This window comes from Triticum aestivum, chromosome 5D, assembly GCF_018294505.1.
Source record: "Triticum aestivum cultivar Chinese Spring chromosome 5D, IWGSC CS RefSeq v2.1, whole genome shotgun sequence".
Lineage (NCBI taxonomy): Eukaryota > Viridiplantae > Streptophyta > Magnoliopsida > Poales > Poaceae > Triticum > Triticum aestivum.
Genome location: NC_057808.1, coordinates 361,003,577 through 361,075,665, shown reverse-complemented (window position 1 = coordinate 361,075,665; position 72,089 = coordinate 361,003,577).

Here is a 72,089-nt window from a genome sequence, read left to right as displayed (position 1 = left end):
GTAACCACAAGCATCTTCGTTATCCATTGATGAAATCAAACTCTTTTGAATATTTCATCAAAAACGAAGATTCCAACTCCATTTTGCTCTCTTATGTCCATTGCTAGAACTCTGAAGTTTGCATACTCACTAGCATCATTTGGATTGATGAAACACCTTGGACTATATCACATGCAAGTCCTAGGTAGCATTTCCATCTCATGGAAATCCTTTTGGCATCCATGTATCATATCTCATGATTGAAATATGTATTAATTGCTAGTTTAACCCGAGCCGACTTTAAGCATTGCTACCATGAGACAATCTCATCGTAGTCAACTCCTTGAATTTCTTATTGCAACAAGTCGAGCTTTATGGATAAAACATTTTATCCACATCAGTTTATAGTTCCATTTATGTTCGTTAGACTCCAAGTCCTCCGAAGGGTTTATCAAGATACAGTCTTAAATCATTCATATGGAAACTATCTCGGATTATATTGGCATTTAGCCAATTCCGGAGTCAGGGCTCATCAACGCTTCCTTGTATATCGTCGGTAAATTGTTGTCCAACAACAATATCTTGTTTGCGCACCTGAGAGGTTTGCACGATTTTTGCCTACGCGGTTCAACTGCAAGTGGGACCGAAGTCCATACATTTTTTGTAGAGGCTTCCGTATCAGTCCCGGTAGGAAACTCTGGAATCACTTCAAAGGTCTCTTTCCTTTCACGATAACAAAGATACTATTATCTTATAGAGTTGCACTGTCCTCAACCTCACCTTTTGAAAGAACCATTTTCTTCAAAAATCATATCGCTTGGTGTGGCAAACATTTTTTCCTCGGTACAATGAGGGAGGGATACCCAATAAATTGGGATAACCTACAAAGTAGCACTTGTCTGATTTGGAATAGGTTTGTAAATATTTTACACCCCCATATTCCAAATGTTAAAAAAATATATAACATGGTTGGGTGTACCTTACCATGGCATCATTTCAACATATCTGATGGCACTCTTTTCAGTATAAAGCCGCAGTCTCTAAAGCATTACTTTAAAAGGGATAAAGGCAAACTGATTTATGTCATCTTTGATCTTACCATGTTATAAATGGTTTGATTACATCTTCCCGGACATTCCACTCATAGTGGTGTTCTGGGAGGTGTAAATTATGAAACTCTTTTCACAACTCATCAGACATTTGCTAAACTTGTAACTGAGATATTTCTTTCTGCAATCCAATTGCACAAACATAATTTTCTTGTTACAATAATTTCTACTTTATTTTGAAAACCTTTTGAATGATTTCAAAAGATCCAGACTTATGTCTCATATAGTAAATATCCATATATCTACTTTAGTCATTTCTGAAGATAGACAAATCCACTACCAGCAACAACATTCATCGGACTTCATACATCCAAATGTATGGTCACCAATAAGTTTGTTGGTCGTTCATTATGGCATGTGAACGATATTTTAGTCATTTCACTTTTCGGATGAATGTTGCAAGTGTCAGATGATTCATAATCAAACGACTACAAAATCCATCATTATGGAATTTCTCCATGTAGGTTTCTCCAATGTGACCAAATACAGTGCCACACATATGTGGTATTCTTTTAGTCTAGCGACACTTAGTGTCAGTGTCACGGATGTATTATATTATTATCAATATTCATAACACACATCTCATTCATAATGGAAGTATGGCCCTTATGTTATTCATAACATCAAACTCTAAAAATGAATTATGAAAATAAATATAGAGGTAATATATCGATGGAAGGTATAGTAACTTTTACTATGCTCCCAGCGCGTATCTTAACCTCATTATTGGCAAGTCTTTTAGGTCGTAGTAGTTCTTGCATCAAGTCGCAACAGAATGCAATCGAGCGGGTATTTCTGCGATCAATTATTAATCACCATACCCAAGAATAGCCTTCCATACATCTACAACATGTATGGCATTCATGCATGAGCTGGATATTCCAGTCTTTTTTTTCCTTTTTGCTTTTATACTTCTAACAGTTTTACTTCCAATATTTCTCCTACTCTTAGAAGAAGCACCCAACTTTAAGAGTGGCATTTGTGGCACCCCGGCTCAGAGAAACCGGAACGCCCTGTATTCCAGCCCAGAGATCGAGGAGAAGTCTTTGGAATACGGCACTGCTTGACATAGAACAAATCAACTCTTATTACAAAGGATAATAAATACACTGGTCTGATGTTGCAACGAATCACATCAGCACGGCGACACTACGCCTGCGATACTACACTTGCTCTATGGTAGCAGCGGAACAACGACGACGGTGGTGAACTTCACACCGCAGGGACTCTGGCTGGGACACGATCTAGCTCGCACGCACGGAAACATCGACAAGCAATCAATCAATCATGGCATCACCTGCAATCTGGCATGACACGCCAGGTCAGTACATTGAATGTACTTGCAAGCTCACAACAACCATAAGCATCAAGGCAAAACAACAACATAGCAATAAACAGGTTAATAATTAACAACTACTAAGATGCAAAAGCAACTACTAAGCATGATATGAAACTACTACAATACTGATAAACCACCATCTCAGATCTCAATAACCATCTCACTCTTGGCTATCCGGCCAAGTATACCATCTCGATCACCTCTTGATCCACCTGATCACCTCGTGATCAAAACATCCTCATGATCACCTCGTGACCACATCACAAACTGAATGATCATCCTCGAGATCATCCCAACATCCTGCCAAACTGTTACTGCTCACAATATATCAACATATAAATCACCTATAAGTCATTCCGTCATGTGAGTGTTGATCGAACGGTGTGACCTAGTATGAACTATGTCCATGATCGAGGACGAGGCTATCGATAGATTTAACACACACTCTATAGAGGTTAGCACACTGTACCCACACCACAGAACCCATGGCCTCGCACTCCCATTCGGGTGGACTAATGGCATTCCGACAAAACCGATCTACTGCCATGACACTCTCCCGGCCACTCCGACCAACACCCCTTTTGGGTTCAGTCATGGGTGGCCCCGATGTCAACTTGTGACATCCAACGGCCACCGTCGTGGCAAAACACTCAACGGTACCAAACGGGGACAACCCGGGTACAACAACAACAGGCACACAAGGCTTATGTCCGCCTACCTGATCAGGGTAGCGCGCGCCCATAACCTTCCCTCGTTGGAGGCACCGATGAGAGACATGACAATAGACCGCATTAGGGCCTTCCCATAAAAGGCAAATGTGGTTGCATTGGAAAATCCCGGTTCGGTGGCACCTGACCAACTTAATGACGGAATTTGTCCCCAAAAATAGATCTGTGATAACTGACACTCCGATATCATCTATCAACCTGTAATCCAAGTCATAGCAATGTCCAACAACTAATCCAAATCATCTTATCGTCATACTAAAATACTCCGAGGAGAGCATAACACTACTATCATGATGAATCCAAGAATGATAATACTACTACTACAATAGCAAGAACAAGCTATCCAGCTAAGATTCACATGCAAGCATCATCTCCGAATCATACTCCAAAACATAATATCAACTATCATCATGATGAAAATAATACTAGCCACTAATAATCCAAAGGCAACATGACATCCAGAGTAATACTCCAAAAGATAATACCAGATACCAACATGAAAATATTCATAATATAAGCAACTAATAATCCAATGGCAACATGTCAACCACATAAGCTGCAAAACATTAGTCCTAGAACTCCAAACAATATCATGGCAATAGCAAGATCAAAATAATACCATGAATCAGATCACATGTAGCTAAAGCAATATTTTAAGCAAGTTTAAATAAGTAAACCATGTCACTATATTGCAATCATGCAAGTGAAGGGTGTGGCTTTCCTGGGGTGGATGGATTCACCAGGAGGAAGTGCGAGAAGCTCGCGGAAAGAATCAGCGGAAATAGTTCTCTCTCAGAGGGGGCTGAATAAGGGTAAGGGCATAATGGTAATTTTCAGAATGTTAAGACATGGTGAAAATGATACCAACATAACGGGCTCGACGAGATGAAGAAGTGGGCTTTGGAATCACCTCATTTGGAGTTGGGATCAAAACGTTATGAAGTGTTTTCTGCCAGGGACCTATCTATAATGAAAATATTTGCAAACACGGCCTGGACAGAAAAACTAAAAGCGCATTAGAAGGGAATATGTTTTCCAGAAGTGAAAACTCATTTTCATCTAAAGGAACACGAAAATACGCTTTCGGAAACTGAAGGCGTAGTCCAGAGGATTACGCCTCCACTTATCCACGTCAGCGTACCTGAGGGTCCACGCACGGCGGCTGACAAGTGGGGTCGCAGGGCCCACGGCCAGCTAGCGGGGGCAGCGCCATCTCCTTCCTCTCGCCCGCTCCTGGCCGCGGCAAAGCCGGCCCAGACGAGGCCTGCCAGAGCTACAGGGCACCTCCGGCAATGCTCCGCCTCTGGAACTGCTCAGCGCCGAGCGACGCATCGAGTGGGCCCATCCACGGTCGCCGGGGTGGACCGAGTCGACGGCGCTGATACGTCCATCTTGCATCATGTTTTCTTACGGTTATTTATGATGTTTTTATGCACAATAATGCTTTTTGGAGTAATTTTAATGCCTTTTCTCTCATAATATGCAAGGTATACACAAAGAGGGAGAATTCTGGCAGCTGGAAATCTGGACCTGGAAAAGCTACGTCAGGCCACCTATTCTACACAACTCCAAACAAGCTGAAACTTCATAGATATTTTTTATTGAATATTTGAAGAATATTGGAGCAAATTACTACCAGAGGGGGCCCACCAGGTGGGCACAACCCACCTGGGCGCGCCAGGGAGCCTAGGCGCGCCCTGGTGGGTTGTGCTCACCCAGGCCCACCTCCAGCGCACATCTTCTGATATATAAGTCATTTTGACCTAGAAAAAATAAGGGAGGACTTTCGGGACGGAGCGCCGCCGTCTGGAGGCGGAACTTGGGCAGGAGCACTTTTGCCCTCCGGCGGAGCGATTCCGCCGGGGGAACTTCCCTCCCGGAGGGGGAAATCATCGTCATCATCATCACCAACAACTCTCCCATCTTGGGTAGGGCAATCTCCATCAACATCTTCAACAGCACCATCTCATCCCGAATCCTAGTTCATCTCTTGTGTTCAATCTTGTTACCGGAACTGTAGATTGGTGCTTGTGGGTGACTAGTTGTGTTGATTACATCTTGTAGTTGATTACTGTATGGTTTATTTGGTGGAAGATTATATGTTCAGATCAAAGATGCTATTTAATACCCCTCTGATCTTGAGCATGATTATCATTTGTGAGTAGTTACTTTTGTTCTTGAGGTCACAGGAGAAATCATGTTGCAAGTAATCATGTGAACTTGATATGTGTTCGATATTTTGATAGTATGTATGTTGTGATTCCCTTAGTGGTGTCATGTGAACGTCGACTACATGACACTTCACCATATATGGGCCTAAGGGAATGTATTGTGGTGTAGTAATTAGATGATGGGTTGCAAGAGTGACAAGAGCTTAAACCCCAGTTTATGCGCTATTCCGTAAGCGACCGATTGGATCCAAAAGTTTAATGCTATGGTTAGAATTTATTCTTAATACTTTTCTCGTAGTTGCGGATGCTTGCGGGAGGGTTAATCATAAGTAGGAGGTTTGTTGAAGTAAGAACAGCACCTAAGCATCCACCCACATATCAAATTATCAAAGTAGCGAACATAAATCGAACCAACATGATGAAAGTGACCTGCAAGCTTGAACAATCCACAAATATGTTCTACATATATCAAGTGCATATCAGGATGTTCGGTTCCGTCTCCTGCATAAGGGTTAGCTAGCAATTGTTCTATCATGCCCGAAGGAATTTCATATTCAGTATTTTTAGTAGGTGCAGTAGGTCGAGAGCTACGCCAGGCCACCTATTCTGCACAACTCCAAACAAGCTGAAACTTCACGGATATTTTTATTGAATATTTGAAGAATATTGGAGCAAATTACTACCAGAGGGGGCCCACCAGGTGGGCACAACCCACCTGGGCGTGCCAGGGAGCCCGAGCGCGCCCTGGTGGGTTGTGCTCACCCAGGCCCACCTCCGGTGCCCATCTTCTGGTATATAAGTCATTTTGACCTAGAAAAAATAAGGGAGGACTTTCGGGACGAAGCGCCGCCGTCTCGAGGCGGAACTTGGGCAGGAGTACTTTCGCCCTCCGGTGGAGCGATTCCGCCGGGGGAACTTCCCTCCCGGAGGGGGAAATCATCGTCATCATCATCACCAACAAATCTCCCATCTTGGGGAGGGAAATCTCCATCAACATCTTCAACAGCACCATCTCATCTCAAACCCTAGTTCATCTCTTGTGTTCAATCTTGTTACAGGAACTATAGATTTGTGCTTGTGGGTGACTAGTAGTGTTGATTACATCTTGTAGTTGATTACTATATGGTTTATTTGGTGGAAGATTATATGTTCAGATCAAATATGCTATTTAATACCCCTCTGATCTTGAGCATGATTATCATTTGTGAGTAGTTACTTTTGTTCTTGAGGTCACGGGAGAAATCATGTTGCAAGTAATCATGTGAACTTGATATGTGTTCGATATTTTGATAGTATGTATGTTGTCATTCCCTTAGTGGTGTCATGTGAACGTCGACTACATGACACTTCACCATATTTGGGCCTAAGGGAGTGCATTGTGGAGTAGTAATTAGATGATGGGTTGCGAGAGTGACAGGAGCTTAAACCCCAGTTTATGCGCTATTCCGTAAGGGGCCGATTGGATCTAAAAGCTTAATGCTATGGTTAGAATTTATTCTTAATACTTTTCTCATAGTTGCGGATGCTTTCGGGAGGGTTAATCATAAGTAGGAGGTTTTTTCAAGTAAGAACAGCACCTAAGCATCCACCCACATATCAAATTATCAAAGTAGCGAACACAAATTGAACCAACATGATGAAAGTGACTAGATGATATTCCCGTGTACCCTCAAGAACGCTTTGCTTACTATAAGAGACTGCTTTGGCCTGTCCTTTGCCTCAAAAGGATTGGGCTACCTTGCTGCACTTTTGTTACTACTATCATTACTTGCTCGTTACAAATTATCTTGCTATCAAACTACTCTGTTACTTACAATTTCAGCACTTGCAGACATTACCTTCCTGAAAACCACTTGTCATTTCCTTCTGCTCCTCGTTGGGTTCGACACTCTTACTTATCAAAAAGAGCTACAATTGATCCCCTATACTTGTGGGTCATCAAGGCTATTTTTTGGCGCCGTTGCCGGGGAGTGAAGCGCCTTTGGTAAGGAAACATTTATATAGTGTGCTGAAATTTACTGTCACTTGATACTATGGAAAACAATCCTTTGAGGGGTTTGTTCGGGGTATCTTCACCTCGACCGGAACCACAATTAGCTACCCCTCAACCTACTGCACCTACTGAAAATATTGAATATGAAATTCCTTTGGGTATGATAGAACAATTGCTAGCTAATCCTTATGCAGGAGACGAAACCGAACATCCTGATATGCACTTGATATATGTAGAACAATTTTGTGGATTGTTCAAGCTTGCAGGTTTACCCGGAGATGAAGTTATGAAGAAGGTTTTCCCTTTATCTTTGAAGGGAAAGCATTGGCATGGTATAGGCTATGCGATGATATTGGATCCTAGAATTGGAATCGATTGAAATTGGAGTTCCATCAAAAAAATTATCCTATGCATCTACTTCATCGTGATCGGAATTATATATATAATTTTTGGCCTTGTGAAGGAGAAAGTATCGCTCTAGCTTGGAGGAGGCTTAAGTCAATGTTATATTCATGCCCCAATCATGAGCTCTCAAGAGACATTATTATCCAGAATTTTTATGCTTGGCTTTCTCGTAATGATCAAACCATGCTTGATACTTCTTGTGTTGGTTCTTTTATGAAGAAGACTATTGAATTCCGGTGGGTTCTTTTGGAAAGAAGTAAACGCAACTCTGAAGATTGGGAACTCAACGAAGGTAAAGGGTCAGGTATTAAACTTAAGTATGATTGTGTTAAATCTTTTATAAATACCGATGCTTTTCAAAAATTTAGCACTAAATATGGACTTGACTCTGAGATAGTAGCCTCCTTTTGTGAATCATTTGGTACTCATGTTGATCTCCCTAAAGAGAAGTGGTTTAAATATCACACACCTATTAAAGAATAAATTAAAGAACTGGTACCAGTTAAAGAAGAAACTATACTTTACAATGTTGATCCAGTTGTTCCTACTGCTTATATTGAGAAACCACCTTTCCTGTTTGGATAAAGGAACATGCTAAAGTATCAACTATGGTCAACAAAAGCTATATTAGAAAACCTAAACCTGATGAACAAATCAAAGTAGAACCTAGTGTTGCTATGATTAAGGATCTCTTGGAAGAAAATGTAGATTGGCATGTTATTTACTTCTGCGAAGAAGCTGCTAGAATTGCCAAACCTGATAAAAAGGATAAACATAGACGTGTTGTTGGCATGCCCGTTGTCTCAGTTAAAATAGGAGATCACTGTTATCATGGTTTATGTGACATAGGTGCTAGTGTGAGTGCTATTCCCTACTCCTTATATCAAGAAATTATGAATGACATAGCACCCGCAGAGCTAGAAGACATAGATGTCACTATTAAACTTGCTAATAGAGACACTATATCACCAATTGGGATTGTTAGAGATGTTGAAGTCTTCTGTGGAAAAATAAAATACCCTACTGATTTTCTTGTTCTTGGTTCCCCACAAGATGACTTTTGTCCCATTATCTTTGGTAGACCTTTCTTGAACACCGTTAATGCTAGAATAGACTGTGAGAAACAAACTGTCGGTGTTAGTTTTGGTGATGAGTCTCATGAGTTTGATTTTTCCAAGTTTAGTAGAAAGCTTCATGAAAAAGATTTGCCTAGTAAAGATGAATTAATTGGTCTTACTTCTATTGATGTGCCTCCTACGGATCCACTAGAACAATATTTGCTAGACCATGAAAATGATTTACATATGCATGAAAGAAATGAAATAGATAAGATTTTCTTTGAACAACGTCCTCTGCTTAAACACAATTTGCCTATTGAAACTCTAGGAGGTCCTCCTCCACCTAAAGGTGATCCTGTGTTTGAATTAAAACAATTGCCAGATACTTTGAAATATTCTTATCTTGATGAAAAGAAGATATATCCTGTTATTATTAGTGCTAACCTTTCAGAACATGAAGAACAAAGATTATTGAAAGTTCTAAGGAAGCACCGAGCTGCTATTGGATATACTCTTGATGATTTAAAGGGCATTAGTCCCACTCTATGTCAGCACAAAATGAATATGGAACCTGATGCTAAACCCGTTGTTGATCACCAACGTCGGTTAAATCTGAAGATGAAAGAGGTGGTAAGAATGGAAATATTAAAACTTCTAGAAGCATGTATAATCTATCCTATCGCTGATAGTAGATGGGTAAGTCATGTTCATTGTGTCCCTAAGAAGGGAGGTATTACTGTTGTTCCCAATGATAAGAATGAACTTATTCCACAAAGAATTGTTACAGGCTATCGAATGGTAATTTATTTTAGAAAATTAAACAAAGCAACTAGAAAAGATCATTACCCTCTGCCTTTTATTGATCAAATGCTAGAAAGATTATCTAAGCACACACATTTTTGCTTCCTTGATGGATATTCTGGTTTTTCACAAATGCATGTTTCTCAACCTGATTAAGAAAAGACCACTTTCACTTGTCCCTTTGGAACTTATGCTTATAGACGTATGTCTTTTGGTTTATGCAATGAACCTGCTACCTTTCAAAGATGTATGACTGCTATATTCTCTAACTTTTGTGAAAAGATTGTTGAGATTTTCATGGATGACTTGTTTGTTTATGGGAAGTCTTTTGGTGATTGTTTAAGCAATCTTGATCGAGTTTTGCAGAGATGCGAGCAAACAAATCTTGTCTTGAATTGGGAGAAGTGCCACCTTATGGTTAATGAAGGCATTGTCTTGGGTCACAAAATTTCTGAAAGAGGTATTGAAGTGGACAAAGCTAAGGTTGATGCAATTGAGAAAATGCCATGTCCTAAAGATATCAAAGGTATTTGTAGTTTCCTAGGTCATGCTGGTTTCTATAGTAGATTTATCAAATACTTCTCTAAAATTTCTAGGCCTCTTACGAATCTTTTGCAAAAGGATGTTCCTTTTGTTTTTGATGATGATTGTTTAGAAGCCTTTGAAACACTCAAGAAAGCCTTAATTTCTGAACCTATTGTTCAACCACCTGATTGGAACTTGCCTTTTGAAATTATGTGTGATGCTAGTGATTATGCTGTTGGTGTTGTTCTAGGACAAAGAGTTGATAAGAAACTGAATGTTATTCATTATGCTAGTAAAACTCTAGATAGTGCTCAACGAAACTATGCTACAAATGAAAAAGAATTCTTAGCAGTGGTGTTTGCTTGTGATAAATTTAGATCTTATATTGTTGATTCAAAAGTAATTGTTTGCACCGATCATGCTGCTATTAAATATCTTATGGAAAAGATGTTGGGGAATGCAGTAATTTCAAAAAATTTACCTACGATCACAAAGATCCATCTAGGAGATGCATAGCAATGAGCGGGGAGAGTGTGTCTACGTATCCTCGTAGACCGAAAGCGGAAGCTTTTAGTAACGCGGTTGATGTAGTGGAACGTCTTCGCGATCCAACCGACCCAAGTACCGAACGCACGGCACCTCCGCGATCTACACACGTTCAGCTCGGTGACGTCCCTCGTACTCTTGATCTAGCTGAGGCCGAGGGAGAGTTTCATCAGCATGACGGCGTGGTGACGGTGATGATGAAGTTAACGACACAGGGCTTCGCCTAAGCTCTACAACGATATGATCGAGGTGGAAATCTATGGAGGGGGCACCGCACACGGCTAAGACAACTGTCAACTTGTGTGTCTATAGGGTGCCCCCCTCCCCCTTATATAAAGGAGGGGAGGCAGGGGCCGGCCGGCCCTTCATGGTGTGCCCGAAGGAGGAATTCCTACTCCTACTAGGAGTAGGTTTCCCCCCTTTCCTAGTCCTAATAGGAGGGGGGAGGAAGGGGAAGAGGAGAAGAAGGAAAGGGGGACGGCCCCCTTCCCAATTCAGATTGGGCTTGGGGGGGCGCCCCCACCTCTTGGCCGCCTCCTCTCTCTCCCACTAAAGCCCATGTAGGCCCATTTAGCCCCCAGGGGGTTCTGGTAACCCCCCCCCGGTACTTCGGTATATGCCCGAACTCATCCGAAACCATTCCGGTGTCCAAATATAACCATCCAACATATCAATTTTCATGTCTCGACCATTTTGAGACTCCTCGTCATGTCCGTGATCACATCCGGGACTCCGAACTACCTTCGGTACATCAAAACACATAAACTCATAATACCGATCGTCATCGAATGTTAAGCGTGCGGACCCTACGGGTTCGAGAACAATGTAGACATGACCGAGACTCACTTCCGATCAATAACCAATAGCGGAACATGGATGCTCATATTGGTTCCTACATATTCTACGAAGATCTTTATTGGTCAAACCGCATAACAACATACGTTGTTCCCTTTGTCATCGGTATGTTACTTGCCCGATATTCGATCGTCGGTATCATCATACCTAGTTCAATCTCGTTACCGGCAAGTCTCTTTACTCGTTCTGTAATGCATCATCCCGCAACTAACTCATTAGTCACATTGCTTGCAAGGCTTATAGTGATGTGCATTACCGAGAGGGCCCAGAGATACCTCTCCGACAATCGGAGTGACAAATCCTAATCTTGATCTATGCCAACTCAACAAACACCATCGGAGACACCTGTAGAGCATCTTTATAATCACCTAGTTACGTTGTGACGTTTGATAGCACACTAAGTGTTCCTCCGGTAGTCGGGAGTTGCATAATCTCATAGTCATAGGAACATGTATAAGTCATGAAGAAAGCAATAGCAATAAACTAAACGATCATTATGCTAAGCTAACAGATGGGTCTTGTCCATCACATCATTATCTAATGATGTGATCATGTTCATCAAATGACAACACATGTCTATGGCTAGGCAACTTAACCATCTTTGATTAACGAGCTAGTCTAGTAGAGGCATACTAGGGACACTTTGTTTGTTTATGTATTCACATATGTAGTAAGTTTCCGGTTAATACAATTCTAGCATGAATAATAAACATTTATCATGATATAAGGAAATATAAATAACAACTTTATTATTGCCTCTAGGGCATATTTCCTTCAGTCTCCGACTTGCACTAGAGTCAATAATCTAGTTCACATCATCATGTGATTTCACACCAATAGTTCACATCTTTATGTGATTAGTTCACATCTCCATGTGACTAATACCCAAAGGGTTTACTAGAGTCAATAATCTAGTTCACATCGCTATGTGATTAACACCCAAAGAGTGATCATGTTTTGCTTGTGAGAGAAGTTTATTCAATGGGTCTGCCACATTCAGAGCCGTGTGTATTTTGCAAATTTCTATGTCTACAATGCTCTGCACGGAGCTACTCTAGCTAATTGCTCCCACTTTCAATATGTATCCAGATTGAGACTTAGAGTCATCCGGATCAGTGTCAAAGCTTGCATCGGCGTAACTCTTTACGATGAACTCTTTATCACCTCCATAACCGAGAAATATCTCCTTATTCCACTAAGGATAATTTTGACCGCTGTCTAGCGATCCACTATTGGATCACTATTGTACCCTCTTGCCAAACTCATGGTGAGGTTCGCAATAGGTCTTGTACACAGCATAGCATACTTCATAGAACCTATGACTGAGGCATAGGGAATGAATTTTCATTCTCATTCTATTTTCTGCAGTGGTCGGGCATTGAGTCTGACTCAACTTCACACCTTGCAACACAGGCAAGAACTCCTTCTTTGACTGTTCCATTTTGAACTACTTCAAAATCTTGTCAAGGTATGTACTCATTGAAAAAACTTATCAAGCGTCTTGATCTATCTCTATAGATCTTGATGCTCAATATGTAAGCAGCTTCACCGAGATATTTCTTTGAAAAACTCCTTCCAAACACTCCTTTATGCTTTCCAGAAAATTTTACGTCATTTCTGATCAACAATATGTCATTCACATATACTTATCGGAAATGTTGCAGTGCTCCCACTCACTTTCTTGTAAATACAGGCTTCACCGCAAGTCTGTATAAAACCACATGCTTTGATCACCCTATCAAAGCGTATATTCCAACTCCGAGATGCTTGCACCAGTCCATAGATGGATCGCTGGAGCTTGCACACTTTGTTAGCACCTTTAGGATTGACAAAACCTTCTTGTTGCATCATATACAACTCTTCTATAAGAAATCCATTAAGGAATGTAGTTTTGACATCCATTTGCCAGATTTCATAAAATGTGGCAATTGCTAACATGATTCGGACAGACTTTAAGCATCGATACATGTGAGAAAATCTCATCGTAGTCAACATCTTGAATTTGTCAAAAAACCTTTTCGACAAGTCGAGCTTTGTAGATAGTAACACTACTAACAGCGTCCGTCTTCCTCTTGAATATCCATTTATTCTCAATGGCTTGCCGGTCATCGGGCAAGTCAACCAAAGTCCACACTTTGTTCTCATACATGGATCCCATCTCAGACTTCATGGCCTCAAGCCATTTTGCGGAATCTGGGCTCATCATCGCTTCCTCATAGTTCGTAGGTTCGTCATGGTCCAGTAACATGACTTCCAGAACAGGATTGCCGTACCACTCTGGTGCGGACCGTACTCTGGATGACCTACGAGGTTCGGTAGTAACTTGATCTGAAGTTTCATGATCATCATCATTAGCTTCCTCACTAATTGGTGTAGGCATCACCGGAACTGATTTCTATGATGAACTACTTCCCAACTCGAGAGAAGGTACAATTACCTCATCAAGTTCTACTTTCCTCCCACTCACTTCTTTCGAGAGAAACTCCTTCTCTAGAAAGGATCCATTCTAAGAAACGAATATCTTGCTTTCGAATCTGTGATAGAAGGTGTACCCAACAGTCTCCTTTGGGTATCCTATGAAGACACATTTCTCCGATTTGGGTTCGAGCTTATCCGGTTGAAGCTTTTTCACAGAAGCATCGCAGTCCCAAACTTTAAGAAACGATAGCTTATGTTTCTTGCCAAACCATAGTTAATATGGTGTCATCTCAACGGATTTAGATGGTGCCCTATTTAACGTGAATGCAACTTTCTCTAATGCATAACCCCAAAACGATAGTGATAAATCGGTAAGAGACATCATAGATCGCACCATATCTAATAAAGTATGGTTATGGCGTTCGGACACACCATTATGTTGTGGTGTTCCAGGTGTTGTGAGTTGCGAAATTATTCCACATCATTTCAAATGAAGACCAAACTCGTAACTCAAATATTCGTCTCCGCGATCAGATCGTAGAAACTTTATTTTCTTGTTACGATGATTTTCCACTTCACTCTGAAATTCTTTGAACTCTTCAAATGTTTCAGACTTATGTTTCATCAAGTAGATATACCCATATCTGCTCAAATCATCTGTGAAGGTCAGAAAATAACGATACCTGTCGCGAGCCTCAACACTCATCGGATCACATACATCAGTATGTATTATTTCCAATAAGTCAGTTGCTCGCTCCATTGTTCCGGAGAACGGAGTCTTAGTCATCTTGCCCATGAGGCATGGTTCGCAAGCATCAAGTGATTCCAAAATCCCATCAGCATGGAGTTTCTTCATGCGCTTTACACCAATATGACCTAAACGGCAGTGCCACAAATATGTTGCACTATCATTATCAACTTTGCATCTTTTGGCATCAATATTATGAATTTGTGTATCACAACGATCGAGATTCAATAAACCATTCACCTTGGGTGTATGACCACAGAAGGTTTTATTCATGTAAACAGAATAACAATTATTCTTTGACTTAAATGAATAACTGTATTGCAATAAACATGATCCAATCATATTATGCTCAACGCAAACACCAAATAACATTTATTTTTAGGTTCAACACTAATCCCGAAGGTAAAGGGAATGTGTGATGGTGATCTTATCAATCTTGGAATCACTTCCAACACACATCGTCACCTTGCCCTCAACTAGTCTTTGTTCATTTTGTAACTCCTGTTTCGAGTTACTAATCATAGAAACTGAACCAGTATCAAATACCCAGGGGCTTATAGTGATGTGCATTACCGAGAGGGCCCAGAGATACCTCTCTGATACACGGAGTGACAAATCCTAATCTTGATCTATGCCAACTCAACAAACACCTTCGGAGACACCTGTAGAGCATCTTTATAATCACCCATTTACGTTGTGACGTTTGATAGCACACAAACTATTCCTCCGGTATTCGGGAGTTGCATAATCTCATAGTCAGAGGAATATGTTTAAGTCGTGAAGAGAGCAATAGCAATAAAACTAAACGATCATTATGCTAAGCGAGCTATCCCGTTCATCAAATGACAACACATGTCTATGGCTAGGAAACTTAACCATCTTTGATTAACGAGCTAGTCTAGTAGAGGCATACTAGGGACACTCTGTTTGTCTATGTATTCACACATGTAGTAAGTTTCCGGTTAATACAATTCTAGCATGAATAATAAACATTTATCATGATATAAGGAAATATAAATAACAACTTTATTATTGCCTCTAGGGCATATTTCCTTCAAAAGAGAGATGCTAAACCTAGACTTATTCGATGGGTTCTCTTGCTACAAGAATTTGATTTACATATCACTGATATAAAAGGAGCTGAGAACCCCGTCGCTGATAACTTGTCTAGGCTTGAAAATGTGCTTGATGACCCACTAACTATTGATGATAGTTTTCCTGATGAGCAGTTAGCTGCAATAAATGTTGCTCATAATACTCCTTGGTATGCTGACTATGCTAATTATATCGTTGCTAAATATTTATTACCTAGCTTTACATACCAACAAAAGAAAAAATCTTCTATGATTTAAGACACTACTTTTGGGATGACTAACATCTTTATAAAGGAGTAGATGGTATTATTAGACGTTGTGTACCTGAGCATGAACAGGGACAAATCCTTCGGAAATGTCACTCTGAAGCATATGGAGATAGAACTGCTCACAAGGTATTGCAATCCGGATTTTATTGGCCTACTCTCTTCAAGGATGCCCGTAAGTTCGTCTTATCTTGTGATGAATGCCAAAGAATAGGTAATATCGGTAAGCGTCAAGAAATGCCTATGAATTATTCACTTGCTGTTGAACCATTTGATGTTTGGGGATTTGATTACATGGGACCTTTTCCTTCCTCTAATGGGTATACACATATTTTGGTTGATGTTGATTATGTTACTAAATGGGTAGAAGCTATTCCAACCAGTAGTGCTGATCACAACACCTCTATTAAAATGCTTAAGGAAGTTATTTTCCCAAGGTTTGGAGTTCCTAGATATTCAATGACTGATGGTGGTTCACACTTTATTCATGGTGCTTTCCGTAAAATGCTTGCCAAGTATGATGTTAACCATAGAATTGGTCACCTTATCATCCTGAGTCTAGTGGTCAAGTTGAGCTTAGCAATAGAGAAATAAAATTAATTTTGCAAAAGACTGTCAATAGGTCCAGGAAGAATTGGTCTAAGAAATTAGATGATGCACTTTGGGCTTATAGAACAGCATATAAAAATCCTATGGGTATGTCTCCTTATAAAATGGTTTATGGAAAAGCTTATCATTTGCCTCTTGAATTAGAACATAAAGCATATTGGGCAATCAAGGAACTCAACTATGATTTCAAACTTGCCGGTGAAAAGAGGTTATTTGATATTAGCTCTTTAGATGAATGGAGAACCCAAGCCTATGAAAATGCTAAGTTGTTTAAAGAAAATGTTAAAACATGGCATGATAAAAGAATCCAAAAGCGTGAGTTTAAAGTCGGAGAATATGTTATTTTGTACAACTCTCGTTTCAGATTCTTTACAGGAAAACTCCTCTCAAAATGGGAAGGCTCCTATGTGATCGAGGAGGTTTATCGGTCTGGAGCCATCAAAATAAATAATGACGAAGGTACTAACCTGAAGGTTGTCAATGGGCACCGAATAAAACACTATATCCTAGGTACGCCCATTAATGTTGAAAGTAACATTATCCAAACTTTGACACCGGAAGAGCACATAAAAGAGTCCTTCCGGAACACTCCAGAATCGTGAAAATAAGGAGGTACGTGATACGGTAAGTAAACGGACTCCGAAAAATCCGCAAAAATATTTTTTGTCAGTTTTGGAATATTTAGGAAATTTAGAAAATAAGAAACTTCCAGGAAGCGTACGCTGGTGGGCACAAGACACCAGCGCCCAGGTGGGTTGTGCCCACCTGGGACACCTTCCGGACTCCGTCTTTCTTGCGTTTGCTTGTCTCCCAAGAAGAAAAATCTTTATATACCCCCCGAACCTGTTGACCACCATATCACGGAGAAATCTTCTGTTCTCTTTTCTTGCTGTTTTCGGTCAGATCTGTCGAGCCAGGCATCATGTCTTCCTCACCCTCCAACAACGGAGAATAAGGCGCTTGGGTGGTTCAGGAGGACCTAAGGAGAGAGAAATCTGAAGAGGCTGCTATGGAGGAAGAGGAGGAAAATCCTTTTGGGTCCACTCTCCTGCTTCTGAGAGAGGCACCTTGGCTGGCATCTCCACTCACCCGAATCCTCATCAAGTCATGGGGTCATCAAATAATCAAGGGAGCCTTGAAGTACAAGAAGAAACCCCACCAAGGAGGCCTTTACACAGGTTACACCGTAACAATTTTCGCAATTTAATTCACAATTATGGGTTCGAGAATACTCCTCGTGGCACATACCGCCAATTGGTACATATCTCGCCCAAGAGAAAACAGTGCAGGAACAAAACCCTGGGGCCCCGAAAATAGACACATAATGGCTGAAGTGAAGAAAGACAGTGAGCTACTTCATCATGCCCTTCGGGAGATTCAAGGGTTGGAGGATCTGCTCATGGTTATATTGGAGAATATCGCATCACCACCACCTTCTTCTTCATCACCAAAGGAAAATTGAGTATCGGGTATGGGCACTCCCCTTGGCTTTCGCCAAACTTGGGGGAGGTGCCTCGGTATCGTATGATCCCCACTATCTTTTTGCCTTTACTTATTTTAGTTTGATCTTTTGCTATTAGATGAATAAAAGTTTAGTTCGATCCTTTCTTTTTGAGAGCTTGCTTAGTGATCTATCCTTGTAATCGTGTGCGAGATTTATAATAAAGTTAGTTTGAGCTTTTGCTTTCTTTACTTTCATGTTGCAATAAAAAGAAAAGATATAAATAAAAAGAAAGGAAATAAATCAAGAAGATCATATACTAATCTTATGGTAGGTGATGGCACCACATAAGGAAAAGTATAAGTATAAAATTTTATTAGAGATTGACAAACATAGCATTAGTCAATGATGCAACTCATGAAATAATTAATAAGGGAAGAGAAGATTCACATATAAATATACTATCCTAGAAATCTTTTGTGATTGTGAGCCCTCATCAAAATATTATATGCCAAAATTGTTGACGTTGTACAAGGAAGACAACTTAATGATTTATGTTTGTTCATATTCACATAGAAGTCATATTGTCATAGATCCTTTAACATGTGGTGCTTGCCCCCTATCTTTGCTAGACAAAAATTCTGCACTAAGCAGAGATACTACTTGTGCATCCAAAAACCCTTAAACCCAAATCTTATTTTCAAGTGTCCACCATACCTACCTAGGGATTGAGCAAGATCCCTCAAGTAAGTTGTCATCGGGGCAAAAAGGCAATAAAAATTGCTTCTAAATGTGTGAGATCATTTAGTGTAAGAGAAAATTGAGCATTGCACGAACTTGTGATGGTGAAGAATAAAAGCGACAGACTGCATAATAAAGGTCGCTATCACAAGGGGCAATGCAACGTGACGTTCTTTTGCACTAAGGGGTTGAGCATACAAACAAATAAGCGCATGGCAACCTCTGCTTGCCTCTGTGAAGGGCCTATCTTTTACTTTTATGTATTTACTTTTTTGCAAAGAGTCAAAGTTTTCTCTCTATTCCTTTTTATTTTCTCCTTTGGCAAGCATCATGTGGTGAGGAAAGATCTAGGCACATATGTACAGTTGAATATGGGTAGCATGAGTTATTATTGTTGACATCACCCTTGAGGTGAATACATTGGGAGGCGAAACTATAAGCCTCTATCTTCTTATGTGTCCGGTTGAAACATTTTGCTCATGTGTATGCGGTGAGTGTTATCAATCATAGAAGACTATATGATGGTTGAGTCTGTGGACTTGCCTAGAGGCTCCGATACGTGACCCTTCCTGAAAAGATGATGAATTGTAGTTGCAAAGTTGACTGAGAACATAGTTTGTTGGTTTTTAATAGAGTTTTGCTTTATACTTCATTTGTGTGATGAATTGTCACTTATTCATGAGAAGACTATGAGAAAAGTTCTATAATAAAAGTCTTATGTTTAAATTTGTCGATGTTATAATAATCTACATGATGCCTTTATGTTTGTATTTTTTTATCGACACCTCTCTCTCTAAGCATGTGGACATGTTTTTCGATTTCGGTTTTCGCTTGAGGACAAGCGAGGTCTAAGCTTGGGGGAGTTGATACGTCCATTTTGCATCATGTTTTCTTACTGTTATTTATGACGTATTTATGCATAATAATGCTTTTTGGAGTAATTCTAATGCATTTTCTCTCATAATATGCAAGGTATACACAAAGAGGGAGAATTCCGAGAGCTAGAAATCTGGACCTGGAAAAGCTACGTCAGGCCACCTATTATGCACAACTCCAAACAAGCTGAAACTTCACGGAGAATTTTTATTGAATATTTGAATGATGCAAATAACTACCAGAGGGGGCCCACCAGGTGGGCACAACCCACCTGGGCGCGTCAGGGAGCCCAGGCGCGCCCTGGTGGGTTGTGCTCACCCACGCCCACCTCCGGTGCCCATCTTCTGGTATGTAAGTCATTTTGACCTAGAAAAAATAAGGGAGGACTTTCAGGATGGAGCACCGCCGTCTCGAGGCGGAACTTGGCAGGAGCACTTTTGCCCTCCGGCGGAGCGATTCCGCCGGGGAAACTTCCCTCCCGGAGGGGGAAATCATCGTCATCATCATCACCAACAACTCTCCCATCTTGGGGAGAGCAATCTCCATCAACATCTTCAACAGCACCATCTCATCTCAAACCCTAGTTCATCTCTTGTGTTCAATCTTGTTACCGGAACTATAGATTGGTGCTTGTGGGTGACTAGTAGTGTTGATTACATCTTGTAGTTGATTACTATATGTTTTATTTGGTGGAATATTATATGTTCAGATCCAATATGCTATTTAATACCCCTATGATCTTGAGCATGATTATCATTTGTGATTAGTTACTTTTGTTCTTGAGGTCACGGGAGAAATCGTGTTGCAAGTAATCATGTGAACTTGATATGTGTTTGATATTTTGATAGTATGTATGTTGTCATTCCCTTAGTGGTGTCATGTGAACGTCGACTACATGACACTTCACCATATTTGGGCCTAAGGGAATGCATTGTGGAGTAGTAATTAGATGATGGGTTGCGAGAGTGACAGGAACTTAAACCCCAGTTTATGTGCTATTCCGTAAGGGACCTATTGGATCCAAAAGTTCAATGCTATGGTTAGAATTTATTCTTAACACTTTTCTCATAATTGCGGATGCTTGCAGGAGGGTTAATCATAAGTAGGAGGTTTGTTCATGTAAGAACAGCACCTAAGCACCGATCCACCCACATATCAAATTATCAAAGTAGCGAACACAAATCGAACCAACATGATGAAAGTGGCTAGATGAAATTCCCGTGTACCCTCAAGAACGCTTTGCTTACTATAAGAGACTGTTTTGGCCTGTCCTTTGCCTCAAAAGGATTGGGCTACCTTGCTGCACTTTTGTTACTACTATCATTACTTGCTCGTTACAAATTATCTTGCTATCAAACTACTCTGTTACTTACAATTTCAGCACTTGCAGACGTTACCTTGCTGAAAACCACTTGTCATTTCCTTCTGCTCCTCGTTGGGTTCAACACTCTTACTTATCGAAAAGAGCTAAAATTGATCCCCTATACTTGTGGGTCATCAGGCGGCTTCGATGCCGGCAGACGGGAGCTTCGGGCGTGGACGAAGTTGGGGCTATGGTGAGTCCGGCGACGAACGGAGAGGTGGGGGAGATGCGCCAAGGTCTGGATGATCTACTGGTGGTGGTAGAAGGAAGAGAAAGGCTCGGCATCCAAGGAATTTATGCGGCGGCTGGCGGATGGGCTCCGGCCATGGGCGGGCAGGGAGAGCTCTTTGAGCTTAGGGAAGAGGTTGGGGGCGCTTCTGAGAGGGAGAGGAGGAGTTTGGTGAGCTTGTGGGTCTCAGGGAGGCCTTAAATAGGCGGGTGAGGGAGGCCGTGGCCGAGTGCCGCCGCTCGAGCTCGGCCAAAGCTCTGGCGAGCTCAGCGATCATGGGGAGGGGCGAGGAACGCGACGAGCCATTGATGCAGGGGTCACGGAGAAGAAAGCGACGCCGGGGAGCAGAGGAAGAGGCCGAGACGAGCTCGGAGCCAAACGGGGCACAATGCACCCGTGGGCGCTCGGCGTCTTGCTCCGGCGAGGAAGTTTCCGGAGGGGGCAGAGGGCGACGGGTGAGGCACGGGGAGTCAGGTCGGTATGTCCAGATGCCTGGAACTCGCCGAGACGGAGCTGCCCGACGCGTCCCGACGCCTAGAGTGCGGCCAACGCTGCCAGAGCGCGTGAAATAACATGCTAGGGGGCAATCACCATGTGCACTGGCATGAAGAGGATAAAAGAGGCTGCAAGGAGTTGTCTGGTGACTAGTTCCTGCATCACTGAGCATGAGAGAGGTTATGAATCGACAAAAGGAGCACTGGAGAGATGTGAGGCTTCGAGTAAAGTTTGTTGTGCTACCAAAGCACCACCTCAAAGCTATTCTTTCCGTTCGATCTATTCAAGAGTTCGTACTAAAATAACACAAAGCTATTCTTTCCGTTCGATCTATCCTAGAGTTCGTACTAAAATAACACCAAAGCAAATTCATATTCATAATACTCAATCCAACACAAAGAACTTCAAAGAGTGCCCCAAGATTTCTACCGGAGAAACAAAGACAAGAACGTGCATCAACCCCTATGCATAGATTACCCCAATGTCACCTCGGGAATCCGGGAGTTGAGTGCCAAGACATATATCAAGCGAATCATACGATACCCCATTGTCACCACGAGTATTCAATTGCAAGACATATATCAAGTGTTCTCAAATCCATAAAAGTATTCAATCCGATAACAACGAAATCTCAAAGGGAAATACTCAATTCATCACAACAAGATAGAGAGGGGAAAACACCATATGATCCGACTATATTAACAAATCTCCCGATACATCAAGATCGTGACATCTCAAGAACACGAGAGAGAGAGAGATTAAACACATAGCTACTAGTACAAACTCTCAGCCCCGAGGGTGGACTACTCCCTCCTCGTCATGGTGGCCGCCGGGATGATGAAGCTGGCCACCGGAGATGATTCCCCCCTCCGGCAGGGTGCCGGAACAGGGTCTAGATTGATTTTCGGTGGCTACAGAGCCTTGCGGCGGCGAAACTTCTGATCTAAGGTCGCCCCAAGGGTTTTTGGAATATTTGGGAATTTATAGGGTAAAGAGGGGGTGCGGGAGGCCACCGAGGTGGGCACAACCCACCTGGGCGCGCCTGGGCCCCCAGGCGCGCCCTGGTGGGTTGTGCCCCCCTCGGGGCACCCCCCAGGTGCTGCTCTGGCCCATTGGTGGTCTTCTGGTCTACAAAAAAAATCCACAAAAGTTTCACGGTGTTTGGACTCCGTTTGATATTGATTCCCTGCGATGTAAAAAAACATGCAAAAACAGCAACTGGCACTTGGCACTATGTCAATAGGTTAGTACCAAAAAATGATATAAAGTGACTATAAAATGATTGTAAAACATCCAAGAATGATAATATAGCAGCATGGAACAATCAAAAATTATAGATACGTTGGAGATGTATCAAGCACCAATGAGGATGATGAACCCCTCTGTGATCGTGTTCCCCTCTGGCAAGGTGCCGGAATAGGGCTCTAGATTGGATCTCGTGGTTCTGGAACTTGCGGAAGCTGGAATTGTGTTTCGTCAACTCCCCTAGGGTTTCTGGAATATTTGTGTATTTATAGAGTTGAAAGGCGGTGGAAAGGACCTCTGTGGGTTCCACCATGCACCTGGGCGCGCCAGGGGCCTCTAGCGCCCTGGTGGGTTGTGGGCCCTGGCCTTCCCTCGTGCACTTCCTTGGCTCCCAAGTTGTCTTCTGGGCAGAAAAAATCTCCAAAATGTTTCGCTGCATTTGGACTCTGTTTGATATGGATATTCTGCGAAGTAAAAAAAAGCAACAAACAGCAACTGGCACTGGGCTCTATGTCAATAGGGTAGTCCCAAAAAATTAAATAAAGTTGCTATAAAATTAATATAAAACATCCAAGAATTATAATATAACATCATGGAACAATCAAAAAGTATGACAAGAAACGAGATACCCTTAAGCATGTGACCCTATAGGTTCGGTGAAGTATCGGCATGACTGGAACACTTTCCGATCAATGATCATTAGTGGAACCGTGAACACCCATTTTCACCCCTACACCCACACGAATAAATATTCGAGTGAACCTCCAGTTGCCGTGTGATATTCCTGTTGCTTCGCGATATGTTACAAACACCCAAGTGAGATTTATCGGCATCCCCGTGGATCAACACTTGTCAACCATGCCAGTTACCTCGTTACCGGTTTTGTTCTCTTTTCTTGTTTCCATGTTCCGGCATCCCTGTGATCAAATCACAATGTGTCTGGCCAGACGATGATGGATACCATAACACCGAGAGGGCCCGAGAATATCTCTCCATCGTCGGAGGAGCAAATCCCAATCTCGAGCTATCTCGTTTATTTTCATACTTTTCCGTGAACCCGTAAGCCGCCGTAATAGCCACCCAGTTACGAATGACGTTTAACAAACCCCAAAGTTCACAAAGCAAGTACGAAGGAACTTGATACTCTCATGGTCTAAGGAATTACGCAAACATAAACTATCTATGTGTTATTAACCATTAACTTGTGACGAATGTATCTCATAGCATAACATCAATTCGGGTCGATTCAACACAAGTGTTGTCCTAACATTGTGCCCACAAAGTTGTCGGCATAGTCATGCCCGTGATCAAGAAAACAGAACCATCATGCAACACTTGAGCTAGTCTTAGAGGCCAGACTAGGAATACATTTTACCGTTTATTATTCCACACGTGCATATGAGTCTTCCTCCGAGCCTCATGTTATTGCAGACTCGAGAATCATAGCAGTTATAACACGGAATATAAACTTAATTAGGAATACGGTGATAAATAATAACATTTATTATTGCCTCTAGGGCATACCTCCTACAATATTTACGTAACTAACTATAGCCATAAAAAAACTATAGCCATCAGTTGGTGCAAGAGCAGTATATTGCTCGTTTCTAAAAAAAGCAATATATTGCCTGTTGCCTCGGAAGTTCCATCTCACCTCCGGTCGGCGCTCTGCTGTCTTGGCCATTTATTGTAGCACAGGTCTTTTTTAGTTTCCACGATCTTGCATGGTCTTCTTGCGGTTTTTATGTTTTCTTTTTTGCTTCGTTTTGGTCAGTTTCCTTTGGTTTTTCTTCTTTTTTCCATTTTCCGTTTCCTTTTTTGGTTTTCTTTAATTATTTCTTCGGTTTTTACCTGCTTCTTTGACTTTTATTCCCTTTTTCATTTTGTAAACACATGTTACATTTTTCGTATGAATAGTATATTATTTGTACAAATCTGGAAAAAATATACACGTTTAACATTTTTCAAATACATGATTTTTTAAATATATGCTATAATCCTTACTTTTTTCATAAACATTGTATATTTTTCTTACACATCTGAAACATTTTTATATACATTTATCATTTTTTAATACATGTTTTTTAAAATACTTGTTTTGAACATTTTTAAAAAATTTGCTAAATATCTTCAAATACAAGTTGAAACTTTTTTGGTATGACGCACAACAAGTTGTTGAACTATCCAAACATATTGTTTGAAACACGTGAACATTTTTCTAAACGTAACATACATTTTTTCGTGGTACCTTTTTTTTGAATTATACGAACATTTATTTTACATCTTATAACATTTAGTCAAATAAACTTGTTTGAAATCGCATGAACATTTTCTGAATGTCACATACACGAATGATTCAAACATTTTTAACACTGCATTTACATTTTTTTTAATGAGCAATGAATACTTTAAAAAATTATGTTTTATAATATTTGTATTTAACATTTTTAAAACATAAGCAAAAGTAATAAAGGAAAAGCACACATACGACATCAATGTGACGGGCCATGTGGTTCGTTGGCCGACCCACTATCGGTTCTCTGTAGGCAACACATTTTACTGTCTCACACGATATAAGTCATAGACACACCCATAAACGGGGGGAGATACCTGATAATTCTATGCATTACACTATCCAACAACCCATGCTTCAATTACTAAGCCCCCACTGTGCACGAGAGCTATGTTTCACTTATAACGAGATGATAGTTATTCTTACATGAAGGGATTTCGCTCTTGCGTACAAGTCAGGTCGGTCCATGTTCTTCTCATGTCTCGTTCGCTCGGATCGATCGATGTATCGCTACTCGCTCCCTCGTGCACTGGTTTGGTCCCGTTTTATTTCTTTTCCGCTTTCTCTTTTTTTCTCTATGGTTTTATTTTCTTTGTTTTTCATCGTTTTTCATTTATTACACAATTATTACCGGTTATCTTTGCTTGTTCATCGTTTTCTTTGAGTTTTTGTTTTCTTTGTTTGTCATCTGTTATTTATTTATTTCTGATTTTTCACTGGTTTTTTCTTTTCTTTCTACCCTCTTCAACTTTTTTTTGTTTCTTTAATGTTTGTCTTGTTTCCGGTTTTCTTGGTTTGTCTTTGAATCCTCATTGGTTTTTCACGCTTATCTTCGGGTTTCGTTTTTGCTGCGTTTCTGAGGTGTTTCTTTCTTTTCTTCGGTTTTCACCGCTTTTTTCTTCGGTTTTGTTTGTTTGTTTCTTTTTTCAGTAGTTTCTTTTTTGTTTTCCCTCTGTTTTAACTATTTTTGCGTACACATTTTACTATATATCTGGGAAAAAACTAACGCCCACACTTGTAGCATCTTGCACAGCGCCCACACGTCTTCTTTAGCACTCATTTTGCCACATGTGAACAGATGACATCAGCAGTAATCTTTTTGGGTTTTTTATCTTAAAAATGTTTTATCTCCTAGTTAAAAATTGAATTAAAAATCTGTTTTCACCATTAAATCCGTCTCGACGAGATCTTCAGAACTAGACCCCATGTTGATAAGTTTCAACGAAATATTTTTTTTGCCCAAAAGTTGTCATGATGTTTACACTGTAGTTGCCATAGTGCTTAAATTAAAGTTGCCATGTGGCAATTTCAATTTGTAGAGCGTGGAAATTTTAGTATTTTGATGATGGCAACTCCAGTACTTTGACCATGAAAATTATTTTTTGTATGAACCATGCAATTTTAAGTGCATGTATCATGGCAATTTTAGTTTATGGTTCATGTCAAATTTAGTTTCTTAATTCCCCATTTTATAAATGTCAAAATTTACTTTTAAATGTAGAAGAAAATAGTTGAAACATATCATGGCAACTTCAGTGCAAACACCATGGCAATTCATGTGCAATAGACATGGCGAGTTTTAACACACCAAAAAATTCATCGAAATATATTAATATGAGATCTAGTTTAAAAAATCTCGTCGCGAGGGATTTAATGGTGAAAACGGATCTTCAATCAGATTTTTCATTTAAGAGATAAAACATTTTTAAAACTGAAAATCCAAAAAGATTCGCACATGCATGCATGCGGTGATGTGACGCAGTCTGTGTGTTATAGGGTGTGTGGGCGGGTTTCGCTCCCAACACACGTGTGGGCGTTAACGTTGTCCTATATCTAATACATTTTTGTAACAGAAGTTTATCATTTTTGAAATAGAGGATTATTTTTATTACATGGCCTACATTTTAATACAAATATAACAATTTTCAAATTCTTGATTAAAGAATTTCAAATACAAGATTAATATATTTTAAACACATAGTCAAACATTTTCCTATACACATTTAACATTTTTCAAATGCTTGATTAACATTTTTTCAAATATAAGTTTAACACTTTTTGAATACATGGTGAATATTTTATATATACACATTTAACATTATTCAAATACTTGATTATTTTAAATACAAGTTACAATTTTTATTACATGGTCAACATTTTCTCTATATACATTTAAACATTTTTCAAATACATGATTAACATTTTTCAAATACATGATTAACATTTTTCGAATACATGGTCAACATTTTCTATACACATTTTACATTTTCAAATGCTTGATTAACATTTTTTAAATACAAGATTAACATTTTTTGTAAGTACATGGTCAATTGTTTTGTAAGTACATGGTCAAATACAAGATTAACATTTTTGAAATACAAGATTAACATTTTTATACTCATTTAACATTTTTCAAATACAAGTTTGACACTTTTTGAATACATGGTCAACATTTTCTCTATCCACATTTAACATTTTTCAAATGCTTGATTAACATTAAATACTTCTTAACATTTTTTAAATGCTTGATTAACATTGTTTTAATACATGATCAACTTTTGCCCACACATATTGTATATCTTTTGCATACATGAGAAGCATTTTCTTTATACACATTTAACTTTTTTTCAAATGCTAGGTTAACATTTAACTTCTCTCTCTCTCCCGTGAGATGGAAGGTAGCAGCACATCAAACGAGCGTATGATGGGACAACCCAAGTCCTGTTATGTTCATTCATTTTCCCCTTTCTGTTTACTTTATGGTGGGGCGACCCATGTACTATTAGGTTCATTCAGTTTTTTCCTCTTTATTTACTTTCGTTCACATGTAAAAAAATATAAAAATATAGTATATGTTTCAAAAATGATTTACTTAAAAATTTAAGTAAAAGTTCACCATGAATTTGGAAACATTAATGTAGTGTAAAGTTTTTGTTAGTGTATGTTTCAAAAAATGTTGATAGCACTCAAAATATGTACGTGACATTTTTTTTAAATGTTCCCAATTTCAAAATTATGTTTATGACATTTTTTAACAATATTTATACAGTCTAACAAATGTTCACGTAGTTTAAGAAAATGTTTCGTACCACTCAGAAAATGTATGTGAAGTTTTAAAAAAATGTTAGCGCATTTCATAAATATGTCCATGATGTTTTTAATAAATATTATACAATGTAAAAATGTCCCTTTAGCTTTAGAAAGATGTTTTATGGCATTTACAAAAATGTTCATCATGTGTTTTAAAAACATGTATTAGAAAAAATATTCCACAAGTATACAAAAAATATTAATGTGCATTGAAAAAATATTACAGAAGTATATAATAAAAAACATGTATTAGAGAAGTTATGTTAACTTTTTTCTTTTTATTTACTTTGTGGTGTGACGACCCATGAACTATTAGGTTCATTCAGTTTACCTTTTTATTTACTTTCGTTTACATTTTAAAAAATTATAAAAGTATATTATATACTTCAAAAATTATCTACTTAAAATTTAACAAAAAGTTCACCATGAATTTGAAAACAATAATGTAGTGTAAAGTTTTTGTTGGTGTAACTTTTCAAAAAATGTCGATAACATTCAAAAAATATGTACGTGACATTTAAAAAATGTTCACACGTCTCAAAAATATATTTATGACAATTTTGTACAATATTTATATAGTGTGAACAAATATTCACGAAGTTTAAGAAAATGTTTTGTACCATTCAAAAATGTATGTGAAGTTTTGAAAAATGTTCGCGCATTTCATAAATATATTCATAATATTTTCGAAAAGAGATGTCCGCTTAGTTTTATAAAAATGTTATACCATTTTAAAAATTCATCATGTATTTTAAAAACATGTATTAAGAAAAATATTCCACAAGTATATAAAAAATATAAATGTGCATTGAAAAAAGTAGGCATGTGTTAAAAACAAAAAATATAATAAAATATCTGAAAAGGTAAAAGAAACACATAAAACCGAAAAGTGGAAAAACACAAAGAAAACTGGCACGGAAGATGTCGAGAGATAAAACCGCGTAGAATCCCCTCCCCCTGCCTTAGTGGATCGGCCCATCTAGCGCACTCTACTACGAGACAGTATGCATTGGGGCTCTCACATAGTCATGAACATGGTAGTAATTTTCTCGGAGTTTCAGTGATCGTTTTCAGAGGTACAGCTAACTCTACAACCTTGGAGGCCTTGGCAGTTCTGGGGGCGTTGTCCCTCGCCAAAGATCTTAATATGCACATAATCCACGTAGCTTCTAACTGCAAGGTGGTGGTGGACAATATCAAGCATCGAAGTTTTGCCAACTGCACAGCTATCATACTTGAAATCACAGACTATAGTAGTTCTTTTAATTTATGTAGTTTTGACCACGAATTTAGGAGCTCGAATTTCAAAAATCACAATCTAGCGAAGCATGCATTATAGTTAGATGTGGGTCGCCATGTGTTGGTTAGGTTGACCCGGTGAAGTTTTGTTTGTCCTTGTAAACAGCTTTGCGAGATTGTCTAAAAAAACATGGCCGATCTAGGTATTCGCCTTACCCTAAAAATTCTAGGTATTGGACTTTTTTGAAGAAAAAGATAGGGATTCAGATGTAAGGCCGAAGATGGGCTGCTGTTTACTTGCTAATGATAAATGGGGCAATGGTATATTTACGTAACTAACTATAGCTATCAACTCATCGCCATATGTTGCACCATCTCTTCCTTCGACAGAGCCCATGTGCTCCTGGACAGGGCGCAGTCCAGTAGGGAATGACGCCAACTATCCTGTGCCCCACACACTCCGCAGACATCCGTAGTGGACATGTTTCGGTGCTGCAGAAGATCTCCTGTTGGTAGCGAGTGCTGGGCAAGTCTCCAAGTGAATACTTTCAGCTTCGAAGGCACATTTACCTTCCATAAGGCAGACCAACTCTTCATCAGTCCCTGGAGATTGGAAGTATGCTCTCCTTCCTCTAACCACGCTTCTCTTCCACTCTTTATACGATATATCATGTTGTATGTTGTCCTGACAGAGAAACGGCCTCTCGGATCCTCTGACCATGCCCAAAAATCATTAACTTTACGGGTGCATACAGGAATCCTCAGAATAGCCTCGGCATCCATTGGAACAAAGACTTGCCTAATCAGCTCTTCCCTCCAAGAAGCGGATGAAGCATCAATTAAATCTGCTACTAGTTCTGGAGGGTCATGTACCAAAGAGGAAATCGGCCTCATCATACCAGCTCTGGGTATCCAGTTGTGTTATTCTCCATCATACCTGCTGTCGGTGTCAAAACCGACGGATCTTGGGTAGGGGGTCCCGAACTGTGCGTCTAGGATCGATGGTAACAGGAGACGGGGGACACGATGTTTACCCAGGTTCTGGCCCTCTCTATGGAGGTAATACCCTACTTCCTGCTTGATTGATCTTGATGAATATGAGTATTACAAGAGTTGATCTACCACGAGATCGTAATGGCTAAACCCTAGAAGTCTAGCCTATGTGAATATGGTAATGAGTATCCACCTATCCGGACTATGCTCTCCGGTTTATATAGACACCGGAGAGATCTAGGGTTACATGGGGTCGGTTACATAAGAAGGAATCTTCATAGTTGGTCGCCTAGCTTGCCTTCCACACCAAGGAGAGTCCAATCCGGACACGGGTATAGTCTTCGGCCTTCATATCTTCACAGCCCATCAGTCCGGCCCAATGAATAACGGGCCGGACGCCCGAGGACCCCTTAGTCCAGGACTCCCTCAGTAGCCCCTGAACCTGGCTTCAATGACGAGGAGTCCGACGCGTAGATTGTCTTCGGCATTGCAAGGCGGGTTCCCCTTTTTCCGAACTCCACGATAGTCTTCGGATGCGATGATTGTATCCGGACCTGTAACGCATACCACACACAACCGCAGAGAGAATATAACATTTGCACGAATCTAATCTGTTGACAGCTTTTTAACAACACGACATCACGTCTGTCCGGCCATAATTTCAAACCGTTTTTCATCTGCCATCCCATGTTTCGAGACGCGGTTGTAATTGGCACGTCCTTTCGAAGCAGAGATCGTGTCCCCTCATTGCGGGATCCTCATCAATGTGGGCGTGGGTAACCCAACCGTGCCATTTGCACGGCCCTTGGGAACAGGCGAGTTTAAGGCGAGTGGGGAGGCGTTTGATATTCGCGGCCTCTATAAAGGGGGTAAGGATTCCCTTTTCTCACCCACGCCCTTTCTTTCCCTCAGCCCTTCCGTCCTTGAGCTCCAGCGCCCAAGCTTTAGCTTTTCTTCGTCCAAGAAAGCACTCCAAACATGTCCGGATCCGGAGCTGGAGGCAAGTGGATGGCCTCCTCCGTTAGGAAGGACATCAAGGAGCTCCAGGAGGCCGGATACCTAGCCAAGGAGATCGTTCACCGACTCCCGGCCAAGGGGCGGATTGTCCCCACTCCAGAGCTCCATGAGAGGGTTGTGTTTCTCACACATTTTGTCCGCGGACTGGGATTCCCTCTCCATCCATTTGTCCGTCGACTGATGTTCTACTATGGGCTGGATTTTCATGACCTAGCCCCCAACTTTATCCTCAACATTTCGGCATTTATCGTTGTTTGTGAGGATTTTCTCCACATCCCACCTCACTTTGGCCTGTGGCTGAAAACCTTCAATGTGAGGCCGAAAGTAGTGAGCGGTCGACAAGCAGAGTGCGGAGGCGCTATGGTGGGCAAGATGCCCAATGTCACCTGGCCCGAAGGCTCATTCGCAGAGACGGTGAAGGGGTGGCAATCGGGATGGTTCTACATCACCGAGCCCCCCGACGCCAACTGACCGGCGGCCCCCGAATTTCGATCCGGAATCCTGATGCGGCTCACCTCCTGGCAAGAGAGGGGCCTGGCCTGGGGTCCTTCGGACGAGCTGACTGGGCTCCAGACGTGCTTCCAGAACATGATAGACAGGAAAATCAAGCTTGTCAACGTGGTCCAGGTCATGCTCATTCGTCGGGTCCTTCCGTGCCAACGCCGGACTTGCTATCTGTGGGAGTATTATCCGGCCAAGCACCAGACGCTGCAAGAGCTCTTCGTTACGGTGCACGAAGACATCTGGAGAGTGCTTTTCAAGGCCGGCGAGACGCCGCCGCCTATGACCGAGGATTGCGGGCTTAGCTTAAAGCGCCAAGCCAATTCGGTAAGTTATTTCATGTTTTCAAGGCATACCTTTTACTGGCATATTTTTAGGTAAAGCCTAAGCTTTCTCATTCATGCTTTCAGGCTTGGATCGAGGTAGCAGAGGGGATTAACCGTCCGGCTCCGCTGGCCGAAGACCACGAATTTCCATTACTGACAAAAACGCTTTTTCCCGCACCTTATGAGGTGCCAGAGAAGACGGCCAGGAAAACGGCCAAAGGGGCCAAGAAGGGCCCTCGCCGAAAAGGCGCTCCGGACATGACGTCCGAAGACGAAACTTCTTCATCGTCCACCGACGATGACGATGAAGAGGAGGAAGAAGACGACTCCCCACCTGCGGTGGGGAAGAAGAAGAGAGCGGCCCCCACGAGTCCAGAAGTGAAAGCGCCTAAGAGGGTTAAAGGCTCCCTCGCGGATAACTCCGCGTGGGATGTTAACAGCAGTCCGGAGCAACCTCGCTAGACCAAGCCTCGGGCCGCTTCGTAAGTAACAGAATCCGCAAACATCTGGCCTTCCTGGTTTGTAACATTGACATATTGTAAACTTTGTCACTGCAGTCCGGCACGTGATGGCTCCCCGCGATCCTCGACAGAGGATTCGCTGGACTCAAAGGAGATGGCTAGCATGTCTCCGCCACCTGCTCATTCCGCCTCACCCAAGGGTGATGACGAGGTGGTGTCCAAAAAGAGTTTCCCAGGCCGGGGGGAGGTTCCGGAGATCGTCGGGGTGACGCCCCAGGATGACTCCTCGGCCGCCAGACGTACGGGGAAAAGAGTCCCCACGGGGACTGGTGACGGGGCCCGAGTTCCCTTCGGGCCTCAGCCGGATACCATTCCGGAGATCTACACGGCTCCGGGGTCCAGTGAACGGCATTCCCCACAAGGAGGGAATGTGCCTGTTCCACCGGTGACCTCTATCCAACCAGAGGCACCGGATAATCTGCTGGAGGCGCTACGAGGCGCCGCTATCATGGATGAACATCGTGTCCTTATGGACATGGTAATAGAGAAGGTTCAGTTCATCAAAAGCGGACTGGCCAAAGCCTGCACTAGCCTTCTAACGGGCTTTGAGGTAAGTAATGTGATTGTAGGAAAAATATCACAGTATAGACAGTAGCCCCTGATGCTTTTTTTGGTGTTCGGGAAGAAAAGCCGAACAGAGGATCAAGAATAAATATCGCAGGAGTCTAACATGAGTTGTCTATGTGAATAAGCAGGTATCGCTGCGGGCTGCCACTACTCATGCTGCGGAGGTCTCCGGACTGAAGTAGAAACTGGAGCGGGGCGAGGAGGAGCTCGGCCTCATGAAGAAGCAGCTGGAGGATAGCCAAGGTATGCAGTAACCTGTGGGTACATTTCGAAAAAATGAATAGTCCGACCGGACTAAGGTGTCATAAACTTTATTAGGGGCCATGACCGAGGTGGCAGCCCTTAAGAAGGCGCTAGCCGAGGCCGAGGATGAAGCGGCCAAGGAACGCGCCTCGCGCGAGAAGCATGAGGCCCGGGTTGGCGAGGCGCAGCAACAGCTCTAGGGCGCGATAGAGAGATTTGAGTCCTTGGAGCGCGATTGTAAGGCGCAAGAGTCCGAATTGGCGAAGGCCCGCCAGAGCGCGCAGGATGCATGAGCCGAAGCCCAGAGCGCCCTCCGGGAAATTCAGGCGGCCAAGAAGATTACGGCGGGTAAGTCTTTCACCATGCATAGCAAGTATGTAGAAGAAACGTTCCTTGTACTTATCGTGAATTTGGATTTTCCAGGGGCGTTTACAGATCTGCCGCACAGTGTATCAGATGCTGCCGAGCATTATAGAGCCAAAGAAGGGATGTCTACGGAGAAGCTATTCTGGTCCCAATATCTGGGATTCGAACATCTGGTGCCCTTCAGCGACCAGCTAAAGCAGTTGGTCGAGCTGCACGGGTTGGCAGAGCTAGCCATGAAGGACCTGATAGTCTATACCTAGCAGCTACTTCGGACTTGTGCAGCGGCTTGTGAATGCATGTCCGCGGCTCGAAGCCGTGAAGCGGTCGGTCTGTATTGAAGGTGCGCGTATGGCCTTTGCCCGCGTCAAGACGCATTGGGCAAAGCTGGATGCCAAGAAGCTAATGACCGAGGGGCCACCGGAGGGCAAGGAGCATCGTCGGCCCGAGCTCTATTTTGATGGTGTCCTGGAGGGGTCCCGCCTTGTGGCGGAGCAATGTTCGAAGGATATCATATTCCCATGAGAACATGTGTATTATCTTGCCCTGTAATATGGAACAATGATGTTATGTAGTATAATACTTATGATTTAAATTTTACCTCCTGTGCGGCCGTTTATTAAATCTGAGGGTTGACCAGTCGTCGGCTTCTGCCCCCATGTAGATAGTACGGGGGTGTTCGGGATAAATCTAAACACTCTTTACTCCACATTTTGGTCCATAAAGGAGGTGTTTAGCGCAACGAACAAGGCAATCAGACTATGCGGCCTTTACCGCCCTCACTTAGCCATAGGAGTTTGACAATTAAGAAAGTTGGCGAAGCCCCTGGTATTCGGAAGACCGGACTAGGGGCGCTATACACGCCTAATCGGAGAAAACGATTCTTCGCAAGAAGCGGAAAAAATCTCTAACGATTTGGAACCTCTCGAACAGCTGACCGGCTCTCGCCGCATCATGACAGTCAGTTTTCGGCTTTCTCTACTGAGGTGCTCGTCCGGAAGAACCGGGACACAATCGCAGTAGTTCTCCCTTTACTACCCTAGCCGATATAGCGGAACGTAAGGAAGTAAGCACAGGAGCCGGGCAACCCAACTATTGACCAAAGACATGATTCAGAGCCGATGCATACACTACAAAAAAGACACATCCGTGACATTTTGGGCCGAACAAAAATCTTTTCTGTCATACTTATGATACTTCTATGACGATAATTGTGACAAAACCCGGTATCATCATAGATATGGTGGGGTCCTACTTCTATGACAAAAATCATGACAGAAAATGGGCTTTTCGTCCTGGGCGGGCCGGAGATGCAGCTGCATGACATTCTTTGGGCCGTCCATGACGGAAAAAACCATGGTAGAAGCGAGGGCGAGGAAAATATCAGGAAGTCCCCGGTTACGGTGGGTGGTCGGGGGCCGAGCGATGCGCGTTTCTCTCGTACGTACGCGCGTGTGTGCGAGGCGTTGGGCTCTAACTGAACCCGAGCGATTGCACTACAGGCTATGCGTTACTAAACCCGAGCGATCGATCGATGGCTGTTAACTGAACCCGATCGAGCGATTCCTTCGCTACTGCTGCTAACTGAAGCCGATCGATGCTGCCTCTGGATGAACAGTGAGCGTTGCTGGGGGGTTTGGATGAACAGTTCCCGGTGGGGGTGGATGAACAGGACCCCGTGGCGTTGCCTCTGGATGAACAGTGAGCGTTGCTGGGGGGTTTGGATGAACAGTTCCCGGTGGGGGTGGATGAACAGGACCCCGATCGTTCGAGCCGGTTGGGGCTGGATGAACAGGACCCCGTGGAGGGCGGGATGAACAGGACCACCCCGTGGAGGGCAGGATGAACAGTAGACGGTGGAGGGCAGGATGAACAGTAGCCCGTGGAGGGGTGGTTGAATAGGAGCCCGTGGAGAGGGCTGCTTGAACAGTAGCCGGTGGAGTAGCGCGCGGTGGCGGCTGGATGAACAGGAGCCCGTGGATGAACAGTCGCAGGTGGAGGCTGGAGGATGTCGGGACCCCGATTCTAAGTCACACCGATCTAGCCTGTAACACCTCATATCACTCTGCGGCCTCACGCACGGTATTCCCACGGGTGTCGCCTTACCATGGCCCGGGACCGTTTGCGCCTTTTGGCTCACGTATATGATAATGTCGCTAGCATCCATATGACAGAGAACCCGGGCCGACATGGCTAGTCGTGAACCCAAAGTGGCACTAACGTATGGGGACAGGCATACATGAATCAACATCGAACGTGTCGGTCAGCAGCGTGCGAATCCGGGCTGTAGCGCTGGGCTAACAGGACTCCGGGAACCCGGGCTGTAGCAGGCTAGGCAGGACTCCGGATGTCACCGCGTGACATTTCCCCGAAGGGACAGACACCGGAACGATATGAAACACATGCCGGCCAGTCAAGTGTCCAGAGCAGTAGTGCTGGGCTAGCAGGACTCCGGTGAACCGGGCTGTAGCGGACTACTATGGCTCAAGGAGGCACTAGACTACATTTCCCCATAAGAGAGGCTGCTAAGGATAGACAACTAGATTGTCGGATCCCACACATACCAAGCATTTCAATCATACACACAATATGCTCGATATGTGCAAATACAACATGGCATCACAACAAGACTCTACGACTCAGAGTATTTATTCATTAGGCTCCGAAGAGCCAGATATTACAAACATGGGTCTCATGACCCAACATTCAGAGCATACAAGTCAAAGCACATGCGGAAGCTTAACATGTCTGAGTACAGACATCTACAAATGAAAAAGGCTGAGAAGCCTGACTATCTACCAGATCCTGCCGAGGGCACAAGATCGTAGCTGAGGTATCAAGCTAAACGTCGAAGTCCACACGGAACTACTAGCGAGACTGACGTCTCTCTGCAAAACATAAAATAGGCAAACGTGAGTACAAATGTACCCAGCAAGACTTACATCAGAACTAGCTACATATGCATCGGTATCAACAAAGGGGTGGTGGAGTTTAACTGCAGCAAGCCAGCTTTGACTCAGTGGCTATCCTGAACTACGACTGCAAGCAACTCTTTTGAGGTGGCGCACACGAGTCCACATATTCACCATATCAATACTCCACTATGGATCCGCTCCCGTCTCCCTACGAGAACGCCATCCATAGCACTCACGCTTATCTTGCGCATTTTAGAGTATCCACTTTCACTTGTCTATGAACTGTTATAGGCAACCCAGAAGTCCATTTCCGCGGACACGGCTATTCGAATAGATGATGTTAACCCTGCAGGGGTGTACTTCGACACACACGCTCTCACCACTTACCGCCGTTTACACGACATGTACTCGGCAACCTTCAAGCGGAAGCCCAGCGAGGGTGTCGGCCACAGCCTACCTAAACACTCAAGTCTCTAGTCCAGGTTTATCGCCTATTCAGGTTCCATCCGCAGGGAGTCCGGCCGAGGTTTCCACATACGGCCCCGAACGATGTGTGCAGGGTTCCGAGACACCAAACGGGCGCCCGGCATGCCCGGCCACGTGCCTACCGCATCACAGCCCACCCCTCCGGTCAGCGCTGCCCACGGCCTCCAGCATACTACAAACACCAGAAACTACTTGCAACTCCTGGACAGAGGACAAGGGTGATTAAGAAGCCGAGAGGGTCCATTGGTTTCGGGCCCAATGCGTGGTAGTAACTGTATCATGGATCACAAACACAGAACTCAGTTCCTGAGGACGGCTGCAATGAGACAACCCACCATGTACTCCTACATGGCCTCTCACCGCTACCTTTACCAAATCGTGTTCACACACTTAGCTCACACACAGTAGGACATGTTCATCACCATTCCAACTCATCCCCGATGAATCAGACCCGACTCAACTCTAAGCAGTAGCAGGCATGACAAACAAGCATGAATGAGTAGGCACATCAGGGCTCAAACAACTCCTACTCATGCTAGTGGGTTTCATCTATTTACTGTGGCAATGACAGGTCATGCAGAGGATAAGGGGTTCAACTACCGCAACAAGTAACAGTTGAATCGTTGTTGTCCTAATGCAGTAAAGAGAGCAGGAGCGAGAGAGTGGGATTGTATCGGAATGAACAAGGGGTTATGCTTGCCTGACACTTCCGAAGATATTATAGTCTTCATTAGTGTCATCGAACTCATCGTCGGAAACACGGCTATCGAGAGGGGACAATACCGGCAACAGAGAGAAACAATCAATGCAATGCACAATATGATGCATGATCATGACATGGCAATATGAATGTGTTTTGAGCTAATGCAGCTAGCAACATATTAATGGGTTGGTTTGAACCTTAGGTTCAAATTCAAACTCCATATAAGACATTTCAATGCCATTTATTTTTCATATACAGCAGGTATAAGTTGTTCACATGCATGAATGCCATACAGATTAGATTGGATTTTTCTGATAATTTTTCATATATAAATCATTTCATTTGGAGCTACGGTTGAATTTTATATGAATTTTAGAAGTTAGGGCATTTTCTGGAATTTTCTGAATTATTTCTAAATAAGAAAATCCCAGCAAATGTATTTATGACGTCAGCAGTGTGTCATAGCGACGTCAGCAGTCAACCACGGTCAAACCTGACGGTGGGACCCGCATGTCATTGAGACAGTGTTGAACTCCGGTTTAACCCCGCGTTGACTCAGCTTTGACCCGTCGTGGGGCCCGGTGTCAGTGTCACTGGGTTAAACTAACCACGGGGTTAGTGGCTAACCTAATCTGCCACGTCACCTAACCGGCGTTTAGCCGCCGGCGGCAGCAGACGCGGCGGGGCACTCGGGCACGGGCTGTGGTGCCCCGTTCGCAGCGTGGCTGGGCTCGTTCGAGAGCCCAGACCAGCGCGCGTCGGGCGGTGGCGCCAGTCGGGCCTGGGGTGGCCGGAGGCGATGGCGAGGGGCTCGACCGCGGCGGCCGGAGCTCGGGCGCACTCGGGAACAGGGCTGCGGTGGTCGTTGAGTGGCGTGCTTAGCTCCTACGGCACCTACGCGGCGCGGTGAGCACGTGGGTGTGCTCGGTTGGGAGCTATGATGACTGTGGCCACGGCGGCGAGAAGCTCGGGCGGCGGCGTGGTTCGGTGCTCGTGGGGAACGGTGCTACGGCAACCAAACGGGGAGCAGGGTTAGGGGGAAATGACCGGGTGCTCACCGCGGTCACGAAGAGGTTCTCGGCGAGCTCGGGGAGGCACGGACGGCGTCGGAATTTGGCGGCGGCGATGCACGGCCGTGCGCGGAGACGACGGGTCGATGGCGAGGCGACAGGGCGTCCGGCGATGCTCGCGTTGAGGGGAGCTTCAAGGCGTCGAGGCGGAGCTCGTGGACTCATCGGCGGGGCGAGGGGTGGCCGGTGGCCACGGCACGGCGTCGACGGCTCCGTTCGGTGTGCTGGGAGAGGACAGGGGGAGGGAGAGAGCAGAGTGAGGGAGAAGTGAGAGGGGGTCGGGGAGGTGCCGTGGCACTCGTGGAGGCGTCCAGAAGCGGCGGAAGCAGGAGGTGGCCTCGCGCGCGGCGACCACACGCCCGGCGTCCCTCTGGCGTCCTTCTGGCGCGAGGTGGGAGACGGTGGCGGCTCTGGTGGGCTGGGCCAGCTCCTGGGCCGTGGTGGGGCGCCAGGTATGTCCAGGTGAGGGGCCCAGTGGCCTTCTCTCTCTCTCTCTTACTTAATTGTTTCTGTTTTCTAGTTTAATTTGTTTTGTTTTGATTTAGTAAAATACTAAACCATTTTATAAAATCCTGGAAATAATTAGGGGTGCTGTCTGAATTATAGTGACCCATAACAATTTCCAACATTTTTGGAGCACCAAAAATGTATATGGCATTTAAATAGCTCCAATTCAAATATGTTTGAATTAACTCAAAGACCATAAATGCCTTGGAAAAATGTGCATGACCTCTGGTAAAGGTTTTAACCTTTTTCCATAAATAATGAACATTTTTAAGGGCATTTGGGTTTAATGAAAATATTTTTATTTTGAACCTAGTTGAATTCATTTGGTGCTAGGGTTTGGTCATCCCCATTCAAGTTCATTTGAATTAAACATGATGACATGAAACAAGCAATTAACTACAAGCAATCTGGGCTGTGACAGCTCACCCCCACTAAACAAGAATCTCGTCCCGAGATTCAAGACGTGAGGTAAGAAGACAGAGGGACACAAGCTAACACCATCTTCATGATCCAATTGCTCTTCGCGAAGATGTTGATCCGTTGCTTCAATTAACGTTGACGTCTTTGCTTTCGAGATCTTCATCCGACACGATGACGACAAGGGAAACTCTATAGAAATCGATCTCCTTAAAGATCGAGCAACTCACGATCAACTCACGGAATGAGACGTTGAGTACTCTTGAGCTGAGACTCAACACACATCGAGAGGGATGGAAGACAAACGATGAGATTTGATTTGGTGCAACAATTCCACGCTTAGGTAGATGGTGCATGGTTTCAAAGTAGCGAGGAGATAATTGCCACGATTCCATAACGGGGCACCTTGGGAAGGTGACTCGTAGAAATATTCCTTAAGTGGCAAAAAGAATTACTTTTGATCCTAAGATCATTGAAACTCTTTATGCCAGCCTAAGGCAATCACAAACGATCGTTCGAGGGAGTTCGGGAGAACGACACACTCGGGCTAGGATGGACGATGTGGACTACCTTGTTGAGGACAACACAAGGGGTGATTTGCTTATCACCAGAAATGGTCGGAACCCCTGGTGGGACCACTTTTGAAGATGGTCCTTATCAGTAATTACTGGGAAGGGTAATCCAAGGTAGGACGGCACAATGGCGGTGCAAACTGGAAACATAATGCAAATGCTGGAATGATTTTAGTAACAGGGGAGAAGCTCAACAGTAGAGAGTGAATCCACTATTTGAAGGGTTTAGCATAACCGAAGGAAACTGGGAGCAATTCCAGTTAGTGCCGATGATAACACCTAGTGCTTGTGCGTGCTCTCAGGAACTTGAGCATTTCCATATTCATCAAGGTTTTACCAACATCCGTGTCGAGGATCCTGGCAACACATCATACTACCATGATGAATGGTGATGGAGGATGCAGGTGAAAAGGAGGACAACACTTTCTCAGATTTCACCTTAGCAATGCCAAAGAAGCAAAATCTGGATGATCGACCGAGAGACATTTAGCACTCCGCTTCTAATGTTCTCCTTGATGTTCTAGCGTAAACCATTAGATGTGGTTTGGAATCTTGAACATCAAGTAAAAGGTCGGACTTCGGGAGCACAAGAATCCATAAGGAATAACTACGCAAGTAAATCCTACGAAATCCTTATGGGGAGGTGGCCAACTTCCTTAATCAAGATACTACCATAATAGGTCTTCCGGTTGGATGTGTTGGCCACGACATCCACTTTACCGGTTATCGAGAGGGCAATATTATAATTCTTGGGAGATGTTCCAACCATCATATCTGCCTGAGATTCAGATCTGGTTGGTGTCAGAATATTCCAGACTCGTCAAGTCTAGGAAGAAAAATGAAGGTTTGCAACACAAATCGACGAGATGACATTGCGAGATTCTCAGGGGATGAACTACGATAGCAAGCTCCAAAACACGAGCTGGTTCTGCTACAAACCTGTGAACACACTGTCCAAGACAAGCATGACCACATAGTAGTCTTACAACAAAACGCTACCGAGTTCAGGTGGGGAACCATCATTAATGACATCGAAGTCTCCACGCGTGGAAGTCCAAAGAATTCACCTTAGAACAGACTCCTTTATCTTGAACAAATCAATCAGTGGCTTGGGGTGCTAGGGATGCATATGGAATGAAGATGATCAGTCTATCATACCACAGGATACTTTGCACGTGCATGATTGACTTGGGATGATTCCAGAGGAAACAACATTGACTTTCTGGAATTCACGGCGGCAACTTACATCAAATGCACATGAATTAGAGGAAGTCACTCCTTTCATCCAAACATAGGCTTCATGAACGGATCACGAAGATAATGCTTATAAAGTTTCCAATACTAGCTGGATGTTCAACACGAGTCATGGAGAAGGTAGCAGTGTTGCTGATGGGCTCAACAACAATTCATCCAGGTTTCCATGGAGATGGAATTCCATAATTATGTGAACAAGTGATAGCATTGGTCAGACCCAAAAGATATAATGGTGTATGCTCGAGGGATCAACCACGAGTAAGACAACATTATGAACATCGTTGGTTCTGATTTGACTTGATGATAGCCCATACGCAAATCAAAGATTTGGGTAAGACAATAGATCCAACAATTGATCACGAGGATCAATCAATGAAGATATCATCTTTCTTCAACACACACAGACACAAGATATCCCTTTGGAAATGAACCAAGTTAGACAACCTTTTATCTTCCAACTCTCCAAGTTGTTGTTTAGCTTGACCAACTAGCTCAGGGGTATCCAACACAGATTCTTGGAGAAGGGGTGGTTTATTGGAAAACCAACTTGTTCACAAACTCAACATATCGGTCAGGGGACAACCTGGTGGTACTTCCAAGAAGATATTTGGAAAATCACGATCCACCAACATGTTAGTAAGATCGAGATCAATCTTGCTTTTCAGGGCAAGACGATATGACCGAATAAGCAAGGGCTGACACTATCCCAACTCATTGATCGAAAAGTAGACCGGGAATATGGACTAGGTAGCACGATCAACCTCAGGATGGTGATTCAATAACCAACACGCTAAGGATGAAATTATTGTCCTTTAACTACCAAGCAACGGAGTTGCTAGGAGTATAGATTTCACACACCACGATTCACTTGTCAGTATTCCGGTACAATAACACGGAGACCGAGGAATGAATAACGATGGCCAGAACTATCACTGCAACAAGAATTCATAAGGGTTGGTGCAATCCTCGTGGGATTCCTGACATAAAGAGGGTAATACTCGTAGGTAGAACAGAACAAAAGCTGGTTAAGCATTTTGATCTGCGGAATACAACTACTTTGACCAATCCAAGAAATGGATAAGGTACTGGAGTTTGTTTCTCCTAGTCATTCTGGAATAGAATGGCTTGACGGACCACAAGAATAATAGGCATTGATAACTCAAATGCACAATTACTCCTGACTATCAATTGATAGACGAGGGCCAGAAAATAACTAAAGAGGGACAACTCAAAGGAACATATGGTTTTCTGAGTTGTGGATGCATAGATTAGTATGTCGAACCAAGTCCAACAAGTTTCTTCTAGATAACCCATGCAGAAAGGTAGGACTGGCAGAGTCACAATGTAGAATGGAGAACTCATTAAGAGCACTCTGGTCGTGACCTTTTGGTTCAGAAGAACTCCTGCCAAGAATGGTTCATGGTATTTGGAAGAACGATATACCACGGACCTCGTGGACTAATGCAAAGGTTACTAATAACCTAAAGGAACGAACAAACACTAGCTACACGAGTTAAGTAGAGTGAATCTTGGGTTCAAGAACCCAGAAATAGAATGCCTACTAACTAAATGGCATCACGGGATGCTTTCAAGAATAATGGCCAGAATCATCACACTGGGGATGCAAGCATTGCTAGATTACTAAGTGGTCCTCTAAGACACCTAGGGTCATAATAATAACTCCAACATATATGTCAAGGCAACAGAGTACCTCAACTCAACGATTAGTGTGGTTAATCTGGCCCAAAGGAACATCGAGAACGGAAAGAAAGGATTTGCAAATGCATCAGACCATTTAGGAACCTGGGATGACTCGGACAGCGTAACGGCTGTAAATGCTCAAAAGAATTGAGACATCCTGCAAAAATGGTGGCATAACCGCTCAACAACATCATATCAAGGTTCCAAGTCCAACTAACAACACACTGTAGTGGTAGAAACTGAACTGAGGCTTGAGACCAACAATCCTACGAGTCTACGGATTAGTAACATGTGATCCTGATAGAAAGATGAGAAGCCTAGTTCTTAATCCCCGTAGAATGAGAAGAGGGTGACTCGGATTAGAGGGCATAAGGTAAAGGAGCAAAAGAGCCTTACGTTCCCTTCCACAATCAATTCCCTTACATAACTAAAGCATTTCTAGACTCAACTTCGACCAGTTTGGCTTGGTAATCCTACAGGCAGTCAGGCTCTGATACCAACGCTGTCGGGACCCCGATTCTAAGTCACACTGATCTAGCCTGTAACACCTCATATCACTTTGCGGCCTCACGCACGGTATTCCCACGGGTGTCGCCTTACCATGGCCCGGGACCGTTTGCGCCTTTTGGCTCACGTATATGATAATGTCGCTAGCATCCATATGACAGAGAACCCGGGCCGACATGGCTAGTCGTGAACCCAAAGCGGCACTAACGTATGGGGACAGGCATACATGAATCAACATCGAACGTGTCGGTCAGCAGCGTGTGAATCCGGGCTGTAGCACTGGGCTAACAGGACTCCGGGAACCCGGGCTGTAGCAGGCTAGGCAGGACTCCGGATGTCACCGCGTGACATTTCCCCTAAGGGACAGACACAGGAACGATATGAAACACATGCCGGCCAGTCAAGTGTCCAGAGCAGTAGTGCTGGGCTAGCAGGACTCCGGTGAACCGGGCTGTAGCGGACTACTATGGCTCAAGGAGGCACTAGACTACATTTCCCCATAAGAGAGGCTGCTAAGGATAGACAACTAGATTGTCGGATCCCACACATACCAAGCATTTCAATCATACACACAATATGCTCGATATGTGCAGATACAACATGGCATCACAACAAGACTCTACGACTCAGAGTATTTATTCATTAGGCCCCGAAGAGCCAGATATTAAAAACATGGGTCTCATGACCCAACATTCAGAGCATACAAGTCAAAGCACATGCGGAAGCTCAACATGTCTGAGTACAGACATCTACAAATGAAAAAGGCTGAGAAGCCTGACTATTTACTAGATCCTGCCGAGGGCACAAGATCGTAGCTGAGGTATCAAGCTAAACGTCGAAGTCCACACAGAACTACTAGCGAGACTGACGTCTCTCTGCAAAACATAAAATAGGCAAACGTGAGTACAAATGTACCCAGCAAGACTTACATCAGAACTATCTACATATGCATCGGTATCAACAAAAGGGGTGGTGGAGTTTAACTGCAGCAAGCCAGCTTTGACTCGGTGGCTATCCTAAACTACGACTGCAAGTAACTCTTTTGAGGTGGCGCACACGAGTCCACATATTCACCATATCAATACACCACTATGGATCCGCTCCCGTCTCCCTACGAGAACGCCATCCATAGCACTCACGCTTATCTTCCGTATTTTAGAGTATCCACTTTCACTTGTCTATGAACTGTTATAGGCAACCCAGAAGTCCATTTCCGCGGACACGACTATTCGAATAGATGATGTTAACCCTGCAGGGGTGTACTTCGTCACACACGCTCTCGCCACTTACCACCATGTACACGTCGTGTACCTCGGCAACCTTCAAGCGGAAGCCTGGCGAGGGAGTCGGCCACAGCCTACCTAAACACTCAAGTCTCTAGTCCAGGTTTATCGCCTATTCAGGTTCCATCCGCAGGGAGTCCGGCCGAGGTTTCCACATACGGCCCCGAGCGATGTGTGCAGGGTTCCGAGACACCAAACGGGCGCCCGACATGCCCGGCCACGTGCCTACCGCATCACAGCCCACCCCTCCGGTCAGCGCTGCCCACGGCCTCCAGCATACTACAAACACCAGAAACTACTTGCAACTCATGGACAGAGGACAAGGGTGATTAAGAAGCCAAGAGGGTCCATTGGTTTCGGGCCCAATGCGTGGTAGTAACTGTATCATGGATCACAAACACAGAACTCAGTTCCTGAGGACGGCTGCAATGAGACAACCCACCATGTACTCCTACATGGCCTCTCACCGCTACCTTTACCAAAACGTGTTCACACACTTAGCTCGCACACAGTAGGACATGTTCATCACCATTCCAACTCATCCCCGATGAATCAGACCCGACTCAACTCTAAGCAGTAGCAGGCATGACAAACAAGCATGAATGAGTAGGCACATCAGGGCTCAAACAACTCCTACTCATGCTAGTGGGTTTCATCTATTTACTGTGGCAATGACAGGTCATGCAGAGGATAAGGGGTTCAACTACCGCAACAAGTAACAGTTGAGTCGTTGTTGTCCTAATGCAGTAAAGAGAGCAGGAGCGAGAGAGTGGGATTGTATCGGAATGAACAAGGGGGTTATGCTTGCCTGGCACTTCTGAAGATATTATAGTTCTTCATCGGTGTCATCGAACTCATCGTCGGAATCACGGCTATCGAGAGGGGCCAATCACCGGCAAACAAGGAAGAACACAATCAATGCAATGCACAATATGATGCATGATCATGACATGGCAATATGACGTGATTTGGCCTAATGCAACTAGCAACAGAAAGGTTTGGGTTGATTTGAACTCAAGGTTCAAATTCAAATTCGAACTATGAATTCAAATAGTGCATTATCATGTTTTCACCTATACAGCAGGTATAACTTAGTTTGACATGCATGAAAATGATACAGATGGATAGATTGCATTTTTCTGATAATTTTTCATATATAAAATATTTCATTCTGAGCTACGGTTGATTTTATATGATTTTTAGAAGTTTATACTATTTTCTGGAATTTTCTGAATTATTTCTAAATAAGAAAATCCCAGCAAATGTATTTATGACGTCAGCAGTGTGTCATAGTGACGTCAGCAGTCAACCACGGTCAAACCTGACGGTGGGACCCGCATGTCATTGAGACAGTGTTGAACTCCGGTTTAACCCCGCGTTGACTCAGCTTTGACCCGTCGTGGGGCCCGGTGTCAGTGTCACTGGGTTAAACTAACCACGGGGTTAGTGGCTAACCTAATCTGCCACGTCACCTAACCGGCGTTTAGCCGCCGGCGGCAGCAGACGCGGCGGGGCACTCGGGCACGGGCTGTGGTGCCCCGTTCGCAGCGTGGCTGGGCTCGTTCGAGAGCCCAGACCAGCGCGCGTCGGGAGGTCGCGCCAGTCGGGCCTGGGGTGGCCGGAGGCGATGGCGAGGGGCTCGACCGCGGCGGTCGGAGCTCGGGCGCACTCGGGAACGGGGCTGCGGTGGTCGTTTGAGTGGCGTGCTTAGCTCCTACGGCACCTACGCGGCGCGGTGAGTACGTGGGTGTGCTCGGTTGGGAGCTATGACGACTGTGGCCACCGCGGCGAGAAGCTCGGGCGGCGGCGTGGTTCGGTGCTCGTGGGGAACGGTGCTACGGCAACCAAACGGGGAGCAGGGTTAGGGGGAAATGACCGGGTGCTCACCGCAGTCACGAAGAGGTTCTCGGCGAGCTCGGGGAGGCACGGACGGTGTCGGAATTTGGCGGCGGCGATGCACGGCCGCGCGCGGAGACGACGGGTCGATGGCGAGGCGACAGGGCGTCCGGCGATGCTCGCGTTGAGGGGGAGCTTCAAGGCGTCGAGGCGGAGCTCGTGGACTCATCGGCGGGGCGAGGGGTGGCCATGGCTACGGCGAGCGGCGTCGACGAGCTCCGCTCGGGTGTGCTTGGGAGAGGGAGCAGAGGGCGAGGGAGAGAGCAAAGAGTGAGGGAGAAGTGGGAGGGGGTCGGGGAGGTGCCGTGGCACTCGTGGAGGCGTCCAGAAGCGGCGGAAGCAGAAGGTGGCCTCGCGCGCGGCGACCACACGCCCGGCGTCCCTCTGGCGTCCTTCTGGCGCGAGGTGGGAGACGGTGGCGGCTCTGGTGGGCTGGGCCAGCTCCTGGGCCGTGGTGGGGCGCCAGGTATGTCCAGGTGAGGGGCCCAGGGGCCTTCTCTCTCTCTCTTACTTAATTGTTTCTGTTTTCTAGTTTAATTTGTTTTGTTTTGATTTAGTAAAATACTAAACCATTTTATAAAATCCTGGAAATAATTAGGGGTGCTGTCTGAATTATTCCAGTGACCCATAACAATTTCCAACATTTTTGGAATTCAAATATGTTTGAATTAACTCAAAGACCATAAATGCCTTGGAAAAATGTGCATGACCTCTGGTAAAGGTTTTAACCTTTTTCCATAAATAATGAACATTTTTTAAGGGCATTTTGGGTTTAATGAAAATATTTTTATTTTGAACCTAGTTGAATTCATTTGGTGCTAGGGTTTGGTAATCCCCAATTCAAATTCATTTGAATTAAACATGATGACATGAATGCTTTCATGCAATTAACTACAAGCAATTCTAGGGCTGTGACAGAGGAGGTCGACGGTGGATGAACAGTAGCCCGTGGAGACTAGAGGGGGTCGACGGTGGAGATGAACAGTATCCCGTGGAGTCCTGTTTTGCGGTACGCCACACCCCTCCCGATGAACAAGACCCCCGTTTCGACCGTAGTGCTTCAACACAAGTCCGTTTCCTCCGTTTTGCGGTATGCCCCACCCCTCCCGATGAACAGGATCCCGTTTCGAGTGTGGCCGGTCGAACACAAGGCCGTTTCCTCCGTTCTGCGGTATGCCAGGCCTCGTTTCCATGGCTGTTCCGTCCAAGCCCTCCGGATGAACACGACGACGCATTCCGTTCCGACCCAGCCGGTTGGCTCCCCATGAACCCGACCACGACGCAGTTTCTCCGTTCCGACCCAGCCATGTACACGAGCCCTGGCCGTACGTATGCGCGAGTAGGCGTTCGAGACCCTGCCCGCATGTACGTACATGGTCGTATTTTCTTTCTTGCACCCTAGACGTTGTACGTCGTGTACATGCTACGTGCGCGCCTCTACTACGACACGTGCGCGCCTCTACAACGACCAGTATGTACGTACACGTTCGCGACCAGAATGACAATGCTACGTACGCTTCGACCAGGTGGGTCCCGACTGTCAGGCATTCCTTGCCTGCGAAGATGTAGCTGGTGGGTCCCAGCAGTCATGGGGGCGAATCGTTTTTTTTGCCCGGACGCACTTCCTTGCATGCGAAGTTGTAGCTAGTGGGTCCCAGCAGTCAGGGGGGCGAATCGTTTTTTTTTCGGACGCACTTCCTTGCGTGCGAAGATGTAGCTGGTAGGTCCCAGCGGTCAGGGGGAAATGTTTTTTCCGCGAAATACAGTTGCCCGTCCGGTGGGTCCCTGCTGTCAGGTGGAGGAATAATTATTTTCCACGTAATAAGGAGGCACTTCCTTGCGGCTGCCGTGGACCCAGCTGTCAGCCTCTCCACGACAGTACTCTTTCGATGGAAGTCGTTCCTTGACCACGTTGACCACGCTGCGCCGAGAGCACCAGGGCGGTGGACGACGGCGAGGCCTAGGAAGGGGACGACGCGGAGCTGGGGAAGACGCGGCAGTGGATGCCCACGCGGAGAGGAGTACGAGGGTTCACTGGTTCGGCTGCGGTGCGAGGCTGCCGTCGCTGCAGAATAACAGGGGGTGTGGGTGAGTAGAGGGATGCCCTGGCCAGCGGTGGGAGTAGTAGGGGGCGGTGAGGCCTGCACGGGAGGCGGGAGCGGGCGGTCCCGCCGGCTGGATTTGGCGGCTGTAGCAAGAAGATCAGAGATAGAAGAAACACGACGGCCATTGGATTAACATCCAACGGTTACGTCTGCTAGAATCGTTTGTTGACGTATATAATAACTAAAAAAATCTTGCATACGCGTCAACTTAATAGGCCCATACGTCAAACCATTCCCTCTTTTTTTAATAATTTATATATAGCTCATTGCGACTTCTTATGCAATTTATTGCAGTCCGTTTTTTTGGTTGGCCAGGGCCAATTTCGGATATTTCTGTGGGTTCCAAACTATTTTTAATACCGAAATGTCGAGCCGGATTTAAAGTACTTTGAAGATATATTTAAATTAGGTTAATGCCCAGTGAAATAGGAATCTGAAAATGTGAAGAAAAAAAACAAAAATTATAAAGTAATTGCCAATTTGTCATCTGTTTTTATATTTACAACCCATTTCATATTACTTTCAAGATTTGCAGGCGTCTTGAAAGAGTTGCAGCCCATCAGGGCGTAGAAAAATAAGTAGGCCTGGATTGGGTATTCTTCAGTAAAAATAAACTGGGCTCATTTTCACAAAGAAAAAATAGCTGGGCTGGTCCCATGGTGAACATAAAATATAAACCTGGGCTAGACGGGCCACAGCCCAGTTCAAACCCTGCTCTGTCTCAACAATAACAAAAAAAATATTGCTCGAGCTGCTACGTCCCAGGTGTCAGCCGATCTTGTGTTGTTCTCTTGTCTATTGGCTATATACGCTCACAATGTCGTGGGTCCCAGATGTCAGGAAAACACTAGGAGGAAGCATTTTATTTTTCCATACGCTGACATGGTGGGCCCTAATGTCATCCTCTCCACGTACTTCTGCTGATTCCTGTTGTTTGTTGACCATGTTGACAACGCGAGAGGGCGGCGCCGCGGCGAGTGCACCAAAGCGCGCGGAGGACGACGGCGAGGCCCCGGACATCGGCGTTAACGATTTAGGAGACGGTGGGGCGGCAATGCGTGCGCTGAGCCGCAGCCAGCCGTGGGAGGCGGAAGCAGGCGGCCCCGCCGGTGCTGGTTTGGTTTTGGCGGCTGGAGGAAGACAGGACTGAAGAAACACGACGGACTGTAAAAGCAGTAGGAGTACTTAACAACCTTAACTGAAACCAACAGGGCACTTAACAACCATAGCTGAAAGCAGTATGAGTACTTATGCAGGTTCAACCGTACAAAGCACGCCTCGAACAGTGCTACTTTGCCTACAGTTAACCAAGGGTGAGGCCGCCAAGCCCCAGGACAAGGCCCAGGCGCCACCCCGCGCATCCACAACCTTCTGAAAGCGGCTTCATCTCGCAATATGGTCAATAAACAGGATAGTCGCTTTAGATCCATGGAAAAGCAGGAACATAATCTTCTGTCCTATTCTCCAAGATGGACGGGCCTTCATTATTTGAGACCACCCATGAATAAGTATCTTTTCACCTCCAAGGGGAATGGAGTAGGTCGACATAAACATCATGTTGTGACCAAGCGCAAGTCTGACCCGACCATGGTCAAGCATCTGTATAGGAACAATAGAACTGGGCAGTTTCTGTTTCAAGAAGATCACAGCTGTAAAACTGTGTATAAGCAATAGTTTATGAACAGCATATATAACAGAAAATAGCTCGTACCATAAGTTTCTCGACACAGTTGGACATGTTCAACGAGTGCAGCAGTGGCACACATATCCCACATGGCCTTCCACCATTGAAACGCCCCACAAGGACCTCAAGACGATCAATAAAGTGTAGGAACTTGTGGATGTCGTCCGAGTCAACTTCAGTGCCATCAGTAACAGCCGAGTTGTTACAGAATAACAAACGAGCAGCCTGCTTAACTCTGAAAAAACCTACACATGCCACCAATTATAAGAAAATATTAGTTAGAAGTAGCATCTTCGTGAGAGATTCGTTGCTACTTCTAAAGTTAAATTGTGATCAGTTAGACAGAATAGGTGGATTAAGAAGCAATCGAGGCAACAAGCAAGAACCAGATACAAAACTAACATGGATGAACAATTGGAACGACGTCGGGGTGGAAGATCGCAGTGAAGATGAGACCGGGCTCTGCTATTTCCATCAACATTCGTGCGCCAACTTTCAGTCCATAACACTTGAGAAAGTTTATCCAAGTTCGGCCATAAAAAAAAGCAGCGATCTTCTTGGTTCATGAACCCAACTTGAAACTTATATCCATGGCTTGTCTTCACTGTTACCATTAAACTGGTGTATTCAGTTATGGCAAGGCCGAGCATCTTGAGTACATGTGTTCTGGCAGAGCAAGGAATGCACTGCAGGAAAAATAATATGAGAACACAATGTATTCCCTATATCCAAATCTAGAAATACTTTCCTCCTTCACGTCAGTGTTGACCATGGTACTAGTACCTTTTATCCAAATATAGCAATCCAAATTTCCAAATTAGTCGACATCATGTTCAAAAAACCCCACCCTCCCGGATAGAAAAGAGGATTCTAGGAACATACTGTGCGCGTTTTAAAATCCTGTGTTAGGATGAGAAGGAACAAGTGTGGCGTCTCGCCGAGGGCGCAGAAACCTATAGGGTCCTCGAACTTTGGGCACTGCAAATGAAACACACTAGATTCAGTAGGAAGAAAAATGCATCAACGGCGGCGGCTGCCATCCTAGGAGTACCCGCGACCAAGGGACTTGGATTTATCGGGGATGGATGAAGAATTCGTATCAGGTTCTCCATGAGAAAACCCTATGCAATCGCCGAGCGGGGGTTTTCTCTGAACAAGCAGACAAGGGAGAAGGGATTCAGGCCGAGTGAAATATTGCCGCTTCGTCCGTCCAGCTTACTGCTAAAGCTGGAAAGGTGGGGGTTTTGTGATTTGACGGCTCATTGGGCATTAATGCGGCGCTACGACCGGGGTGTGTCTACCGTGTAGTTGTGCACTCTAATTTGGTGCATATGGCATGTGGACCCCGTTGCCGGATGCCCCACATATCAGCGCATGGAAGTAGAAAGACAGGAGTAACTAGTTATTACACATAAATATATTTTTGACAGAGAGATATTCCCTCTGTAAAGAAATATAAAGATCTTTTATATCACAACTTTATACATAAGAAAAATCAAGGGGAATATCTATAACATATATAATTATAAAAAACAGAGTTTTTTAACACGGTATAGACGAGTTGGTGATGATGGTGTGCCTGTCATCCTGCAATATAGGCCGTCCGATTTATATCTGACGGATAGGAAGGAATCTATGGCAATTTTGCAAAAAGGTACCCACACACCTCTCTGCATTTGCAAATAAGGCCTTCCCTCGTTCATCCTTTTCTCTCACAAGATAAAATACTCATACAAATGCATCTTGATGTTACGTGCAACGCACGGGCATTATGGGGGTTCAGCTGAGAAATACTCAGACAGGCTCACGGTTCTGGACTTTGGGCCATAGGCCGGTGGGCCTGCAAGTTTGGGGGCCCATGTGTTCTACCTCAGCGCTTTTCATATTGCAAGCGGTCGGTACGGCGCTGGTTTTAGATGCTGTCGCAAGGCAAATACACAAAATTGAATAAAGCACAACAGCTGTTGGATGAAATCAAACGACAGTTCCTAACCAGCAATCAGAGTTGCAATTCTATCAATGATACCGTCGTACTACTTATACACACAGGACACTTGTTTCACCATGCCAGAGTATTACATCAAAATCTCTCAGCAGATAGATCAGTTCGGAGTACTGAAGAATTTCAAAGTTGATTTGGACCAGCTCTCCTTGCCGAGAAAGTTCGATTTTGACATCATCCCCTACTGCAAGATATGATTTAGATTTGAACCTTGACCATCCTTTAGCATCAATCATCATGCGACCATCCTTTGTACTTACGGTATATTGAGCAGGTTCATTCACACCAAGGGTGCGCATGGTAAGAGAAACTTGGCCTCTGTCTCCCGGATTATTGAACGACTCCCTCGTTGCTCTAGGAATTCTCTGTTTGCAAACAAGAAGACATACCCAAACAGTTAGATCAACACAGTGAATCATGCAAAACAACATGGAAATAAAAAAGAATGAAACACTTGGGCGGCCAATGCTTACCAAGAAGGTGGACATGTCGGTTTTTGTAAGGACTTTGGTATATGAAGTGCGAACTGCAACCCAGTCTGTTGCCGGTGCAACTGCTCATTCGGTTGCCGCTGCACGGGCCGGAGCAGATGCAAGTGCAAGTGTTGGTGCAGGTACCGAAGCCGCTGCTGCTGCCGGAGATGGTGCTCCTTGTAGAGCAGGTGCCGGTGTCGGAGCAGGTGCCGGTGTTGATGCCCGATCCTCCGGTAGATCAGCCTGATCCGCTGACGCAGTCGGTGCCCAATCCTCAGTTGGATCAGATTGAGCTGCTGCCTCTGTCAGTGCTAGAGCAACTGCTGGTGCTTGATCCATTGCTGAAGGTGGTACCGATGTGCGAGACAGCGGCGATCGTGTCTGGTCTGGTATGATCAGCTTTCTAACTTGACTAGGCTTCGTGACCGTGATCCAGTTTTTTTCTTCATTTCTTTTAAACGCGAGAAGGACTAATTGTGGCGTTTTTGTTAAATCAAACTGCAGTTCATCATAGGGATTCAGCTTGTACTCAGACAACAGACTGATCCAATTTTTTCCAGTAATATAAGTGATGGACAGTGCCTTCGTTACTGACACGACATAAGAAGTGAAACCTGCAAAAATAGCCATCATAGAGAAAACCAAACGGTTTATTCTGTGATGAATGTCACATGGCAAAACCTGCATCGTAAAATTGCAGGAAAAGAAAGAAAACATGACATTAAATCAATAAGATTTAGACAGTAAATCAATAAGATTTACTTGATGTGACACGAGTGAATCCTTACCAGGAAATCACTATGTTGAAGTACTAAACAGAAGATTGATCGTCCAACTACGGGTGGCATGCAGGGGCCCTGCCTACTCCCACAAGCAGGACAATCCAAAGGTCGTGACAAATCGTATGGACCGAACATCCATGGGACTGGAAATCCTGGTGGGTGCGATAAACCCTGCAATGCATACAGATATTGGAGTGTAACCATAATTGATAAACCGTCCTCACAAAAAAGATGATCTGGATACTTCAAAATATACAGACTGAATTGAGTGGACAGACATTAACATAGACCGTTCTCAGGACTGACCACACACCAAAAGCGGCAGTACTAATAAACAATACAGGGTTCACAAACACAAATCAAGTACTGAACAATAGTACTTACTACAGACAAGCAAAGTTGCACTAACTAAACTCTGCAGACTATTCTTGCCACCGACCTACGGGATGAACCCCGCATAACTGACTAGGCCATGGACTTCGTGAGAGATGTCTACATGCACCATCACCATCTTGTCAACCTTGGAGAACCTAATAGAGTGGTCTTTCCACTCATAAACATGATCATGAAGACAGGCCGCATCAGATTTGTTGGGAAGCTTTACAAGAACCACACCCTTTGTAATCGAAGGCACAGCCAGGAAATTGTTGTGGTCAAGTACAGACTCGAGAACACGCCTGACAACAATGCTACAGGAAAACACTAGTTCAGGACACGTGGCGACAAGGACACAATAGCTGGATAGTTTAGCAGTAGAACTCATCCTCAGGCCTTCCAGTTCACACGGCATGACTTTGAGAACTTCATCTCCACCGCGGACCTGGTTCTAATTCAAACAGAAACCATATTTTATTACTACCTCCATTCAGAAATATAAGATGATTTTCGATATTATACTCCATATATGACTACATATACGCACAGAAATGAGTGAACAAAGACACTAGAACATGTCTTCAAAGGCATGAGAGCAGAGGGATTACTTGCAATATCCATAACACAAGTTACTGAGGCAAATATGCCCTCTTAAAAGGTAGCATTGATGTTCATAAAGTACTCCCTCCATCCCAAAATTCTTGTCTTAGATTTGTCTAGATACGGATGTATCAAGTCACATTTTAGTATTAGATACATCCGTATCTAGACAAATCTAAGACAAGAAATTTGGGACAGAGGGAGTAGTTGAAAGTAATCTATAAGAAATGTGTGTCAACCTCTCGCATGTTTTGGTCAAAAGAGGAATTTAGAACCGTCATTTGGCACACAAAATTCACATGCAAGATCACCCAGAAAGTTGTACTACTAGTACTAGTACTGCGTGTTAGATGAAAAAACACGATCAAGATCGAGAAAAAGATCGTCAAGAAGAGAAATTACCTGGACTTGCTTAATGAGGGATCCCGGAAAGGGGGGCTTGGATAGGGCGATGGCTTTGAGCTTGTCTGCGGTAGTCTCGGCGGGGTGCTTGCGCTTCTTCATACCATGAGCCTTGACGGTTTTGGCCAGAGCCATAGACATCACTTCGGCCGGTGCTCCAGCGTCCATCAAGAAACTGTCAAATAGAAATAAAAGAAAAGAAACCATAATCACAAACCCAAAAGAAGAAAAGAGAGGGAGTTATTGGATCAGTCTCGGGGTTGCAAGACCGGGCCTTGGCCAGAATCAACACCATTGATGCGCTCACCTTTCCTTCTTTGGGAGAGAAGAACAACGGCAGAAGCAGGTTGGGGTTTTCTTGAAGAAATGAGGAACAAGATGAGGGAGAAGCGAGGGTTGGGTAGAGAGGAAGCTGAGAGAGAAGAGTGAAATGATGGTTGCTTCGTCCGTCCAACTTACTGCTGGAAAGGAGGGGGTTTTGTGATTTGACGGCTCATTGGGCATTACTGCGGTGCTTCGATCGGGGTAGTCTACCGTCACTCTACTACGGAGTAATTTAGTGCATGGTTGGTGGACCCCGATGCTGGCTGTCCCACACGTCGGCGAAAGTGAGTAATTTAGTGCATGGCCGGAGGAGGATCCGCACGGTAGAGAGTGTCCACTGTTTTTCTGAAGAAAAAATGATTACAGCAAGTGTTTCCACTCTTACGACGGAGGAGTGCGAAACACGGCAGCCACTTGAACATACACAGTGCTCCTACTTCTAGGCATGTGCAGTGGTTCATACGTCAGTACTACATAATCTTGTTGCTAGTGTAGTAAGATATGACGACGACAGATGATGTTGTGCGCATGTCAACTATATGAACAGTAATGTAGTAACATAGTACCGCTTTCTCGACTATCCGGTCGAGAATGAACGGTGAGATCAATGTTAACAGAACTAGGTCTACAGCGCACGGAGAGTACGGTGCTACAGTACTCCACGAAACATGAACCATATGAAGCACGAATAGTGTTAGGCAGGGTGTATGAAGGGTGCACGGGATGGGAGCAAAAGTTCCCTTCTCGACCCACTTTTGGGTGTTTGGCAGAGTGCATGTAGGGTGCATGAGTCCACACTAGTAGGTTAACACAAATACACGAAGAGGAAACAACTACTCCATCTAGGTGTGTAAGTCATCTTACGTTGTGCACTGCGACCAAGGCGGAGAGGAAAATGAGAAAACTTAATGTCTTTTTGCTAATTAATAGCATTGCATGCAATGAACTAACCACTGCATGTCATGTTTATTAGTCTCAAGTCATTGAAAGCATGCACGGCCCACGTCTCTTATTGGTTGATATGTCACAAAACAAGAAACGGGGAGGGAGTTAATGTACCGTGCCTAAGTGTTTTGGGATTATTTGGTTTTTGTAAGGTGACTTACACACTATATTGAGATGAGAATGCAACCAAACACACCCACACGCTTTGTGCTACAGTGACTGATCTGCACTGTCTGAGTTTGATCCAACGGTCATGTTGCGCCGCGACATGGACATGCCCATGCAGAGGGCACCTAAACACCACCGAAGTCCCTCTGCTTCTCGAGGCGCACGACGTTGGTGATGCAGGGGGTGAAACGGCTGAAAGGCAATGCAATCTACGGGAAGGCGGAGGGAGCCAGCCGAGGAGCGGGGAATCTTTTGGTTTTCACCATGGTAAAACACCAGTCGACGACTTCTCACATCAGGGAGCAGTGGGTTTTACAGGCAGAGTCATCGTGACTAATTGCTGCCGCGCCTGCTCCCGTCAATCAAAAAATTAAAAATCCCGCCGCGCCTGCTCCCGTCAATCAAAAAATTAAAAATCCTGCCGCACTCAAACACTAGAGCAACGCTGTGGTGGATGTTTAAATTTACCTGCCGGCAAGTAGTAAAAAAGGGGTGAAAAAACAAATGTGGCGGTGGCCAAGCTAATCGGTCGAACTAGCCCAACTAGCTAGCCACCGTGCTTCACTGATGTACTCGGCGGGAAAAGTGGTCTTTCGTGATTTGATGACTCATTTATTTACTTGCTTCGGCGAAAACGCGTGGTAGGGCTTCCCACGTCAGGAAGAATATATGCGTGCACCACCCGGGAGGACCCCGAAACCGCGCGGTAGGGTGTGCCATGTCTCGGCACAGAGGAAAAATGTGCGTGTAAAAATTTACTGTATCAGACGTAGTACCTATGGTTCGACCTCGGGACCCAGCCAGTCGGTAGAAAACACCCCACTAGCCACACAGCTTCATCATGCTAACATGGCACGGAGGATAGGTGTGGTTAGCTCCGTCTCGACCAGCCACAACGTCTCTTGTTCTAGGCGATTCTTCTATTTTCCAAGATTTTTTTAGTTGTAATAACACCACGGCAAGCTAGCGCTGCTCTTCGTATGTGCCCGTGCAAAGGTTAGACGATGGAGAGAAGAGAGAGATCGTAGACCTGGGACCCACCAGTAAGTGAGTCAATGGTCATGCACGTGTAGACGAGGCACTCCCTCTACTCTACTCTACTCAACGTAATACTGTATAAAATCAAGTTATGGGACAAAGCCAACAACCGTTGTTGTTTCAGGCTATCGACTTACACTTTGTAGTCCAGGTTGCCAGTTCGAATCTCGTCTTTCAGATTTGTTAGTTTTAGGTCCAAATTTGATTAATGACAAGTGGGACCCTCGTGTGTTGTTCCGATGTTTCAGTGTAGGATGGTTTTTTTAACAAACACTTTGCGCGGTTAGACAAGTAACGGCACAAGTTACACGTAATTTGCAAGTTTACGAACAAAAATGACAGCGGCATAGAATATCACATCCACCCCGCAGCTTAGATGCTATGGTGATACGAGTTTTTACACCGTTGGAAGTGAGATCCAATGGCTTGGGAGTAGTCTTTGTAATTATGCGCAATTTCCAAACTCTCCAAAGGTTTTTTTGTAAATAAAACATTCAGGCCTCGTGTGTGCCGCTGCATCTTGGATCCAACGGCTCCCCGTTGCTCATATTAGGTGCTCCCCATAGCTTAATTACCCGCTACGGTGATATGAGCATCTAGGTCGTATGATCAGTGATCAGATGGCACATGCGTCGTACTTGTACTTTCTGCGCAATTCCCAAACTCTCTCAGCTGTATATTGCAAAAACATTCAAACCTCCTACTGTGGGCCGTTAGATCTCCGTGAACTCGTATCACCATAGAATCTACGGTGCGGGAGCACCTCATATTCTCCCGTGCGAGAAAACATAAGGTGCTCTCGCAGCTTGGATGCTACGGTGATACGAGCTTCGAGGTTGTTTGATCTGAGATCCAATGGCATCTGAGCAGTCTTTGTGCTTGTAAGCAGTGGCCGAACTCTTTGGGGACTTTTATGCAAAATACCATTCGAACCACCGAGGAGGCGTTGGGTCACAAATCCAACGGCTCCGAAGAGCTTGTATCACCAAAGCATCTAAGGTGTGGTAGCACATGATAGTCTTACATACAGGAGAATATGATGTCCTCCTTCATCTTAGATGCTACGGTGATACGAGCTTCGAGGTCGTTTGATCTAAGATCCAATGGCATCTGAGCAGTCTTTGTGCTTGTAAGTAGTGGCCGAACTCTTTGGGGGCTTTTCTGCAAAAAACCATTCGAACCACCGAGGAGGCGTTGGGTCACAAATCCAACGGCTCCGAAGAGCTTGTATCACCAAAGCATCTAAGGTGTGGTAGCACATGATATTCTTACATACAGGAGAATATGATGTCCTCCTTCATCTTAGATGCTACGGTGATACTAGCTTCGAGGTCGTTGGATATGGGATCCAAGGGCATCTGAGTAGTTTTGTACAAATTGTGTGCAATTCTCAAACTCATCAAGGTTTCATGTAAAAATATTAAGACATCATGTGAGCTGCTATATCTCAGATCTACAAGCTCCAAGCAACTCGTATCGGCATATAACATCTAAGGTATGGGGGCACATGATATTCTCCCAGGGAGGAGGGGTGGGGGTGCACAACCAATCGGTGGTTGGGAGGGTGGGGACAAATATAATCTAAACAACCCTAAATAGAGCTTCACAATTTTATCTAAGGTCGAGGGGGTGACCCCCGACAATCATAGCTCCACCTAATTAAACACAACATTTGCATGTACTGTAGTACTAGACTTAATATTCATGTTTCAGTTTCATGTTCGTTTTAAATATTGAATTGAGGACCATGCATGTCTTACATTTTACTCCCTTCGTTCCTAAATATTAGTCTTTTTAGAGATTTCAAGTGGACTGGCACATACGGATGTATATAGACATATTTTAGAGTGTAGATTCACTCATTTTGCTCCGTATGTAGTCGCTTGTTGAAATCTCTAAAAGACTAATATTTAGGAACAGAAGGAGTATTTTTGAATTCGTGTCATACATGCATGGTTTGGAAAAATAGATGCACTATATTTATTGGATTGTTGTTGTGTTCGTGTGTGGGTGTCATTTGCATTGAAAAACTTAGCAGGGATACCATGAAATGTGAAATCCACGTTGAGATCACTATATCTCAAACTCACTCTAATTCAACAAATCGTCATAAATCAATTACCACGTTGAGATTAGTATTTGCAAGGAAAATATGGGCATTGTAATACACATAGATTCGTTCGGCAACTTAAAAGGTTCCTTTCGTATTCTCGAATGGTAGGACCCAACGGCGTACCAGCCAGACCTTGGCTCGTGTTGATCCTAAAAAAATAAAAAAAATAAAAACCGGGCTCGTGTCCTTCTGGTGGCGTGCGTGGTACACACATTAGGCAACCCCAACCAGTCGAGCCTCCGCGTTTCGAGTCGAAATATCTGGCGACCAGAATTCCAGCCCTAGGAAATTCCCCTGATGTCCCCGGTCCATAATGACTACCGATGAACAACGGAGGGATGCTTTAGTAACTAGACAACGTTGTGTTCAAAAAAATAAAAAGTAACTAGACAACGTTACCTACCGTGCCGAGCACGGTTCAATTCCCTCGGTCTCCGCTCGCCAAGGTCACCCGTCAACTGCATTGCCTAGTAGTACTACTACTACTACACCAGGATGAGCACAGAATTGAGCCCGTTTGTTCGTGCCTAGTACTTGAGTTAATATATCAGGCAATGCACTGGTACGGAGGGATTATCCTTTTGCTCTGCATATATAACTTGTCTGAAGTCTAACTAAGCAAAATGTTTGACCAAATCCTTTCTTAAGAAATACAATAGGACAGATGTATGGCTTGAAAATTTATTGCATGATGCAGGTTATGATATTGTTTCGAATCCTGGATCTTAAATTTCAGAAAATCCAAAAGTGACCATAAATTCTTGAAACTGAGCATGGTCACGTGATATGGCACAAATATTACTTCGTAATTTTTTTCTTCAATTTGAGACAAGTTGCACAAATGAAGAGCCAAGGTATTTTGGAACAAAGACTTCTCACGTTAAGGCGAACGCTTTCACTATTGAAACCATGGGCGTTTACGTGCCGTCACGAGTCCCGCTTCTCATCGGCAGGTGCCGTCCGAGCAAGTGCGTGAGTCGACGGGAGGCGTGCGAGCAGACCGCTGCGCCGGCTGACAGGGAGGCGTGCGAGCAGACCGCTGTGTAGGCTCACCGGGAGGCGAGGCCTTTGACCAGGCTCCGCCGCCCACCTTCGTCCCAACTGCTCCCACTTTTAATGTCGCCGGCGCCGCAGTTTAAAATCAACCCCGCACTACCCGGTATCGCTACAATCTTCTCTCTTCCTCTCCGATTCTTCTGTCGTCTACCTCCAACCAGCCTGACCTAAACGTACGCCATGCCGCATCACGATGGTCTGCCCTTAGTCTTCCAATTTCCTGAGGAAGACACCCAGCCGGAGTCTCAAGAACATAAGGCACTTTGGGACAAGCTTGAACTGGCCTTGCGGGAAGGCGCCGCGCCTGTCCCCGCTCCCGTTCCGGCTCCCGTCGCCCCGACTGCGCAAGCGCCCATCCCCGTGGCATTGATGGGCTGGGAGCCGCACATTGTCGCCGAGCTTGATGCCACGGGGTTCCACGAGGTCCCCGCCGACTTTCACGCGCCCGTGCACCTGGCAGCGCATGCGCCTGCGCGTGCACTGACGCGCACGCCCGTGCCAGTGCCCGTGCACCTGCCAGCGCATGCGCCTGCGCGTGCACTGACGTGCGTGCCCGTGCCGGTGCCCGTGCACACGAATGTATCCGCCGCGCCGTTGACAGCGCATGTCCCCGCGCGGGTGCCAGTGCCCCCCTCAGCGGCATGGATGGCCGTCGTCGACCGCTTCCTTGCACCAACGCTAGTCGCCTCCTCCCGCCAGTTGACTCGCTCCTGGAGACCAAAGTCCAGAACATTGTGGCCTTCCTTGAAGCTAGGGCCAACGTCCACGAGTACGCCAACAACGGCGCAAGACGCCGCCGTCGCTATCGGTCAGTATCCCGACAACACACAGAGCACGGCAGAGGAGCCGCTTCCCACCGCAAGACGCCCCCGCCACCGCCGCGTAATCTAAATTTGCCATGAAAAACTTTCGGATTGCCATGCTTAAAATCCGAACGTTTATCATTTCCGTTTTTTTAGATCGATCGTCGTATAATTTAAAGTTGGAGTCAGACTGAACGAAATCTATGGTTTGATCGATTGAATGTTCTGCTAGAGCCGTATCAAATTAAATATAAAACGTCATCAAGCCACATGTCTTCCTTGTCATCCAACGACCTAGACTGCTTCAATGTCGAGCGCTCAACACGTTTAGCGTGCATGTTAATTTCATGCCAAAAATAGTGCTAATCACATAATAACATGCAAATAGTATCCAACTTAATATCCGCATGCACTTAATATACTTCCAAATTAACGTTCATTGCACGTACACACTGAGTAGTGCTGCTAGCACGTGAAACTGGTGCCGTAACTTATGAATGCGTCCAGATATGGTCAATGGCAACATCGCCCGCGAGTTCTTCGTGTATGCCTGTGCATCTAAATGCAGAACGGGAGGAGAGAGAGCACACATGGAACCCACCAGTAAGTGAAGGCGAATAGTACTAAAAATAATATTACATGTTATCAATCAAATAGGTTGTGGTAATATAAAAACATTATGTGAACAAAGGGAGGTACAACAAACATTGATGTTCTACGTATGTTGCCTATTGACGTGCGGCTTGAAGGCCCTGGTCACATGTTCGATCCTCGTCCTTTATTTTTTAATTTGTATATGGGTCCAAATTTGTTTCATGACATGTGGGCCCCTCGGTGTGTAGTTTGTAGCACTTTAATTTGTGGGTCCAAATTTGTTCCATTCCAAGTGGACTATCAGTGTGTAGTTTTGTAGCTTATTTATAATAATTAAAGAGAACAACAGAGTTTTTTGCAATAATACCATGGTGCAACGTTGAAGCCGAGAAAGGACGTGCGAGAGAGCGATGATCGAGCGAGAGGGAAATCAACTAGGGGAGTTGCGGGGGTTGCAACAGTGTTTCCAGTAGTTGTGGGCCGAATGCTACGAAAATATAATCTAAACCGACCGGAATAAATGCCTACACAAATTAATCCAAGGTTGGAGTGCCCCTCGCAATGTAATTAGCTCCGGCTTTGCGAGGGATGGAGACGTAGCTTCAATGTGTGGAAGATACGGCGTGAGAAAGCGAGGTCAATCGAGAGACATATAGATAGAGAGACAAAGTGAGTGTGGTCCGACATTCATGGAACAAATATATATGCTCTGGAGAGATATTGTCCGATTGAGCTTTTGGCAAGGGTGAGGACTGTAAGATAGAGCTTGAGAGATGATCCAGTCACAGACGTGTAGATATATTTTGTGCGTGGGAGGAAGCAAGGTCGATCGATCACATACGGTCGTCGTGCGATCGAAAGAGTGAGACGGGTTGGAGAGAGTGACCTAGATAGAGAATGTGCGTGAGAGAGTATACAATGTGAATAAGTTGAATTGGGCTCAAACATGGTGATATATCGTTTTTGTCCGAGAAAGAGCGAGGTCAATCGAGACATACAAAGAGAGAGAGAGAGGGAGAGAGAGAGCGAGCGTGGCCCGCCATGAGGTCGAAAGAATGGGGGCGGCCTCGATGGACTGACCTAGATAGACAATCTGTGTGAGAGAGTATAGAGTGTGTCGATCGAGGCCCGAACAGGGAGATATATCATTTGTGTGTGAAAGAAAACGAGGTTAAACGAGACTCAGATAAAGAGAGCGAGATTGAGCGAGTGTGGCCTGCCGTGCGGAAGAAAGAGTGAGACAGTCTCGAGGGAGTGACCTAGATAGACAACGTGCGTGCGTGCGCACGAGAGGTTGGGGGGCTAGATAGGCAATGCATGTATTTAGCGCGAGAGGGTGAGAGGGAGAGGGAGAGAGAGAGCTCGGCATGGGGTGCAATGGCGGGTGTGTGAGGTAAATACATTTCGTAACAGAGTGGAAAAAGGGGGTTGTGTAGTTGAGAGAGTTAGAGATCGAAACATGGAGAGAAAGAATGGATGTGTGTTGGAAACCGATAGCTTCGTCCTAAGGTGGTTAGGAGAGGAAGATTGACCGATACAGGAAGTATGTAGCGTGTGTGCGGGGGGGCTAAAAACAACATTTGAATGTAGATAGTACGAGACTTAATATCAATGTTTCAATTCGGTGTACATTGTAAGATTTGAACTGAGGACCATGCATATGGGTAATTATTTCGAATTCATGCCATACTAGGTTTCGAAAAGTTGACATTGACTCGATTTGTTGTGCTATTTTGTAGGTCATATGTTTGAATCCATCCAAAAGTTTTCTCACTACCATGGTGTTCATCATATACATATGAATTTGTATTAAAAAAGTAGCGTGGATACAGTGAAATGCGAAATCCACGTTAGAATTGGAGATCGCTATGTGACACACACTCTAATTCAAATAACTAATTATGTGACACACACTCTAATCCACGTTAGCGTGGATACCGTTTCGATTTTTTTCAAATAACTCCTCATTAATTAATTTATAGTATCTCGTTTCGAATGACTAATTATTGCAAGGAAAACACGGGCATGGTAATACATACAGATTCATTTGCAAATGAAAGAAGATTCGTTTGCATTCTCAAATGTAGGCGCACCAGGGTCGTGTCGTGGTGGTCTCGTGTGTCGGACGGACGCGTAGCACCCAGCCACCCACCCAAAAAAAAGGACGACGACAAAATAAGTTCGCGCTTCCACGTCTCGGATTGAAATATCTGGCGGCTCCAATTCCAGCCCTGCAAAATCTCCCTTCTCCACCGTCCCCTTCCGCGCCCAGATTGCTCAAATCCCTAATTTTCCGCCAACCCAAGCAAAGTTCGAATCGCCCCTCGTCTCGTCTCTTTCCCCACCTCTGTGTCGGACGACGACGACGAAGACGACGGTCGCGCTTCACCACCGCACTGGAGCTACCTCATCTACGCCCTCGTCCACCGCACCGGGTGGTCCACCGACAACGTCGGCCGCGGCAACCGACGTGCCTCACAGACACCGACTTCCACCGCATCAGGTGCGCTTCATCGATGCCGTCTCCCAGCTCACCGGGGCTACTTCACCGAGCACATCGTCGCACCTCCGCCCCCCGAGGCCGCTGGGGCTTCACCAACGGTCTCGTCCACCGCATTGTAGCACTCCGCTGCCACTCAAGATCTGCATCCGTGCGCGGCCAGCCAACGCCAGCGCATCACCCTCAACAGCTCTGAAGTGACCCGCACTCTAGCTAGGCGAGCAAGCCCAAACGTCGGCCCGAACTAGGTATCCACACATCACTCCCTTCATTATTCCGACGATGTTTGGATATCCTTTCACTGCTCTCTTAGCTTACACGCCTATCCAACTCTGACTTTAACTCTTATTTCTTCTGGAGATATTATCTGAAACAAGCAAATCCATTTTTTAGCGAAGCATGACGGCGCTACGGGGTCTGGTACACATCCTGCACACCCGTATAACCTTGTAAGTATCTGTCCTCCAGTACAACAGCAAGGTCGATTCCTCTTATTTGATCAGCCATTCACCGTGTCAAAAATGCAGAGGGGGATGCAAGGAGCACAAGGCCTGCACATCCAACCAAGTGGTAACATGGACTTGTACATGGAACATCCCAAGCGCAAGCAGAGCCGCAGTGAGCCTGTACAACGAGCTAGCGTAAGTCCCTGCATTTCATTTAATTCGTACTGGCATTCGTGCATGATTTGTGTGCAGTGGGGGATCCACGAATTCAAGTTACCAGGGCGAACATTTAACTTAAAAAATACGAAGGCACTTGCACTCCGGAAATCAACATAACTTGAGAAATGTGAAGCTACATGCACTTTGAAAACCAGCTAATGATCCAAAGTAGTTCAGATTATAAACAATAAATGATGCAAGCACCAAAAAACACAAAATGCAACATGGTGTAGAAGGACTACAAACATGGTCAGTACCTGCTTGAATTATTCGTTCTCTGGCTGAAAATATCAAAGTGTAATTGCACCTATAACCAGTGCACAAACTGCATATCAATATATCTATCCTGCACAAGTATGCCAATAGTTTCAAACAACATATTAGAAAATTATTTATGCTACGTTGTCATGATACGGGGACTTTCTGGTAGATGGCCTCGACGTTTCCTCAAGCCATGAAAATGCACTATAATTTGCTTGTCATTAATGCCTGCAAATCTCTATGTCTCTCTCAACATAGCAGATCATCATTAGACACTAAATCCTTCAATGGGAGCTTGCAAAATACTTGCATTAGATGCCTCATTAGACACTATATGTTCATCACCAGGAGCATGTAAAATGTTTGCATCAAATCCTTCATTAGCAGTCTGTTCATTAGACACTTCAGGCTCAAGAACAACATGACCTTGGATGTTTGCACCGGAAACTTGATTAGATACATCAGATTCGGTCAGTTCAGTATTGATTGGGGGACTTATAATATCAGTATTACATCAGATACATACAAGCAATTTTACAACACCGTCAGGTTTAACTATTGGCCAGAAATTGAAGAGTTGAATTAGATATAACCAGGGCTGTGATGTACCTGCTCGTTGCGCATGCTACTCTTGCAAGCTGCGACTGTCCGTTTGCGCAAGCTCGATGCCATGCCCGTGTTGCCGCCGCTGCCTCCCACGCAGGCTACACCCAGGGTTGGATCTTCATCTTCTTGTCCTTCCGTTCGCTTGAAGCCCGGCGACCGCCCTCCAACGAGGGCGCGAGGAAGTGCTATGTCGGTCTGTCCAACGGCGGCTAGGTTAGGAGCAAACCAGACTGGAGGCTGGAGCGGATGAATTGGGATTTTTCCTGCTGTCGATCGATATGGGAGGCGCTCGTTTGGGCCGCGAGCCTGCTATAGGGCCCGCCTTGCACTTATGTTATTGGCCTATCCAAATTGAAACATTTTTCTTCATTTTTTACATTGCCTGCTCATGCGTTGGGACGAACAAAACTAGCCTGGGCCAACCTGGACGACTCAAACTAGGTGCACACTTTCAAGCCACCCGAGGCGGCCGCCCATACCAGCCCCTATGGTGGCGTCACCCCTTTTGCGTGTATGATAGGGGTAGTGAAAAATATTCCAGTGGCGCTTTTGATTTACCCACAGAATGGTTGAATTGCTTGTTTCTATGAACTGAGTTCGCCAATAATGTGAAGGATGCCAGTCTTTTCACCCTATTGTAGATTTCTTAGATCTCGATATGCCAAAAGTAATCGCATGAAATATACAGTAAAAGCCAGTGTGATGTGTGTGGCTACAAATAGTCTGACTACACGTCCTCATATAACATATCAAGGACACACCATCTTACCAGATTAACCATTCGACTTACCAATGCAGTGTGGGAAGAAAGAAGTATTGGGACTGCGTATCCAAGCAATTGATGTCATGGACTCCTTCGTACAACCTTGTAAGCGAAAAGGAAGTTACAGTGTGCACGTACAAAGAACTAGCGTAAGTTCAGTTACCTGCTTCTCAGAATTTTAGTTAGCCACTTATTGCAAAATTGTTCAATTACGTTGCTTGGCTTAATTTAGTTTGCTACTGATTACATAATGCCACAGCCTGTTAATCCTATTATAGACTGCACCTATCTATGTGTTTGATACTTACTGTTAAGAATTACCTGTTTGCCTGAACTTAAATAGCTACTTGTTTGTTTAACTGCTTTGCTGCTACAACAACGGGTTACAATGATGTTAATAACTACTTTTCAGCATCGAATTGAAACTCTTTAATTCCTTGTTTGTTTAACTGGTTTGCTGTTATAACTCCCAGTTGAGATGTTTTGCTAACTTCAACTTTTCTGAATCCAATCGGAACTTTAATGGCAAAACAGGTTAGCCCAAGATCAAAGAGTGAGGTCCCCATGGACGTTGTATCATCCCACAGCAGTGGCACCGGCCCAATCGTGCATTATGAATTGCCAACTGCTGATGCTCTAGAGGCTAAACTAGTGGTAGAAAGAGATTCTGCTTCTGCACTTAGAGATGAAGTTGACATGTTGAGGAAGCAAACAGCACAATCAGTAGAAGTACTCAAGACAACCATTAAATATTTGGTGGATTTCAAAACGAAGCAAGCTGAGACTGACCACATTGTTAAGCTCCTGAAGGAAAAAAGGAAATTAAATTCCACTTGGTAAATCATAGGTGAAATGTTCTTTTCCATCGTTGAATAACCTTTGTGTTGTTTGTTCATCTAATCAATCAAACCATTTGTTTTAGAGATCATGTAATAATTGTTTTTTGTTTTTTGGTTTGTAATTTTATTTGAGCACAAGTCTGTATTAATTGATAAGACTTGGAGACATTTCATTTTGATTGCTGTGCCAGACCTACAAATATGCCAATCGGGTTGAATGTGCATTCAACAATAATAGTAGTATAGATGGACCATAAGTGGCACGCATCGGAAAGGGCGAAGATGTTGTAGTAGCTTGGCTAAAAAAAGGATGCTGTTGTAGCAAAGAAAAGTTCAGCGGCCTGGCTTATGTATGTTAGTTGATATTATTGATCCATATACTCTTTAAGTGTTTATATGTCTGTTAGTTCTGTACATTCTTGGTTGATTCACTTGGTATTTGAATCTTGATACATCGCCTGTGTACATATCTAAATGGGAGTACACATTATGCTGCGTGTGACATTTGAGTTGGACATGAAGTGTTCCAAATATTCGAATTCACCTTAAACTGGATTCTAGCTTCTGAATTTGAGTATCGGCATTTGTAAACCATATTCATATATGACAGTGGAATACATCTTTGTCGTCCTTTTGAAGATATATAAAAACACATAGAATGATTTATAAAGATTCGTATAGGAATACAAAATGGATTCGAATTTAGTTGCCGGGGTAAACGTGGATGCTTATTGTCCCAAAATTCGAAAGAAGCGGCAAAATGTCCACTCCCACGTCGGCTGCCCAAAGCCAAGTGTTTGGGAGATGGAAATTACTGTCTACCCAATACACGGACAATCCATCGGCCCGATTTCCACTGCTCTCAATAGGGGTAGGATAGTAACTTCAATAAGACATGACACAACCGCCTCTGAGCCCATTCCGACACGGTGGGTGCCAAACATGGGCGGCAAAACACTTTTGATTCAAGCCCGTCCGAAAGACCTCTGTCCCTCCATTTCCCCATTCATACACGGTGGGCGGCAAAACAAACTCGACTCGGCCGAAATCGATGTAGGCAAATATTTTCAATAGGGGAGGGTTTGTAACTTCACTCAGACGTGACACAACCGTCCTACCTGTCAGCCCCGTTCATACACCGTGGGCGCCAACCACCCTCTCCTTGCCCGAAATCGCTCTGGGCAAATATTGGCGAGATGCGAGATTACCGTCGTATCCCCAACCGATGAGACGTCCAAATTTTAAACGGGGGCTAAGTTCATAACTTTCCCATATTTCAGACAGGCGCATCCCAAAAACATGGTTCCTCGTACCTCTCCCTCCATTTTCCCATTCATACACCGTCCGCGCTAGAACACCATCCCCACACCAGCCTCCGTCCGCCACCCCATCCATCGCCGCCGTCCTCCACCACATCCATCGCCGCCGTCCTCCACCACATCCATCGCCACCGTCCTCCACCATGCCGGAGCGCCTACCAAGACCGCACCGTCCACTACTAGAGATGGACGTTTCTCATCCACGGCGACGGACCAAGAGCCTTGCATCACGTCCTCTCGCTTCATCGGCGCCGTCGTCCTCTTTGCCGGGGCCGCTCACATGACCTTCTCTTCCACCGCAACGGGACTTATCCCTCGATGCACCCGTCTACCGTCGCAGATCTGTTTCAACGCCACCGACAGCCATCGCACCCCAGATGCCTACACGGCGCCGCAAGAGAGGTGGTACTTCATATCTCCTCAACTTTTTGATCTCAACCAGAAAATAGATCTTAACTTGGTTACTCTACTTTCTTTTCAGCTCTTAGAATTTAGTTCTTAGTTCGAAGCAAACAATGGCTGCTAAATATCATTTCTCCGGTTTCCCCCTTTTATGATCACTATACGATCAGAATACGTGCTTTGTGTCATAATAGCACTGCTCGACCCATCAAGCTAAACAAGCTTAGTTGTTCAAATACGAATCTGATATTACTAAAACAGATTCGTTTAATTGGTCAGCTAAATGTTCCTAAATTAGTTTCGAAAATGCATGTTCGCCGCTCGGGTGTGTATCTCTACAGGGTGCCCACGGTGGGCCGGCCCACCCTGGGATTTTGGGTCGTCCCAGGCCCCGATTCCCCTCTGTTCTGCTGCGCGCTTCCGATCTCTACTCGCCCCCAGCCGCCTGCCTTGCCGGCGACTTGCCGTCCCCGGATGGCATGACTCTAGGAGGAGACGCCGGACTAAGAGGAGGTCAGGAGCCGCTCGCCCAACAACGTCACCGCTGCCCGGGCGCGCCGCCATGCCTACCTTTCCAGTCCGTTCAGGGCTCAGGCGTGCAGCACCCACTAAGCCAACCCGATTTATCCTGAGATAAGTCCTCAACACTCAGCAGCCACTCCTCATCACCCATTTTCTAATTGATTCATTACTCATTAGGCAGGACTGTCATTAGGGTTTGTTGTGTGCTCAGTGCTACCTACACTTAATGGTTCAGATGTATTTCGATAATCTTTAGTACCTGTAAAGTTCACACGGTTTTCAAAATTCCGGCCCTAGGAACAGACACTAGTCATTTTGGATTGTTGGTTGTAGTGACATTGACCCAGATTACTACTGCAAGCCAGGTTTGTTGAAAATTTTACTTGTCTTTCTTACTCATTCGATATAATATCCAATTATTCACGTCGATTAGTTGCAAACAATAAGTGATAGATGTCGGTGTCAAAACCGGCGGATCTCCGGTAGGGGGTCCCGAACTGTGCGTCTAAGGCAGATGGTAATAGGAGGCGGGGGACACGATGTTTACCCAGGTTCGGGCCCTCTTGATGGAGGTAATACCCTACTTCCTGCTTGATTGATCTTGATGATATGAGTATTACAAGAGTTGATCTACCACGAGATCGTAGAGGCTAAACCCTAGAAGCTAGCCTATGGTATGATTGTTGTCGTCCTACGGACTAAACCTTCCGGTTTATATAGACACCAGAGGGGGCTAGGGTTACACAGAGTCGGTTACAAGGGAGGAGATCTACATATCCGTATTGCCAAGCTTTCCTTCCACGCCAAGGAGAGTCCCATCCGGACACGGGACGAAGTCTTCAATCTTGTATCTTCATAGTCCAATAGTCTGGCTAAAGGATATAGTCCAACAGTCCGACCTCCGCAGTACGTGCGGCAGCGGCTAGCACTGAAGCCTGCATATGCACATAGACATATTCCGATTAGACTCCTGCGGTTATTATTTGATCCTCTATTCAGCCTTTCTTCGCGAACGCCAAACAGAGCATCAGGGGCTACTGTCTATGATGTAACATTTTCTTATAATTTGATTACTTACCTCAAAGCCTGTTAGGAGGCTGGCACAGGCTTCAGTCAGTCCGCTTTTGGCAGACCGAACCTTCTCGATCACCGCACTCATGATAGTGCGGTGCTCTTCGTCGATGAAAGCGCCGTGAAGCGCTTCCAGCAAGTTGTCTGATGCCTCTGGATGGACACAGGCCGTTGGCACA